General features: G+C 38.0%; 2 pseudogenes; one reads left to right on the plus strand and one right to left on the minus strand.

Annotated features, from left to right (window-relative positions):
• The first annotated feature begins 2202 nt into the window (after nucleotides 1–2202).
• Nucleotides 2203–3249, plus strand: LOC126947899 (26S proteasome regulatory subunit 4-like; annotated as a pseudogene).
• A 2386-nt stretch (nucleotides 3250–5635) lies between these two features.
• Nucleotides 5636–41701, minus strand: LOC126949041 (MICOS complex subunit MIC26-like; annotated as a pseudogene).
• Between the last annotated feature and the right edge of the window lie 30388 nt (nucleotides 41702–72089).

Below are 72089 nucleotides of genomic sequence, written 5' to 3' on the forward strand. Positions count from 1 at the left end.
AGTGTATGAATCATTTCATCTATATGTTCCTTTGTGGATTTTTGTACTTTGAAAATGTGTTAATTTTAGTTGCTCAAGACTTTCTGTATAAAATAACATTCAGAGTGTTATTGCAGTGCTGAAGGTTTATTTTATGCACTCTCATTTATTTGACTGATATTTGTTATACGTGCCTCTTTTCTAATTAGAGTTGAAAAATAAAACAATTTGTATTAGTTTGTTCTCATACTGCTAATAAAGACATACCTGAGACTGGGTAATTTAGAAAGGAAAGAGATTTAATTGACTCACAGTTCCACGTGGCTGGTGAGGCCTCACAATCATGGTGGAAGGGAGAAGGGGAGCAAAGGCACATCTTACATGCTGGCAAGCAAGAGAAAGACAGCATGTGTAGTGGAACTCCCCTTTATAAAACCATGCGATCTTGTGAGACTTATTCAGAGAACAGCACGGGAAAACCACCCCTCTGATTTGATTGTGTCCCACTGCGTCTCTCCCATGACACATAGGGATTGTGGGAGCTACAATCTGGGTGGGGACACGGCCAAACCACATCACAATTCTTGCAATTGCGTATGCCACAAATGATGCAGGTACAAAGTATTTTCATCCAGCATTAAAATTAAAGAGGAATTCATGAGTAAAACTTAATCAAAGTCTAGTAGGCTGAATGGTGGCCTTGCCCAAAGTATGTCCATGTCCTAATTTCTGGAATGTGTAAATGAAGGGTGTTTGCAGTTGTAATTAAGTTAAAGATTTTGAAATGAAGATGTGAGGAGATGCTAGATTATCCAGATAGATTCTAAATTCAGTGGCAAGGGTCCTTACAAAAGAAACACACAAGGGAAGGAAGCAGTATGACTCTGAGGCAGAGACGGGAGTGATGTGAACACAAATCAAGGAATATGGCAAACCACCAGAAGCTGAAAGAGGCAAGGAATGGATTCTCCCATACATCCTCCAGAGGTAGTGTAGCTCTGCCAACACTTTAATTTCAGACTTCTGGCCTCCAAAACAGTGAGACAATAGATTTCTGTTGTTGTAAGTGACCATGTTTATAGTAATTTGTTATAGCAATCATTGGAAAATAAATACACTAAGCTTTTTGAGTAAAGATCTAAATATCTACGGCCAAGATAGGTGTTAGATAATTATCCTGTGGGCAGTAGGAAAAAACAGAGTTATTTGAACCAAGTAGGACTCATTTGCAAATAATCTAAATAGTTAATATTACAAGGTATAATTGTCTTGTTATCTCACTTTGCTTAGGCAGGGGTTGAATGAAAACTCACTTGAGGTTATCCTTTTGTACCCTAAGAACATGGTTTTTTCAATGCTCCGGGATGAGACTGAGGGGTGATAAGGGATTTTCATGAGCAGGAGTTCTCTAGAAACCAACAAAAGATTATGCTGAAATATTCATGAAAGGTTGGCATGAAAAAGCACAAAACTAGCAGAAAATAGAAATAGATCTAAAATTCAAAGCAAATAAAAATACATTTTGCATGTGATGCCATTTTTTTGAAATCGTATTTGTGAATATCATAACACAGAGGATAGAGCCTAATGAGTTACACAACACTGGACTTGATCTTTTTAGTTCCAAGATTTAGCTCCATTCCTTTTTTAGTATTAATTTTTGGAATTTGTAACTGACACATAATAATTATATGTATTTACAGGATACATGTAATGTTTCAGTGCATGAATACATTATATAATGATCACATTAGGGTAATTATCATATCCATCACTTTAAACATTTATCATTTCTCTGCGGTGATAACATTCAAACTCTTTTTTTCTGGCTATCTTAAAATATATATCATATTGTTATTTGCTACCCAGTCACTCCACTGGGTAATCGAACACCAGAACGAATTCTTCCTAATTGTAACTTTGTACCTGTTGACTAATCTCTCCTTGTTCCCTTTCCCCACTACCTTCCCCAGCCCCTGGTAGCAACTATTGTACTATTTCTATGAAATCAACTTTTTTTCGATTCCACACACAAGTAAGATTTTGTGGTGTTTGGTGTTTGTCTTTCTGTGTTTAGATTATACAACACAATGTCCTCTGGGTTCATTCATGTTATTGCAGATGACAGGATTTCATTTGTTTTGTGACTGAATATTATTCCATTGTGTGTACATGTATATCATATATACATATATATCATATATATAACATTTTCTTTTTTTGTTGTTTTACTTTAAATTCTGGGATATATGTGCTGAATGTGCAGGTTTGTTACATAGGTATACATGTGCCATGGTGGTTTGCTGCACCTATCAACCCGTCATCTAGGTTTTAAGTCACACATGCATTAGGTATTTGTCCTAATGCTCTCCCTCTCCCTTTCCCCCAACCCCCGATATATCACATTTTCTTTATCCATCCGTCTATTGATGGACACTTAGGTTGCTTTCATATGTTGGCTCTTGTGAATAGCATGGCAATAAGCATGGGAGTAAAGATATCCCTTTGGCGTACTGAGTTCCTTTTTTTGGATATATATCCAATAATGGAATTACTGAATCATATGGTAATTCTATTCTATTTTTAACTTTTTGAGGAACATCCACACTGTTTTCATAATGACTGTACTAATTTACATTCCCACCAACAGTGTATAGGAGTTCTCCTTTCAGGTGGAGGTACTTCTGGCAGCAGAAACTCGAGTTGCCAAGGCAAGATGGGTCAAAGTCAGAATGGTGGTTATGGTCCTAGAGGTGGCAAGAAGGATGACAGGGACAAGAAAAATATGAACTTCTTGTACCAATTACAGTGCAGGAAACGAAGAAGAAAACAAAGAGACCAGATGCCGCCAGCAAACTGCCACTGGTGGTACCTCACATCAATGCCAGTTAAAATTATTGAAATTAGTGAGAATGAAAGACTCTTTTCGTGGAGGAAGAACCCATTAGAAATCAGGAACAGATAAAAGCATTAGAAGAAAAGTGTTAGGAGGAAAAGCAAAAGTTCCCCCCGCCTGATAAAAGGATGAAGAAGTACATTTTTCAGATTCACACGGACAACATGATTTTGGCCAGTGAATTAACCCTTGACAACTTGATTATGGCTAAAGATGACCTCTCTGGTGCTGACATCAAGGCAATCTGTACAGAAGGTTGGTCTGATGACCTTAAGAGAAAGTAGAATGAAAGTAACAAATGAAGACTTCAAAAAATCATAAGAAAATATTCTTTATAAAAAAATAGGGGCACTCTTAAGGGGCTCTATCTCTAGTAAACCACAGTTACCATCAGAAAAATAGTTGGTAGGTTTCCTGACCCCTAAAAGGGATGGGGTTGGAGAAGCTGCTCAGAGGAATCCATTTTCCAGTTGATTTTTATTAGCAAAACACCCTGTGTGTCTTTTGGAGTATGATGTATAAAATGCCCACTGGGCAGCCCTCATCTGTTGCTCACTGTGTAGCCCTCTGCTTCCCAATAAAGCATACTCTTACACACACACACACACACACACACACACACACACACAGAGTTTCCCCTTGTCCACATCCTAGTTCGCATTTGTTATTTTTTGTCTTTTTGATAGTAGACATTCTGACTAATATGAAATGATGTTTTGTTGTGGCTTTAATTTGCATTTCCCTGATCATTAGTACTGTTGAGCATTTGTTCATATACCTGTTGGTCATTTGTATGTCTTCTTTTAGGAAATGTCTATTCAGGTCTTTTGACTATTTTAATATCAGAGTATTTGATTTTTTGCTATTGAGTTTTTAGTTTCTTATATATTCTGGATTTTAAATCCTTGTCAGATGCCTAGTTTGCAAATATTATCTCCCATTCTATAGGTTGTCTCCTCACTCTACTGATTGTTTTCTTTGTTGTGTAGAAGCTTGTTAGTTTGACGTAATCCCATTAGTCTATTTTTGCTTTTGTTATATGGTCTTTTGAGATCTGAGTAAAAAAATTTTTGCTCAAATTTCAAGAAGCATTTCCCCTATGTTTTCTTCTTGTAGTTTCATAGTTTTACTTCTGACATTTAAGTCATTAATCTACCTTGAGTTGATTTTTGTATACAGTGAGAGATAGAGGTCTCATTTCATTCTTCTGCAAATAATTATTCAGTTTTCCCACTATCATTTATTGAAGAGACTGTTCTTTCCTCAATATGTGTTCTTGGTACCTTTTTGGAAAATCAATTGGCTATAAATGCATGGAGTTATTTCTGGATTCTCTATTCTATTCCATTGGTCTATGCATCTGTTTTTATGCCAGTAGCATGCTGTTTTGGTTACTATAGCTTTGTAGTATATTTTAAAGTCAGGTAGTATGATGTCTCTAACTATTTTTTTTTTTGCTCAAGATTATTTTTGCTATCTGGGGTATTTTGTACTTTATATACATTTTAAGATTGTTTTTTCTATTTCTGTAAAGAATGTCATTGGTATTTTGATAGGGATTGTATTGACTCTGTAGATTGTTTTGGGTAATATGGACATTTTTGCAATATTAATTCTTTCAATCCGTAAACATAGGATATCTTACCATTTATTTGTATTCTTTTTGATTTGTTCTATCAATGTCTTACAGTTTTTGTTATAGAGATCTTTCACCTCCTTGGTTATGTTTATTTCTAGGTGTTTTATCTTATTTTTTATACTATTTTAAATGAATATTTTTTCAAATAGTAATATTATTGGTATATTGAGATACTACTGATTTTTGTGTGTTGATTTCGTATACTGCAACTTTACTTAATGCATGTATTAGTTCTCACAGTTTTTTAGTGGAGTCTTCAGGGTGTTTTAGATATATGATTATGCCATCTGCAAACATGGACAATTTTACTTGCATAAATTCAATGATGTGCTGATCGTTTAAAATAATATAATAACAATAGAAATATTTGGTCATATTAAGTTGATAAAAATGTAGAGGAAAGAACTCAGATTGAGGCAGGTAAAAGCAAGTCTCTTCCCACAATGAACTCTCTATACAATTAATTACACATCGGCTGTAAATCTTTTTGGACTACCAATTACAGACTTCGCTTAACCTATTGAAAGGATAAAAGTGTGCCTGATGTAGGAAGTAATCATTTGCATATCAATGCATAATTATTAAATGCCATTTCCTAAATATTTAAAATATAAGTTTAATTAAAAATGTAGTTAGAGCTAATTTTATATAGAAAAAAATGTAATAAAATTTGTAATTTAACCTAAAGGGCATGGTTAGAGTAATGGTTTTATTTTCTCAAGTGTCAATTTGAACAATAATTATTGAAGCCCAGATGTAGCCCAGTAGTGAAACAGGAAAGGCTCCCTTGTCCCCCTCACTGGGCGTGTGATGGGGATGTGGCTTGCTTCTTCAGTGCCCTGCTGCTTAAACCTCTAGGAGAACATACAGATGGGCAGGCTGTGGGGCTCTGACCCGACAGCAGTGAGTGGGGGTGAATGTTTACAACTGAAGCCCCAGTGGGCATGTGCTACAGGGTACTCTTTTAGTTTGCAGTGTATAGGCAACTTGTGTTAACCAGCTCAATTAGGCCCTCTCCCTTGTCTCAAGGACACAGGGCTTTTTGTATCCTGGGTTTTTGCCTTGGTGTACAGGAAGAATAGGATCACACGTGCACTTGAAGAACGAGTGCAAAGTTTAACTCAGTGGAAGTAGCTCTCCGCTGACTGGGGAGCCAGAAGGGAGATAATTTCCCCTGGAGTTGGGCCACTCAGTGGCCCCAGGTCTCCTCCAACTGCCCTGGCCAAACTGCCTCGTTCAGTGGGTGATGGCCTACCAGCCTGCTGGCGCCTGTTGGCATGCTCTTTTGCCAGCATGCTCTTGACAGCCAGCAGCTGCGTCTTCTTCTGCCAATGTGTTTTTCACGTCATTCAGCTGCTTGTGTGTTTGCCCGCTAGGGTCTCAGGATTTTATAGACACAGGATGAGGGTGTGGCAGGCCAGAGTGGTCTTGGGAAAGGCAACATTTGGGCATGAAGGCAGGAGTGACTGTCCTTACCTTGGTCCGAGGGGGTGGAGCCCTAGCCAGGGACCACACCCTTCCTCTACCCAGCACTTCCCTTCCCCCTTTCTGTGTCATTTAAAGGGACCACAGTCTTCCATTCCCAACATTCCTTTATCAGCAGGTTGGGTACGAACTGCTTGAAAGGTAAAGGTGTTAGTTTAGAACATTTTTACCTTTCTCAATTGTCCTTTCTGCTGCTGTGGATTTTAACCCATTTTCTCTTGAGAGAAAATGACAGAATTATAAGTTTCTTAGAATATAAAATTTGGTGTAGGGCATTCTTTTCATGAACGTTCTTGGGTAGGTAAATATTCCCCTTCCCCCAGTCCTACTGTGGGGAATGCTTCCATGAATGCAGTGGAAGCATTTGCAGCAACTATGCATATTAGAGGTCATTAGTTTAAATAGTTTTTACTTTACTAGTTAATAGAAACCAGTAAGAAGTATTCTTTGCTGATTGATTTAGTAGGATCAATAATTCATCTAAGTAAAAAAAAAGTTTTAGAATTTTAAAAAGTCATCATTTGTTTTCCAGTTATTATTGCTGCCTAACAAATTAAAGTTTAGCCTCATAAAACAGCATCTTTACTGTGCTCACAGACTCAGTGGTCAGGAGTTCGAACACAGTACAACAGGAAAGGCTTGACTTAGCCTTACATTGTTGGGTCTGGGGAGACTCAAAGTCTAAGAATGAATGTATGAGCACAAGTGGAATCGTCTAAAGACTTGCTCATTTTCTTGTCTGGCACCTGGGCTGGCATGACTGGAAGTCTAGTACTACTGTGTCTTTTTTCACAGCTTGTTTTTCTCACAGTTGGGTGGTCTTGTAAATGCAAAAACTGGTATGAGCCAGCCTGGGGAAGGAACACAGTATCACTTCTAGCCAATTCTATTTGTCAAAGCAATCACAAATCTTTCCAGATTGTTATTAATCATTGTCGTTATAAGAGAAAAGAGAGAGGAAATAGATTATAGAGACATCTCATTATGCTGTGTGTCTCAGTCTTGTTCTTCTAAAACAGAGCTTCTCAAAGAGTAACCCACAGACCGTTCGCTGATTGATAAACTGTTTTGTTTTCAGTCCACAATGGGATAAGGAACTTATATAAGAATGTAAGTCAACTATGACACTGAACACCCTATTTATTTCAGTAGATTTTTTTTTAATGGTAAGAATTTCTCAATGAAAGAAGCAGTGTATTGATTTCCGTTGTGAAACTGATTGTGAAGCAAAAGTTGGAATAGCAGAAAAAGAAACCAGAATTTGAAGCAAGGATAAAATTTTTATTCTTTATTTGGGAAGGACACCCCTACTGCAGTAAGGATAAGGATGAAAGGAAAGTGAGGCAATAATAATAATAATAATAATATTAAAAAGCAATGTAATGTAATGCATTACCACATTTGGCATGGTTTCACAAGGATCCCCAAAGAGACCCAGCAAGTGACTCAGAAGGCATGCTTACTTGGCCCACAGTACTTTCCTGGGGGTACAAGGAAGTAATGTCCATTAATATGGCCCACTAAAATAAGAGTGAAAAGATTTATGTTCCTAGGCTGTTCCTATCTTGCATTGAACAAAGTTTAGCCCACAGAGCCAAAACTTTGATCAGTGCAAGATGGGAACAGCCAGGAACATAAATTCTCCCTGGCCCTTCCATCTTGCTTTATTGAATCTCTTGATGGCCATGCAGGAAACCCCAAAAGGTTTGTGTCCAGACCAGCTTGTGTGTACATGTGCTTGTCTGGACATTTGTATATGCATGAATCTGCATATGCATTTGAGTAAATTAAATAATTGTTACCTGCTGAAAATCAGAATTCTGAGAGTATCACATCTAAAATATCATTAAAGTTATTTATGGTTGTAGTTGATAATTCCATACACGTTGTAACAGTGGAAATAGATTTTAAATATTGAAATGTAATTTGTGAATATACTAGGAAGAATATTTGGAGAAATGGCCTTTAACATCATTACTAAACCTCTCAGAATTTCTCCAATATCAGTAAAAGGCAAAGTTTTGAGTAAAACATATTATGGTATAACACAAATTTGACTTGAGTGCACTGTTGGTGCTCCATCGAGATCCACCTTAGAGGACCGGAACACTCATCCTCCAGCTCTTGAAGTGCTGGCACAAAAGACTCATAGCTGCTGCCTTTTACAGATGATTGCTCTTGAAGAAACGGGAGCTTCTTTGCCCAGGAGGTTGTACGCCTTTCCACAGGACCAATGACTGATGCGGAAATACCGAAGGCAGGCCCCTTGCCTCAGGATGGGGCCAACTCTGCCACAATTTATGCTCCAGAGGCCCCCATGGGATCTTCCCCTGCTGTATCTGCTTCCCTTGCTCCCCATCTCATGACAACACTGCTGCCATGAATTACATGTGCCCAAATTGTTGTTTCATATTCCATTTCTAGGGAAATCAACCTAAGACAGGTACTTGGAAGAAGTGATTGACAGACCTTTTGAAAGAGGAATCACCAGAAATGGTCTATTGACTAGATACTGAGAAGTGGATTGATATCTGGATCACGCTGAAGTTTAAACTTTTTATATCAAGAGATTGTTTATGAGACTTCTATGGCTAGAGACATTAGGAGAGAAAGTAGATGACAATTTTAGGCATGTTTGATTGGAGGTAATAATGAGGCACCAAATGAAAAAGATTGAACAAAATAATTAGCATTTAGATTTCTAGAACCACAGTTTAAATAGGCCTGAGAGTCATAAGTAAGGAAATAACTGTCGTAGAGATAATAATGCACAATTCTTAAGAAGAAAAATCTTGAAGAATAAAGGACAAATGAATGTTTTTATTGAAGGAATTCTTGTGACATCCATTCTGTCCTCCTTGAGTATTATTTGAACTATTGAATTGAAAATTAATGTACTTATATAAACTTCTCTTTCTGTTGTAAAATGCATTTGAGTTTATTTTAAGTTTGAGTCTACTTTCTCTTTGTAAACTAAACTTGAATTTAGCTTTTAAATCTATGTAACACCATGGGGCTGGGCCCTCTGTTGTTCATAGAGCCTTAAAATACCTAAAACTTAAGATTTAAGTTTTAAAATCTTTATGATAAGTTGTTCAATTTCAGCTTACCACTTAATATGGTATTCCAATGGTGAGTACAACTGTTGGTAAGAAAACACTATTGTATTTATATGAAATTCTTATTTGATTTTATAATAAATTCATGAAAGCCAATGAGTAATTAGATACTCATTGATAATTACTCTTAGATAACCAAGAAGAAGAGAAATCTGAATTCCGAAAAATTCAAATCTAAAACCTTCATATTTTCCTTATATTTTGTTGACTCTTACTGTTTATTAAATAGTCAGCCAAGAAAAGCATCCCAGTAGAATAAAAAGTCTTTAAGTAAACAATTTACATAAAATTCCTCTCTCTCTCTAATATTAAAAGAAAATCAGGCACAAGTTGTTATAGTTGTTTTTCTGAGGACTAAGACGACAGAGCAGCAGTTAGATTATAGGACATATAATGATCTCTTGGACCAGAAAAAATTCTTAAAAGGAAATGTGATACAGTGAATATATATAGGTTCTATTTTTCCAGAATCATCATGTCTAGTTACATAACAAATAAAATAACAAGCAAAAATGTCAACTTTAGAATAAAATATATTCTGGAATCATAATATATATGCCTTCATAAATCTCATCTCTTCTCCCCTCAGAGAAGTAGACCTGGCAGGAGAAAAGTGTTCAATATAAGTCCTGCAAGCCAACCTGAGCATTGGTTTCTTTACCTTAGCTTACCGGGAAAAATTATCAACAAGTTGTCACCACTGCATCTTTTCCTTCGAGAGGCATTTTGCCTTTTATTCTGCTTCCCTACTTTCTCCAACCAAAAAGAATTTCCAGATTACATGTGCATGAGGGGAGACTTTTAAAAAAGAAGAATTCATATACATAAAGAAACTAGTATCTCATTATCAAGAAATATTAACAAATAGATTGGCCATTTATTATAGTCTAAATCAAAAGTAAATATTCACTTGGGTTATGAATACATCTTTTGTTATGCATTGTTTCTCTATATATTAAAAAATTTACTTCTTCATCATTAAAAGAAATCTAGTAAACAGTTTGAACAGCATCTTTTAAATACTCTTTTAGACTAACTGTAATTGTGTGCTTAGCACATTTTGAACTTAATTAAATATTATGTATATGAATACATATATACATTTATTAATTTTTTTTCTTTTTGAGACAAGGTCTCATTCTGTCGCCTGGACTGGGGTGCAGTGGCATAATCTTGACTCGCTGCAGCCTCTACTGCCCAGCCTCAGGTTATTCTCCCATCTCAGCCTCCCCAACAACTGGGACTACAAGCACATGCCACCATGTCAGGCTAATTTTTGTATTTTCAGTAGAGACAGGGTTTTGTCACATTGCCCAGGCTGGTCTCGAACTCCTGATGTCAAGTGATCCACTCGCCTCAGCCTCGCAAAGTGCTGGGATTATAGGCATGAGACATTGCCCTGGTCCCATTTCAGTTTTTTTTTTTTTTTTTTTTTTTTTTTTTTTTAGTACACATGAATTGCTATATTTTATTTAAAATGACATTTAGCATTGACTTTCAAATGTGCTCTCTGAAGAACCAATTATTCTTATTTATTGCTTTCCCTAATTTGATTGCTATCCCTATATTGCTATCCCTAATTTGATTGATAAATACAAAAAATATTTCACATATGACACAAAAATCAAATTATTCTATATCAATATTCATGTTAATTCTACTTTTATAGAATCTTTAAAAACCTAATTTTTGAGGCATGTGTAATATAGCAATGATTAGGCAGAAATAAATACTGAAACAGATCTTTTCTTGCTAAATACAGTAATGTAAATAGAATGGAAATCAAAGGCTTTCTACATATTAGAAACTACAGTTTTCAAACTGGTGTTTATTAGGATAACTAAAATACAAAACAAAAAAGCAAAGCCGTCATCTAAGAAATAGTGTAAGAATAATAGGAAGTTTTCTGAACTAGATATGAGGAATGAGTTTTCTATTTGCAATTTGTTTGTTTGTTTTTGAGACGGAGTCTCACTCTGTCGCCCAGGCTGGAGTGCAGTGGCGCGATCTCGGCTCACTGCAAGCTCCGCCTCCCGGGTTCACGTCATTCTCCTGCCTCAGCCTCCCGAGTAGCTGGGACTACAGGCGCCGCCACCACGCCCAGCTAGTTTTTTTTTTTTTGTATTTTTAGTAGAGACGGGATTTCACTGTGGTAGCCAGGATGGTCTCGATCTCCTGATCTCATGATCCCTCCGTCCCGGCCTCCCAAAGTGCTGGGATTACAGGTGTCAGCCACCACGCCTGGCCGATAAAGACTAAGTTTTAATCAAAGTTGAAGTCAGGAATGACAAACATTTTAGTCAGGAAAACCCTGGGACTGAGTGAGAGAAATAGGAGGAATAGGAGCTTGAAGGCTGATGACAATGAAGTTTACTCCATTTGATTCTAATTCCCAGCTCACTTGGTTGTTCAGTTTGCCTCGTTTGGCCATTGGCAAAAAAAAGCAAATATTATGAAAAGGAAAGACCAGGAGCTAGTCCCAAGATGCATCTTTTGACTGAACCTCCTCATTGCTTTCAAGACTATTCTGGCCCAACCAGAAACTGTACCTGAGAACTTTTTCTATGTGCTTTTTCTTTGAGATGTATTCTCACACAGGCTGGAGTGCAGTGGCTCGATTTTGGCTCACAGCAACCTCCGCCTCCCAGGTTCAAGCAATTCTCTTGCCTCAGCCTCCCTAGTAGCTGGGATCACAGGCATGCATCACCACACCAGGCTAAGTTTTGTATTTTTAGTAGAGATGGGGTTTTGCCATGTTGGCCAAGGTGGTCTTGAACTCCTGACCTCAGGTGATCCTGCCTTTTTGGCTTCCCAAAGTGCCCAGCCTTTTTCTATGTGCTTTTGATGAGGTCAGGATCAGCTAGCTATCATCTTGATGTCTGAGAGGATTACACGCTTCAGGAGAAATTTTTCATCATGTACATTTTTGACTTTTGATACAGACAGAAACTCATCACAGACCATAGAATCAACATAAATTGTTTGCTTGCTTAAAAAAAATGTGGTTTACTAAAGGATTGAAGAGAAAGGGTTAAAAGCTGTTTTCATTGTCTTGGGTGAGATAACCTATAGTTAGGAGTTCCCTAATTAGATAGTGAAGTAGAATCTGAGCAGAAAGGATTTAGATGAGTCATTGAATAATTTTTAGGATGGAATTACAAGTTAACTAAGGTCATAGCATGTGTGGTATAATTTTTTCGTTGTTTAGATGAAATACCTACAATTCTTAAACTCAGGAATTTTATAAAACTTAGAAATTAACATCTTGCAATCAGGAAAGCTGAATTTTGGTGTCATAAAATATGAAGCCAAATTTCACTCAGCATGCATTTCACATGCCTCTATGATGTCATGTAATGAATCAGTGGTTCAGTACAACATATGAGATTATAAAAGTGTTTTTCTCTAAATGAAGAGCAATATATGTGCCAGTAAAACGATTTATTATGCTCATTTTATAGACAGTGTTACTAAGCATATGACTGGTAAGACTACAGTTATTCTAGCTTCAGATTCAAAAATGCCAAGAGCATGTTGGATGAATGTATTTCACTGTAAATTCTATTTCCACATTTAATTAGAAAATGTTATCTAGAAGGCCACTCTCCAAGTTTTCTCCAAGTTTTCTCTGATACTTTTTAAAGTGAATATATGTCATGTATAAATAAAGGTATAATGAGGAGAAAAGAGAGGTGAGCTCATTGGTAAGCAGGAAGAAATCTTGAAATGTCTAAACTCGAAAGAAAAAAAAAATACGCACAATTTTACAAGGCCATGGTGGTCTATCTAAGGCAGAAATGGAGGCTTAAAATTCAGATATATAGTTCCCCCAAAAAACTAAATATAAAGAAGTTATCAAAGGAGAGGCTACTTGACCATCTTGCCTTTTCCTGCATCCCAGTGATGATTTTGTGTTTTATTTAAATTGCTTCAAGGCCGTCTCGAATGAGGCTCCAGTATTTCTGTTAGAAATCTCTTAGTTTTAGTAGAGATCATGAGAGTGTCCACCAATTATTTATTCTCGTGGCATTTAGGGGGAAAGTTTTTGTACATTTTCAAATTCCTCTCTTTTCTTATTTATAAACACTAAACAGAGAAAACAAACAATTAAATGTAAAAAAAAGTAGCAAATTCAGTGGCTAATGCCTTTTGGTTTTTCTTTTGCTTTTGTGAACTCTCTGATCTCAGTCCAGCAATTATAATTGCAAGGGGATCTCATAGCTATGTTTACAACTGAGTCTAGTTAATCTCTTCTCTATAGACCCCAAGAAACCTGTGCAGTTCTGGTTTTGTATTTATAATTTGTTAGTGCATTCTCCTATGAGACTAAAGTAATAATAGCTCAGGAATATTTTCTGCTTCATGAGGTGATGTTTCTCAAAGTTACTGGTTGCATAAGGTAGTATAAATATTTATAATTTTCTCCCTTCCAGCGAGCAACTCTATAGATCCCAAAGTATGTAATATGAATATGTAAATTAAGTTATATAAATTAATCATTAGTGTAGCATCAAAAGGAAAAGTAATTAATTTTTTTCATGAAGCATTTTTTTGAGCAACTGATATATGCCAGGCACTCATTGTTGTAGGCATGGGAGATAAAGTAGTAAACAAAGTAGATAAAAAATATAATGTACTCATGAAGCTTACAATCATTGTTACCTGTAGTTTGGGGTGCACACATTCACAGTGGGACTTGTTCAACCTTACCTGCCCCAATATACATACACTGGAGTGTGGACACTTTTCCTTGCTTTCAAGACATCTTGAATTCTCCTATTCACTGCACTTATCAAATTGGACTCAAATTGTTGTCCTCCACACTAGACTATTAGACTTATGGATTAAAAATCACTTGTATTCATCTCTATGTTCCCAGTGCGTAGGGTAGCACCTGGAAGAGAGTGGAGGGTTCCTGGAACAGAGTAGAGGAGGGTTCCATAATTTTTTAATTGAAGGCACAATTCCACTTGTTTCAACTGCTCATGATCATTGTTCAATTATGTAACCTTCTAAAATAACTAAAATTCCATTTCCTCCTCAAGAAACTTTATCATCCTCAATGGTTGCTGCCAGCCTCACTTAATATTCCTTCTTTTAACTTAGGGAAAATTCTTGTTGTGAAATTAATAGGAGATTTAATCTCTGTGATTTTCCAGAGAATCATATTGATATATACTGAGACAGCCAGGTGGGAGGGATCCCTGGAGAAAATCCAAACAGCCTGCCCACTGAAGTAGAGACTCGGAAAGCTCATGGGGTTTGCAGCAGGGTAGAGTCCAGCCCCTCCTCTTCCTGTGCGGAAGTTGGGATTCAAGCTGCAAGCGACAAGCGATCTAGCAGGGACTCTGGCCTAGTGAGAGTCCTTGTTTTCCCCTTTTCTTCCTTTTCATCCAATAAAACCCTGCTTCACTCACCCTTCATGGGTCTGCAAGCCTACATTTTAGTGGTGTGGGATGGACAAGGACCCCACCTTCAGCTGAACTAAGAAAAAGTTCTGCAACAATACCATTACCCAGAAACACATATTTATGAGCTATTAGGGGCAACTAATCTTTATGTAAACCAGATGTTTATTTGAATACCAAAACAGTTCAAATCTACCTTATTATATGTTTGATGTTGAAAATATAAGAAAATTAAATATGCTAAATAAAACTCAGGTAACATCAACTTGAAATGGCTTTTGTAGTGTTTACCTGTTATTGTCAAATAGGAAAATCAATAAGTGATAGTATTTTTTTTGCTACGGTTCACATTTTCATGTGAAAAGGGCCTCCAGTGCTCTTATAATTTTACACTAACCAGAAAAGATAAAAAACAAATTAGTAAAATACCCTCAGACATTAAGGTAAAGAATATAAAACTGAACAAACAGGATAATCTTCCAAACATTAAGACTGAGAAGAGGCCGGGCACGGTGGCTCAAGCCTGTAATCCCAGCACTTTGGGAGGCCGAGACGGGCGGATCACGAGGTCAGGAGATCGAGACCATCCTGGCTAACACGGCGAAACCCCGTCTCTACTAAAAACACAAAAAATTAGCCGGGCGAGGTGGCGGCGCCTGTGGTCCCAGCTGCTCGGGAGGCTGAGGCAGGAGAATGGCGGGAACCCGGGAGGCGGAGCTTGCAGTGAGCTGAGATCTGGCCACTGCACTCCAGCCTGGGCGACAGAGCGAGACTCCGTCTCAAAAAAAAAAAAAAAAAAAAAAAAAAAAAAAAAAAAAAAAAAGACTGAGAAGAATAAAGCTCATTTGAACTTCCTTTTAAAGAGCCTCTGCTATCTTCAGATCAAACCAGATAATTACATTCTGACCATGACTCAGGGATCAACAAATGGAAACATAGAATTAATTGTAGGTATCATTGACTGGACCAGCACTAAGCCAAAATTTGAAGTGTATTTTTTGTTAGTAATCTCCTTTCTTCTTCTATTAAGCCCTTATTTTTATTCTTTTTTTTTTTATTGACATCCACCTCATCCCAACATCTTGTGTTCTTTAATTGATCTTTATGCCTTTAATGTTTTCTACCTTTAACTCTCTTATTGCCTCATTTTAAAGACATTAGCAAACAAACGCACATCAGAAGCAGACTTCCTAAAGAGTGAAAGAGTAAGAAACCACATTCTATGAAAATAATGGGGATGACTAGTCCCAACAAGAGGGAGGACTTGAAAACTGCCTACAAATAAACAAGTTTTCACATAGAAGAAAAGTCAGTGTGTTCAAGAGGTCCCTATAAGACTGAACCAGAACCACAGTCAACAGTGGAGGAGAAAAACCTACAGCTGATTATATCATATGTTCACACCAGGTGTGACTTTAGACTAAACATCTGATTATTTCTTGGGATTTTATTTTTGAACATTTGAATCAAAAGTACTATGCTGAAGATACCACTATAACCTTACCTTTGACTCGTAGAGTTATTGTCTGGGTCTTTGCAAAGGGACTTTGGGTAATTTTAAATTAAAATCTCATTTTCCCTATTTGTAAATTGGTGTGATAATAGTGGCTATATTATAAGATTGTTTTGAGGAGTAAATGAGACATATATACACTTCATTGCACAGAGTCAGTTATAGAGTGCTTACTCTGTAAGTATTTTATTTATGATGAAGGAGTTCAGGAAATGCCACCTCAAACTATGACACTTTGGTTTGCTGATTACTTTGAACTGAGGATGACACTTGGGGAGCAGTGGATGCAGGCAGAGGCTTTCTCTCAGTCCCCACATCTGCCTAAGGAGGTGTCAGATACATTGAGTTCCTCTTCAAAGGTGTAATTTCTGACTTCCTTGTTCTTTGTTCTCAAGATCAACTTTCTGTCCCTTCTCCTAAGCTACCTGCTCTGTAGACAACTTCTCCCGTCAGTCCCAATCTGTAACTCACATCTCTTCCTTAATTGAAAAGAGTCCTCTTTACTCCTGGTTACCCACTCTGTAAACTGACCCTCCCGCCAAAACAGCTCTGCCTGCCGAAACTACGCTTCCCACCTTTGCCACGCCCTGACATGCCCAAACATGCTTTGTACCATAACAGACAGCCTCTCTCTTCTCACTTAATTAACCATATTCAGTTTTAAACAGTAGCCAATTTGGTCAGTTTAGGTCGTGCAGTCCGACTCCAGCCAATGGGGACAGAACACAGAAGCAGGGATTAACCACATTAGGGATAAAAACTCCTTCCCTCCTTTGTTCGGTGTGCTCTCACAGTGTCCAGAAGTGCAAACAGCACCCTTCTGCAGAAGTAAATTTGCCTTGCTGAGAAATCCTTCATCTGAGTGCTTGTTTTCCTTGCAACTCTGAGCTCTTGTTTCTAACAATGTAGGGACTTGTCCAGGATTGCCTTTCTCCTCTGGGGAGAGGTTCCCAACCATCTCTCGTGAGGAGATGTGTCCCACTGCCTTGCTGTGGTGGTCTCAGGGATGAGGGATTGAGACCTCCCCCAGCATGATGAATAAACCCAGACTCTCAGCAACGTGGGTGAAAAGGATCCTCACATACTGCAGTGACCAGGTAACTCTGTGCACAGACCAATGTAAGGAAAGTTGCCAGGGTGACAAAGTATTTCCTTAGTGGTCGGGACATCTTGAAGGTTGAATGTGCATGAATGAGATGCACAATTACACATGAAGCAAGTGCAGAGTCTGGCTCTGCAGTTCTGTGGTCACCTCATATGGCTTATGGCAGATTCCTGCTGTGGGGCTTATACCAACATGCCAATGGTAAGAGGGACCTGAATTCCTGTGAGGGAAGTGCCCAGAGAAGGATGAAGTGAAAGGAAAGGAGTGCAAGAGAACTCCAGTGTGGGGGGCGGGGGCTAAATCTCTAGAGAAGGGAAGGCAAGAAATCTCTAACATGAGGGATTGAGCCTCATACCAAACCTCCAGAGTGGGAAGCACCCCAACTAAGACAGGAAATAAAAGGGATAAAACTAGTGATAATAGTAACATTCCCTCTGATATTCCCTTAGGTCTCATGTTAAAATATTGGAGGGATAATGAAAGGACTAAACATAAGAAAAAACAACAAATGATAAAATATTGTTGTTTCATTTGGCCCAAAGAGCCCATCCTCAAATGCTCAGTTTTCTGGCCAACGTTTGGGTCAAATGAGGATTGGATTTGTCAACTTCTAATAGAGTATGTCAATGACAAGAGTCCCATCTCCCAGGAGGAAATAGATTATGCCCTGTGTTGGTGGCAGGGATGTGTCCTTCTTTACCCCCTAAAAGCTAAAGGAAGTAAGCCAGAAGCTAGCTCCTCTGAGGAAAGTAAGACCTCTACCCCCAAACAACCCACCAATGTATGGACCCACTAGACCACCTACCTCCACCAAATTCCCCACCCCAAGTGGAAACACAGGACCCTCCTCACTCAATTCCTCCTCCATATAACCCCAAGTCAATGCCTGCCCCAATGCCCCCTGCCTTCCCTAACCACACACCTGTGTCTATATCTTCTCCAGGAAGGCTCCAGTGTGAGATAGAACAGTGTAAAAAGGATATTCGGAACTTCCCTTTCCCCTCCACCTCTAAGAAATCAGCCCCAACTCTCTTCCCATTAAGGGAAGTGTCCCTTGGAGGAGGAGGCATCAGCTTCGTAAATGCTCCCTTAACTATCTCAGAAGTTTAAAATTTAAAAAAGGAACTCAAGCCATTGTTAGATGACACTTGTGGGGTAGCAGATCAAATTGATCAATTCTTAGGATCACAGCTGTATACTTGGGCCAAGTTAATGTCTATCCTGGGCATCCTCTTTTCAGGGGAAGAAAGAAGCGTGATCCATAGGGCTGCTATGATAGTCTGGGAACGTGAACATCCTGCTGGCCAATACGTTCCTGCAGCAGACCAAAAATTCCCAGCCCAAGACCCTCAATGGGACAATAACAATGCAGATCACTGATAGAATATGAGAGATCTCAGGGAAATTGAGTGTTCGATATACAACAAAGAAAGGATGAAGGACCTATGGAATTCCTAGATAGGCTGAAAGAGCAAATGAGAAAATATGTAGGCCTAGATTTAGAAGACCCTCTTCAGCAGGGAATGCTGAAGTTACATTTTGTTACAAACAGTTGGCCAGATATTGTTAAGAAATTACAAAAGGTAGACAATTGGAAAGACTGGACTTCAAAGAGCTTTTAAGAGAAGCTCAAAAAGTATATGTGAGAAGAGATGAAAAAAGCAGAAACAAAAAGCAAAAATGATGTTATCCACCTGCTAACAGGTGGTTCCAAAAGACAAGGTCCACTGATACTACTCTCTGTTACTTAGGGACCCACACACCCCTAAACAAGGCCTACGGGGGGCAAAACTCCTCACATGCTAGACCATATAAAGGACATAGAGAGATGAGACCAGGGAACAACCACAGAACAGGTAGGGAGGGAGCACAAAATAAATGCTTCAAATTTGAAGGAGTAGGTCATTTTAAGACAGAATGTCTCAAATGAGAGAAGGATAAAGAAGTCATTCCACTTATGGCTTTTGAAGGAGAATAGGGAGGTCAGGAGCTCTGCTCTTTTTATCTTGAATTCCACCAAGAGCCCTTGATACATTTAGAGATCGGACCCAAACATGAAGTTATAACCTTTTAAATAGATTTAGGAGCAGCTCACTCCTCTGTTTCTCTTTACCTAATGTCCCTTGCTCCTCAGAAGAACTTTTTGTCTTGGGGGTAAAGGGAGAAGGGTTTAAAGGAAGATTGTTAGAAGACACAGAGGTTAAATACAAAAATTGATCAATCCACGTTCAATTTCTGTGAATCCCTGAGGCAGGAACTAACCTATTAGGAAGAGATTTAATGCTAAAACTAGATATAGGCTTACATGTCGGTCCAAATGGATTTCTTACCTCATTAAATCTAGTTACCACTGCAGATGAAAAATATATTCGTCCTGATGTATGGGCAAAAGAAGGAAATTGAGGAAGACTTCAAGTCGCTCCAGTACTTATAAAGTTAAAAACCCCAAGGGAAATAGAAGAAAGCAATATCCCATTCCTCTACAGGGCAGAATAGGCTAAAACCTGTAGTCAAAGATCTCATTCAAGATAAGCTTCTTGAACCCTGTATGTCTCCTTATAACACTCCAATATTGCCTGTAAAGAAATCAGATAGGTCATAGCAACTAGTGCACGACCTCAGAGCTATTAACCCAAAATAGTCCAGACTACCCACCCTCTTGTTCCCAACCCTTACACTATCCTTAGCAAAATACCATATGACCATCAATGATTTACAGTGAAAGACTTAAAAGATGCCTTCTGGGCATGCCCCTTGGCTGAGGACAGCAGGGACATATTTTCTTTTGAATGGGAAGATCCTCATTCTCGACGAAAGCAACAATACCAATGGGCAGTCTTGCCCCCAAGTGTTTGCAGATTCACCTAACCTCTGTGGTCAAATCCTAGAACAAGTTCTAGAACAAATGTGTACCCTGAAACACATATGCTTGCTCCAATACATGGAAGACCTGCTTATATCTGGTGAGGCTATAGAACAGATGGCTGCTTTCTCCACACACCTTCTTAACTATTTACAAGAGAAGGGATTATGAGTTTCAAAAGGAAAGCTCCAATTTGTGGAACCCGAGGTTGAATATTTAGGACACTTAATAAGTAAAGACAAGCAAAGATAGGGCTCGAATGGATCAAAGAAATCATGTCTTTCCCTTTGCCTAAAACCAAGCAAGAGCTCAGAAAATTTGGGGGATTAGTTGGATATTGCCAACTATGGATTCATTCCTATGCCCCAAAGACAAAACCCTTATACCTGAAGGTCACCCAGGAAAAGCCTGACCCTCGCCTATAGGCTTCTGATGAAACCCACCAGGGTGAAGAGTTAAAACACCTACTCATCACTGCTCCTGTCTTAGCCCTGCCTTCCCTAGAAAAACCACTTCACCTTATGGGTGCTTCTCAAGAGTATGGGGGCCACAGACAAACTGTGGCCTTTATATCAAAAGTTTTAGACCCCGTAACCTGTGGGTGGCTTGAATATATTCAATCTGTCGTGGCTACCACCTTGTTAACTGAAGAAAGCAGGAAGTTAATCTTTGGGGGGAACTTGGTGGTGAGCACACCCCATCAGGTTAGGACAATCTTAAATCAAAAGGCAGGAAGATGGCTCAAGCCGAATCAAGGATTTTAAAGTATGAAGCTATCTTATTAGAAAGAGATGACTTAACATTAACCACTGATAATTCACTTAGCCCAGCAGATTTCCTGACAGGGAACCCAAATCTAAAAGGACCTGAGCATAAATGTTTAGATTTAACTGATTATCACACAAAAGTCAGGCCTGATTTAAGAAAGAGCCTTTTCAAAACAGGTCATCTGTTCATAGGTGGCTCCTCCCGGATAATTGGGGGAAAAAGGCATCGTGGGTATTCAGTGGTCTATGGGGAAGCTCTTGCAGAAGTAGAGTCAGGAAGATTGCCCAATAATTGGTCGGCCCAAACATGTGAATTGTTTGCATTAAATCAGGCTTTAAAACATTTACAAAACCAAGAAGAGACTATAAATACTGATTATAAGTATACCATCAGGGTAGCCCATACCTTCGGGAAAATTTGGACTGAACGAGGTCTCATTAATAGCAAAAACCAAGACTTTGTCCACAAAGAATTAATCACCCAGGTATTAGATAACCTTCAGTTGCCAGAAGAAATAACTATTGTCTATGTTCCAGGACACCAGAAAAATACTTCTTTCAAAAGCTGAGGGAATAACCTCACAGACCAAATAGCCAAACCAGCCACCATTTTCTCTGAAATGCCTGTTTTTCAACTCACTATTGCCTTTCTCCTCCAACTGCCATTCCCATCTTCTCGCCTGCTGAAAAGGAGAAATTAATAAGAAGAGGAGTCAAGGAAAACTCAGAAGGGAAATCGGTGTTACCAGATCGAAGAGAAATGCTATCCAAATATCTCATGAGGGCGGTTTTATCTCAGCTGCATCAAGGAACCTATTGGGAACCTCAAGCTATGTGTGATGCAATTCTTAAAGTCTATGGATCTATAGGAATTTATACTATAGCAGAGCAAGTGACAGATAGTTGTTTAACATCCAAAAAACTAATAAGCAAACCCTAAGAAAGTCACCCCTCAGAGGAAGAAACCCAGGATTAAAGCCATTCCAGAACATCCAAATAGATTACACCGAAATGCCCCCAATAGGTCGCCTAAAGTATCTACTGGTAATAGTGGATCACCTTACTCACTGGGTAGAAGCTATTCTCTTTTCAAATGCAGTCGCCAGTAATGTAGTTAAGGCATTCATCGAAAATATTATACCTAGATTTGGATTAATAGAAAATAATGATTCAGATAATGGAACCCACTTCACTGAACCTGTCATTAAAAAGCTAGCCCAAGTATTAGAAGTAAGGTAGGATACCATGCCCTCTGGCACCCACCTTCATCAGGAAGAATAGAAAGAATGAACCAAACCCTAAAACACCACCTAAGCAAATTAGTTTTAGAGACTTGACTATCATGAACCTAATGCCTTCCTACTGTCTTATTGAGGGTCTGAACTGCCCCTCGGAATTATATTGGCTTATCTTCTTATGAAATGCTATATGGGTTTCCGTATTTACACTCCACTGCTGACATTCTTATGATTGAAACTAAAGAACAATTTCTCAGGAGCTGTATACTTGGTCTGTCTTCCAGTTTCTCTTCCCTCAGAACTAAAGGCCTTTTAGAACAGACACCACCCTTGGAGTTTCCAGCACATCAGCGTCAGCCTGGGGATCACATTCTCATCAAAAGCAGGAAAGAAGGAAAACTTGAACCAGCTCGGGAAGTACCCTATCTAGTGCTTCTAACTGCAAAACCATGGTCTGCATGGCCAAAAGGGGACAGACACAACACATGCGGGTGAAAGGAGTGGCTTCTCCAGCCAGAGAAAAATAGGCCGTCACCCCAGGGCCCATCCCCACCAAATTAACTCTCAAAAGGGCTTAATAATCACTTGTTTATTTTCTCTTTCTTTTCAATAGAAGGTCACCTCGTCATCAATGTGACTTAAAGTAACCATCCCTTAACTCTTCAGTTCAGTGCTTGTTCAGTCATCTGATGTGAAGGTGAATGATCTCAAACGCAGTTATCAAATGTAGATAAATATCTATGTCCATCCACAGTGAGTCAACTAAGTAAAAGTATGGAGCCTTAAAAAGTCCCTGTGGTGACTGGACAGATGTTTGGTGGACCACCCAACATGGAGAGTGGACAACCAGGCCCCCTTCTTCAAATAAGTTGCAAGGACTGAAACAGAAACTCCAACTTACTCATGGTCCCATCCCATCAAACTGTAAGTCATTGCAGTGTAATCCCTTATTGCTAATTATAGATAGTCCCCGAACAATGGCCCAAGAATCCTCCATATTTGAATGGTATGGGTTCAGAGCACATGATACAGGGCAGGACACCATAGGAATCTTCTCTTTGAGGTTGGCTAGACTATCGGTTAAAAACAATAAAGAAATCCAGACCCAGAGTCAGGGGAAACATATGGGACCCAACACTCTCCCCAAACAATGGGAGGCCTGTTGTTCTCCTCTCATCTCCAGAACGACCCAACTAAGGTAATGGTTGTGGAGGTAAAAGATTTAAGGCAGACTATAGCTTTAGAGATGGGGTACAAAGATGCAAGTACCTGGCTGGAATGGATTAAATATTCCATCTGCACTCTAAAGAAAAGTGAGTGTTACGCTTGTCTCCACAGCAGGCCAGAGGCCCAGATTGTCCCCTTTCCACTCGGATGGTCCTCCAGCCAACCAGGCATGAACTGTATGATAGGTCTCACCCACAGCCTGGGGTAATGAATTATGCCGAGCTCTCTCTCCGCTATTCCCTGAAGACCAGCACCCTGCGGGTCAGCCCCCGAGGGCCATCCAGCTTCTGTCTCCTGATGCCAATTTTACCCGTGTCTTTCAGAACAAAGGGAAAACTTACCATTTCTTGGAGATCTAAAGGGATGCAGTGAACTTAAGCCATTCTGAGAGCTGACCAATCAGTCTGCCCTGATCCACTCCCAGGCAGATGTATGGTGGTATTGTGGCGGACCATTAGTGGACACACTGCCAAGTAACTGGAGTGGCACTTACGCTCTCATCCAATTGGCCATTTCTTTCACCCTAGCATTTCATCAACCAAAAAGGTTAAAGAGAAAGCATCATGAAACAAGAGATGCCTCTCATGGGTCCTTTGACCCTCATGTTTACATAGATGCCACTGGAGTCCCGAGAGGAGTGCCAGATGAATTTAAGGCCCAAAATCAGATAGTTGCAGGATTTGAGTTCATACTATTCTGGTGGTTAACTGTAAATAAAAATGTAGATTGGATAAATTACATCCATTGAAATTAACAATGATTTGTTAACTATACTAGAGATTCTATAAAGGGATAACTAAACAATTAGGACCCACCAGTCAAATGACTTGAGAAAATAGAATAGCATTAGACATGATACTAGCAGAGAAAGATGGAGTTTGTGTCATGATTGGAACTCAGTGTTGTACTTTTTTACCTAATAATACTGCTTCTGACGGAACCATAACAAAAGCATTGCAAGGTCTTACTGCTTTATCCAATGAACTAGCTAAAACTTCAGGAATAAACAATCCCTTCACTAATTTAATGGAAAAATGGTTCAGCAAATGGAAAGAACTTATGTCCTCAATCCTTACTTATCATTGTAATAGGTGTGCTTATCCTTATATGATGTTGTTTCATCCCGAAGCCTAGTACGAAGGCTATTGAAACAGCTCTCACTAAAACCTTTTTCAATCCCCCTGGCCTTATGCACATAAGCTCCTACTTTTAGAAAACCAAGCAGAACAACAGAGTCAAGACATGCTGAAAAGGTTTGAAGAGGAAGAATTATAAAAATCAAAAGGGGGGAGTTGTCAGATACAGTAAGTTCCTCTTCAAAGGTGTAATTTCTGACTTCCTTGTTCTTTGTTCTCGAGATCAACTTCCGTGTCCCTTCTCCTAAGCTACCTGCTCTGTAAACAACTTCTCCTGCCAGTCCCAATCTGTAACTCAAACCTCTTCCTTATTTGAAAAGAGTCCTCTTTACTCCTGGCTACCCACTCTGTGAACTGACCCTCCCACTGAAACAGCTCTTCCCGCCGAAACTACCCTTCCTGCCTTTGCCACATGCTGACATGCCCAAACATGCCTTATACCATAATGGACAGCCTCTCCCTTCCCATCTAATTAGCCATATTCAATTTTAAACAGTAGCCAATTGGGTCAGTTTAGATTGTGCAGTCTGACTCCAGCCAGTGGGGACAGGACACAGAAGCAGGTATTAACCACATTAGGGATAAAAAACCTTTCCCTCCTTTGTTTGGTGTGCTCTCACAGTGGGCAGAAGTGTGAGCAGCACCCTGTTGCAGAAGTAATTTTGCCTTGCTGAGAAATCCTTCATCTGAGTGCTCATTTTCCTTGCGACTCTGAGCTCTTGTTTCTAACAGAGGGATCCTAAAAAAGAAAGTCAAACGTCCTGAATCTTCTCCCCAGGAACCTTACCAACCAGCAAAGATTAACTCAGATCATAGGAGAGGAGACTGAAGGTGGACACCACCTCCAGACAGACCTATTTTTTGAGAGCTGCTCAGAGACAACTTTTCTTATGTGAGAGACTTTTATCTACATAACAAGACAAACTTTATTCACCATGCATGTTCTCCCCTCACCCTCCCATAACTTGTGTCACCATCACCCTCCAGAAGTCCCAATCCCCTATTTAGTTCTGTAGCCCAGGATGCTATATAAGCTTCCTTCATCTGGTCCTCCTGTGGGTCTCATATTTTGTGAGACTCTCCTGCATACATATGGAGTAAATATGTTTTTTTTCTTTTAATTTATACCAATTTAATACATAGTTATTCCAAAGAACTTAGAAGGGTGAAAGGAAGATATTTTTTTCCTCCCCTACAATGATTATTATTACATAGTTTCTAAGGAAAAATCCTTTTATATACATCTCACAGCTACATCTGATGACTAAGATTCCTTAAGGCACCACATTACACAATGCCTATTAAGCTAACCCTTCAAATGTGCTGATACAGGAGACGAGAGCTTACAAGATTACAAAGCTCTCACAAAGCTTACAAAGATTTCAGTTAAAATCTTTGTTTTCTGGATCTTAGTCTGGAAATTTCAAGACATCTTTGCACATGATATAAATTGTTTAACATCTCATCCTGACTAAACCCAGAAACCTATATGCATACAATTCACTATTTTAAAGTCTTTTATTAAAATCAAATGTTAATTTTAATATTGAAACTGTTACACATATGGAATTTAAAAAACTAACATATGTTATTTTTTCATTAATTATGTGTATATCAACAACAGAAATTAGAAAATTGAAAATTACAATTAATTAAATATATGTGAGTATGCAAAAGTTTATACATAAGAGTGGTGAAAAATAGAAAAGATTTCTAATGTAGTATGTATACAAGAAAACCAAAATCGAAGTAGTAAGTTGTCCCAGTAGGTACTGGTTCCTTTAAATAAGGTCATATTATTGAAGAAAGACTTTCACTGAAACATGAGCTACTGGACACGTACTCTCAGGTGGGTTTTTGCCTTATCTTGGATGGGTCACCATCATCAGTAGGCAACTCAGTTAAAGGAAGAAACACAATATTCCAAAAAAGTTGTATATTTGGAAAGGGCTCTTTCATATGAACACATATTTTGTTCTATAATTTCTCTAAAACTGATTTAGGTTTTAATAACATATGGTAAATTAAAATATTGAGGACAACAAAAAAATATTGAGAACATGTAATGTGAACCGTTTCTCTTAAATATGGTATCCATCTTTCAAACAGACCTAATTTAGAATTAGAATTTTATAAATGAAAATAACATAATAAACAAAACTGAGTTTGTATTTAGCCAAAATCTTCATGGCACAGATGGAACTTGGACAACTCTTTGAGAAAATGTTTATAATTAGTATCCCTGACTCTGTGTGGGAATTGTTAATTTTTCTGAATATTTTACATATTTAATTTTAAATTATATGATAGACCTATGGCATTATTTTTTAAAAATATGTAGTTTCAATTAGCTAGAGGGGAATGTTTAATGTTCCCAAGACAAAGAAATAACTGTCTGAGATGATGGATGTACTAATTACCCTGATCTGATCACTATACATGATATGTATCAAAACATCACTATGTACCCCATAAATATGTACAAATATTGTCAGTTAAAAATAAAATTAAATTAAAAAATAAAACTTAACTCTCAAGTTTTAAATTAATAGCTTTTCTATTGTTAAATAAATACCATTCTTAATTGCTGGTTACAGAATGCATTAATCAATACTTGCTGCAGTAACAATTCCAAAATTGCAGTGGATTACAACAATAAACATTTATTTATTGCTCATGGTACATGATGGTTATGGGCCAAGTATAACTCTATTTAATATGCTTTCTCATTCCTGAGCCCAGTTTAACATACCAACCTCTGTACTGGACATGCTAGTCCCTCTGCAGAGGGTAAAAATTCAAGAGGATGAACCAACTCTGTATTTAAGCTACTTGATTGGACATATATCCGATCTGCTCACTTATATTGGCCAAAGCTAAGCGAGAATAAAGAAAATTGATTAAGCAGGAAAATTAGGTGAGTGGGAAGAGTGAACAAAATTTATACTCTTATTAAGCATGTATTCACTTCCTTCCTGCACACACACACACACACGCACAAATACTCCAGGATGTCTACTTCAGATGTGGACACAGCTTCCCAAGTAATTAAGAAGACAAGTTACCTGGATCCATACTACCAATAAATGCAACCAACATACAATGAGGGCACAAAGACAGAACAATGGTAATAAATCCATCCATTCACAAGCGGGAGAATGGCAAAGCCACTGGATAAATACTATAAGAACTTTTAATCCTGACAATGGCACATGTTCTTTCATTAGGCCATATTTTCACTCTGAGAATTCTTCTCTAGTTCATTATTTTTTATAGCTACTGGATCTACTCTGAAAATGACTTATTTTTCATTTTCTGTCTTGACCACAGCTGATCCAGTCATTGGAAAATAGACCTTCATTGGAAAAAATAAGCATCTTTACCAGTCCGCTTTCTTTCTTATAAACTGGGGTGCCCAAAGATCATTTTACAATTTTACTAGTCAGTTCGTTTTCACCAAGGTTAATGGTATATTTCACAATGCGAATCTCTTTAAAAAACTAAAAAAAAAAAAAAAAAACATTTTGATTCCTTCAAAGTCTGTGTGCCAATAGCCATAATTATTATTTTTGAGAATTGCCTCACTCTCAAGGCATAATTAAATGTACTTTGAATGTATCCAGTTCCTAACTTTTGACTTCTATGGGACTGGGTCCTTGGTCTTTCTTTTCGGAACTACTTTATGCAACTGACTTTCACTTGGGGCCACCTTAAAACAATCACAGTTTTTGGCAAAATACCTTTCTCCTGAGCCTACGTCATATTTAGGATGAGTCTTAATCACCTTTAATAGCCCAAAGCATTTCTTTTTAAAATATTTTTTTGTGATGCTAGATGAGAAATAGTCTCTATTTTTACATTATACTACTCTCAGAATGTCGAGACTTGTTATTTTCTCTTACACACCTATTGTAAATAAGGTGATTCTTTTCTCAGTTCATCAAATGCAGAAAGCATCCAATCAATGCTAGTAACATTCTGTCTCCATTTTTTCCCCCAAATTGAAAGTGCATTAAGTTATTTTTTGTGTTTCAAACTATAGTCAGGAGTTATACTGCACTGCATGACAATGGTTGCCATTTTTCTTTTAGGCTCTGAATATAGTCCACAGCCCAACACCAGTTTGTTTGTTTTGTTTATTCAGTAGCAAAAGTCCAGCGTTGAGTACCAATGATATTCTATGGTTTCTGTTGTGGTAATAAAAACCTCCAATATCTTAACAGCTAATAAGAACAAACATTTATTTCTTGCTCTTCTTATACATTATTTCTGGCTGACTGCACTCAGCTCCCCATGTCTTATCCATCAAAAACCCATGCTGGAGCAACAGCTTCTATTTGCTTCAACTTGTTTTCATAGAAGAGGGTAGAAGCTAAAGAGGCTGATTCTAAACTATGAAGTTATTTCTAAAGATTATCTTTGGAAGTGTGTAATAACATGTATTATTCACTCACATTTCATTGGTCAAAGCAATTTATGTGGCCAAGCCTGACAGTGGGTAGAGGAAGTTTACCCAAAGGCAAGAAGGGGTGTGAATATTTGGGATCAGGAGTACAATTTTATTTCATTGTGTTAACCTCCTGCATGATAAGAAATGTTTCCGTAGACCTCCAGACAGGAATACAAAAGTGGCACAACCAGATCTATAGTATCTGGGTTGAAACATTTTTTACTGATAATTGTCAACAGAGTATATTAGGTAGTTTAAGCATGACAAAGACCTCCGTGCTTTTTTTTTTTTTTTTTTTTTTCACTTTGCTAAGATTGAGAATAGGAAGACATCTTTCTTTACAAGTAATTTCGCTGCCTTCCAAAAACCTTGGTGATTAAAAGGGTATGACTAGAGAATATTTTTTCTTTCTCAAAAGTTAAAACATATTAAGGAAAAAAGGGAAAAAAAGAAGCAGTGAAGCAGCCTAATCGTAGTCTTTTCAGAACAACAACAAAAAAGGAGATAGAGAATAAAATATTCTAATAATAACTCCAAATGATCTGTTAAACGGACCAAAATAATTACTGCTACTGTATCAATAGCCATATGCATGTTATAATATGCAATACTTTGTAACATGAAAATCTGTTCTCTTGGATGAATTAAAGATAATTTTCTGAGATTTTGCTAATACGTACAGGAAGAAAATAGAATACACTTGAACTTGCTTCCCAGGGATATTGAGAAAGCTAAAAAAATCTACAATTCTTTTTGTTCCTTCCAATTCCTAGTTAGTAGCATTTTTTTTTTTTTTTTTGAGACGGAGTCTCGCTGTGTCGCCCAGGCTGGAGTGCAGTGGCCAGATCTCAGCTCACTGCAAGCTCCGCCCCCCGGGTTCCCGCCATTCTCCTGCCTCAGCCTCCCGAGTAGCTGGGACTACAGGCGCCGCCACCACGCCCGGCTAGTTTTTTGTATTTTTAGTAGAGACAGGGTTTCACCGTGTTAGCCAGGATGCTCTCGATCTCCTGACCTCGTGATCCGCCCACCTCGGCCTCCCATTTTCATTTCATTAGAAGAATGGCATTTTTCCTTCTTGATTTGGGGGTAGTTAACGGTCAATACTTCCTATGTAAACGTCATCTTTATTCTGAAAGTAGATTAAGAAGCTAAATGAAATGTATGCATACAATAAATTCAGTGATATTAAATGCCTTTTCCCAGGAAAATGAATAAATGTGCTGCCTGCTTAATAATATTTTGATTGAAAAACATTCTGATCAACAGTTATCTCTTTTGAGCTAGATGGACTGATTTTATGTTAGTAATTAAGATACTTAGTACACTTTATACTTCTTTATGGTTTCTATACTATGTTCTTCCTTTCTGTTTTAATAATAATTTGTGGAGGAATATGAAAAAAACTTCCAAAATAAATGGCAGATTTTTCACAAACTTGTTTGAGATCAGTTATTTCTTTTTAAAATCTTATTGCTTTCCTCTCTTTTATTGATATTGAGTCAGTATCTTCAGTAATAGCTGAATAACCTTTTTTCTTAAAATATAATAATATATAACAGCTGGAACAAATGAGAAATACTATTGTTAAAAGACATATTATTTCCAGTATGTGTATAATTCCTGGTTGAAGGCATTTATATCTTAGGAAGAAATGAAAAGAAATGCCAAACTATGATGCACGTTTCACTTCACAGCCAATATGGTTGGAGGATTTATTAAATGAAGGTCAAGGAAAAAATTAAAACCAAATATAGACATGAGCTAGAATTCAAATTAGATCACAGAAAATGTAATTATTTCTTAATTAGCCAGATTCTGTCTCCTTAGTAGAAAATAGGAAAATGTGGGCCAACTGCAATAATTCTCTGAGACTTCTGAGGGCTCATTTCAAAACTCATGACTTGAGTTCAATTCAGAGAACAGCAACATTGAGAATCTGGAACACCTGTTATTCAGAGTGAGACTGCCCTTTGCAGTTTCACTTCCTATAATGCTAGTGGGAACGCCAAATGTAATTTTATCTCTATGACTGACCCACTCCGTAATTTATTTGGAACCAAACTGGAGTACTATATTTAACTTGCACCGACTTGACAGAAAAATTCTTTGAAAACACTGTCTTCAGAATGTCACAATAGTAGCCTTTTGACATCATACAGACGACTTATAATTATCCCACGCTTATTGTATCTCTTCATATGTAATGCCTCACAGAAAGCTATGTGGAGTGAAGAAAATGTTTAGTGTTAATTGGGCTTCTGTAAAAGCATTGCTTTTTACCAGTATTGCATCAGATATTCAGATAACTAAAAGGCAGGAGCCCAGTTGAAATACTCTTTATTGAGGCCTATGCAAAAAATAGACTGTAAAACTTTGGCATAGTGAGACATGATCTAGTTACAACAATGAGCTCAGTGCGTTAATTTGAGTCATTTTGGTCAGACATGGGACACAGTGAAGACATTGAATTTGAATTTAACTGTGTGATTTCCTTAATTAACTTAAAGTTAATATTCTAATTTTGTGATTTTGTCCTGAACCTAAAGTTGTGACTATTAATATAATTCTGATAAAATAATTTATTTTATGGAGTATATTTGGTTAATTCTTATAGTCACCTTATGAGATATTTGAAGAAACAAGAGATTCAGAGGGTTCAGATGTTTGAGGTTCCACTGATGGTTAAGTGAGCAAGCCAAGATTCAAGCCAAATGTAGTGTAGTTGCGAAGCAGTCTTCCCTTATTGTTTTGTTACCTGTTTTTATCTTATTTACCCAAATCTGAATCCCAATTTGTTACTCATGATGTTAAGAAAAACACTACATAATTGTTAGTACCCCAAATTTACTCATGCTCTTCTGTCATGAATACATGCAAACATTTCATGCCCGTGCAAGCACATCCACTCTCCTCCACTCCAGGGAGAAGTCTCAGCTCCCCTTGGACACATTGATAAACTGCCTCGTTACTCAGTTTTTAATCTGTAAGTTGTCAATAAAATAAAAAATACTTATTCCATGCTAAGGATATGATGACAATTGAGTTAATATAAAATTTTCATAGGAGGGCTTAGTGTGTAGTAAATACTCATATTATAGTAATATAAGCTATTAATATTATCACCAATAGATAAATCTTAGCTTCTGTGCCCCTGTATTTGAAAGTACCTGCTAAACATATAAGTATTAGTTATTCCTACTGTCATTCTGTTCATGTAGCAATAAATGATTTCTCTTCTGAACTTGAACTGTTTATTATTCTTATAATTTATTGTCTACTCGGAGCCTTCTTTTTTGTTATTGTTGTTGTTGTTCTATAGTACTACACATTTTTCACTGTCTAAATTTTAACATAATTGTCATAGGATTAAATGTATAGTTCTTAATTCTTAATTCAAGTATAAACTTCTCTGTACATTTTAATATTGTTTTAAAATGATGTCTCATTTTAGCACCCAAAGCCCAGCATGATATATTGCTCATTTTAAGTTCTCAGGATGCATTTTCTTAACCTTGAACTCTACATAGTTAAAATGTAAACTTTCAAAACTGACTAATTCTTACAATATTAAAGGGAAAGTTGAAGAGAATCCATCAATTAATTCATTCATTCTTTCTTTAAGCAAGTGCTACTGAGTTTCCACTAGGTGTTAATATCTGAGGTAAAAATATTGAATAGCTAAAAATATTTTTCTCATGAAATTTAGAATAAGGCTTCTTGAACGTAATTACGTAAGACCAGGGAAGCTTGTCAAGATGCAGGTTCTGATTCACTTCCTCTGGGATGGAGCCTGAGCATCTGCATTCCTACCAGCTCCCAGGTGGTCCTTATGCCCCTGGCCCTAAGAACACATAATGAGTAGCAAGCACCCAATACCTTCTAGAATACTCCATATTGCATATTTATCTCTCTTTCCATTTCTCCTTGGAGCAAGGGGGAGCTTCGTTTGCAACACCCTTACACATCCTCCCCAATCCAGAGTAAGTAAATACATGAAATTGAACAGTGGCCACGTAAGCCCTGAATGAGAAAGAGGCTTGTAACATGACTTCAACTACTAATAAGCTTGCTGTGTCATATGTAAAACTCCTCTCTTATACACTGTTATCAATTATGTTTGCCCAAAAGATTTTACCTAGAAGCTTAGTTAGAGAAGGCCACAATGTGGTCTCTGAACCAAAAGAGTATTTTCCATTGGTAAGTTGTATTTTTAGTTCTAGAATTTATTAAATTTTGGTTGTGTGGTAAAAACCTGTTCTACAGTCATGCCAGCTTCTGGGATTTCTAGGTCTTGGGGCCTGACAAAGTAAAGATAATAATACTTTACAATTCTAGCCCAGCTTTCATTTTCTCTCACCATTCAAGAAATGCAAGAATGTGAGTCATGAATAGAATTACAATAAGTGATTTTAATTATGTCAAACTTTATAAAATTCTACTAATCTCTAATTTATAATGGTCATAGAAGCCCAATAATTTTATTGAATAATTTACATTAATCATGCACAAAACTATATTTAACATATACGGTGTTCATGTCTAACCTCTTATTAGGAAAAGCCTATCTTCTCTCAAGTTTTTGCTTTGAAATTTGATGTGAAGTCAAAGCCAAATGAAGTCAAATACAATCTCTTAAAACTTGCCCATGTGATATGGTTTGGCTGTGTCCCCACCCAAATCTCAGCTTGAATTGCATCTCCCAGAATTCTCATGCATTGTGGGAGGGACCCAGGGAGAGAGAATTGAGTCATGGGGACTGATGTTTCCTATGATATTCTTATAATAGCGAATAAGTCTCATGAGATTTGATGGGTTTATCAGGGGTTCCTTCTTTTGCTTCTTACTCATTTTCCCTTACCACTGTCATGGAAGAAGTGCCTTTCACCTCCTGCCATGATTCTGAGACTTCCCAAGCCATATGAAACTGTAAGTTCAATTAAACCTCTTTATTTTGTAAATTGCCTAGTCTTGGGTATGTCTTTATCAGCAGTGCCAAATATTGACTAATACAGTAAATTGGTACCAGTAGAGTGGGGCATTACTGAAAAGATACCCAAAAATGTGGAAGCAATTTTGGAACTGCGTAACAGGCAGAGATTGGAACAGTTTGAAGGGCTCAGAAGAAGACAGGAAAATGTGGGAAAGTTTGGAAATTCCTTGAGACTTGTTGAATGGCATTGCCCAAAATGCTGATAGTGATATGGACAATAAGGTCCAGGCTGAGGTGGTCTCAGAAGGAGATGAAGAACTTGTTGAGAACTGGAGAAAAGGTGACTCTTGTTATGTTTTAGCAAAGAGATTGGTGGCATTTTGTCTCTGCCCTAGGGATTTATGAAATTTGAACTGGAGAGAGATAATTTAGATTATCTGGTGGAAGAAATTTCTAAGCAGCAAAGCATTCAAGAGGTGATTTGGGTGCTCTTAAAGGCATTCCATTTTATAAGGGAAGCAGAGCAAAAAAGTTTGGAAAATTTGCAGCCTGACAATGTGATAGAAATGACAAACCCATTTTCTGGAAAGAAATTCTAGCTGGCTGAAGAAATTTTCATAAATAAGGAGGAGCCAAATGTTAATTCCCAAGACCCTGAGGAAAATGTCCCCAGGCCATGTCAGAGACCTTCATGGTAGCCCCTCCCATCATAGGCCAGGAGGCCCAGAAGGAAAAAGTAATTTTGTGGGCCAGGCCCAGAGCCCCTGTGCTACGTGCAGTTGAAGGACTTGGTGCCCTGTGTCCCAGCCACACCAGCCATGGCTGAGAAGAGTCAACATACACCTCAGGCTGTGGCTTCAGAGGGTGAAAGCCCCAAAGCCTTGGCAACTTCCTTGTAGCATTGAAGCTGTGGGCACACAGAAGTCAAGAATTGAGGTTTGGGAACCTCCGCCTAGATTTCAGAAGATGTGTGGAAGCACTTGGATGCCCAGGCAAAAGTTTGCTGCAGGGGCAGGGCCCTCATGGTGAGCCAGTGCAGAATGGAAATGTGGGGTTGGAGCCCCCAAACAGAGTTCCTACTGGGGCACTGCCTAGTGGAGCTGTGAGAAGAGGACTACTGTCTCCAGACCCCCAGAATGGTAGATCCACCGACAGCTTGCATGCACCATGCCACAGACACTCAATGCCAGCCCATGAAAACAGCCAGGAGGGAGGCTGTACCCCACAAAGCCACAGGGGTGGTGCTGCCCAAGATCATGGGAACCCACCTCTTGCATCAGCATGACCTGAAAGTGAGACCTGGAGTCCAAGGAGATCATTCTGGAGGTTTAAAATTTGACTGCCCCACTGGATTATAGATTTGCATGGGTACAGTAACCCCTTTGTTTTTGCCAATTTCTCCCATTTGGAATGGCTGTATTACCCAATACCTTTATCCACATTGTATCTAGGAAGGAAGTAACTTGTTTTTGATTTTACAGGCTCATAGGTGGAAGGGACTTGCCTTTTCTCAGATGAGACTTTGGACTGTGGACTTTAGGGTTAATGCTGAAATGAGTTAAGACTTTGGAGGACTGTTGGGAAGGCATGATTAGTTTTGAAATGTGAGGACATGAGATTTTGAGGGGTCAGGGGCAGAATGATATGGCTTAGTTGTATCTCCACCCAAATCTCAACTTGAATTGTATCTCCCATAATTCCCATGTGTTGTGGTAGGGACCCCGGGGGAGGTAATTGAATCATGGCGTCTGGTGTTTCCTGTGCTATTCTTGTGATAGTGAATAAGTCTCATGAGATCTGATGGGTTTATCAGGAGTTTCTGCTTTGGCTTCTTCCTCATTTTCTCTTGCCACCACCATGTAAGAAGTGCCTTTCACCTCCCGTCATGATTCTGAGGCCTCCCCAGTCATATAGAACTGTAAGTCTAATTAAATCTCTTTCTTTTGTAGATTACCCAGTCTGGGGTATATCTTTATCAGCAGTGTGAAAATGGACTAATACACCATGTTACTAGCTTTGGAATATTCCTCAAATTCTTTTCTGTCTCTCATTTATTAAATGGGAACATCTCAGTAAGATTTTCAAAGCAATATCTGATTATCTTGACCAATGTCAAGATTATTGCACCTGCCCTAATTCTGCCCTTGAGAATTTTCAGTTTTAGAGCAGTTTCCTCTATATGCATGTGTGTATGCACACATGCCAGTTTTACAATATCCTTCATATCAAGATCAAATGAAAAATTATATTGTTGTCATAGTCTTGAGGTAATTTTGTCAGTCAGCTCCTAGTGACTCATGCTCAGTAAGTAGCACCATGACCATGAAATATGCAAGGTCCATTGTTATAATGCAGAATAAGATTTCCATTTTTATAATGCATAATAATTTTTCAGTTTTGTGCCATATGAGTGCAAAAAACATATAACAATGGTGATGCTCTGAATGAGATTTTAAATTACCATAGTTGGTCTCCTCATTGGGTTGTAAACCAAAAAAAGAAAGAAGATTGAGGCAAGTCTCAATTGATTTTGAGGTTTATTTTGCCAAGGTTGAGGACGTACCTGAAGAGGTAAAGAAAAAAACAACAACAACAAAAAACAAACAAACAAAAAAAACAGAAAACAAATAACAGGAGCATCTGTGGTCTGTGCCTTTTCCAAAGAGGGTTTTGATGACTTCAGTATTTAAAGAAGAGAGAGCTAGAGGGAGAGGAAGGAGAAAAAAAATGGTTGGTGAGGATAGGCAATGAGACAAGTGGTTACATTCTTATGGGGCTTTGATTAGTACTCACAGAATATGCATTTTCCTTGTAAAAGCAGAGAGTAGAGGAACAGTCAATTACATATCACTCTATATTTTACATAAGATAAGTTCTCCTTCTACAAATCTTCTAGGATTTTGTATCTTCATAAACCCCAGCCATGTAAACTCTCCCCATTGCCTTGGGCAAATGCAATGAATTGTTGTAGATAATAGACAGACACAGCTAATCCCATGAAACCAGAAGGATACACTGGCTTCTTTATTTTTCAACCTCTTGCTTAAAAGAGTCCAAAAAGGCCAGAAAAACCAATAACACCAAGTCTTGGAAAATATCCTGGAGGTACATTTGGAGATATTCATAGCTGTCTAACCCCACTGACCTAAACTTTGCATCTTGGGATTAATTTGGGAGTATGTTTTCTGACACCAACTTGTACGTGGCCTACAATGATGTTGGAGCTGAGACATGCTTTCTTCAAACTGGGTCCTCGACTCCTCCACATTTTCAGATTCACCGTCAGGAACTGAGTAGAGTGAAAGCTCATCAAACTGCATGGGGTTTAGGGGAGGTGAGTCCTTTCTTGGTGCTGCATAGAGTTTGAAGATGAGCAAGCTCGTGTAAGCTTGCCCCGTGGACCTCTGAGTTGCCTTGAATGTGTTACTGGCAGCAGTGACTCCATCAGGGTTTAGCAGGAATTTAACTCTTGATTTGCACTTCTTGAGTATGTCATGTTTGGAGACATGATGGATGTGGACACCAGTAAAGTGTATATTTGGTAACTGAATCTATGTGAATTTTGATTTGGAATTTGTATGTGTTCTTCTCTGTTGCATGTATGGCAAATCTGTCTAATTGGTAACTGCAAGAGCTTCCTCCATTCTCCTGGGATATCTCATGACTACCTACCATGTTTATATGCCTTCTGTCCCCACAACTTCGTCAAGAGTACTTTATAACTTTGGTTACTCCACTGTAATGGTCGATTGTGTGTGTCATCTTGCCTGGTCTAAGGAATGTCCATATAGCTGGTAAAACAGTATTTCTGGATTCATCTGTGAGAGTGTTTTCAGAAGCAATTAACATTTGAATCAGTAGACTGAGTGAAGAAGATTACATTGATCTTTCCCAATGTGGGTGGGCATCATTCCATCAATTGAGGTCCTGAATAGAACAAAAAGGCAGAAAAAGGGCAAATTCTCTTTATTTGAGCTGAGACATCCATCTTCTCCCGCACTTGGACTTCATTTCTCCTGGTTCTCAATATTTCAGCCTCAGATGGGGACTTATACTATCAGCTCCCTAATTCCTAGGCCTTTAGAGTTGAACTGAATTATACGATTGCCTTTTCTGGTTCTCCGGCTTGCAGAGAGCAGATCACAGGACATCTCAGCCTCCATTTCCACATATATTCCTTTAAGTATCATATATATATTCTATTGGTTCTGTTTCTTGAAATAACCCTGGGTGAGTCGACATGGTTTGGTTCTGTGTCCCCATCCAAATCTCATCTTTAACTTTAATCCGCATGTGTCTAGGGAGGAACCTGTAATCTCCACATGTCGAGGAAGGAAAGTGATTGGATTATGGGGGCAATTTCCCCCATGCTGTTCCCGTGATAGTGAGTGAATTCCCATGAGATCTGATGGTTTTATAACTGGTAGATTTACCTGCGCTCTCACTGGTTCTCCTGCTGCCTTGTGAATAAGGTGCCAGTTTCCCCTTCCACCATGATTGTAAGTTTCCTGGGTCCTCCCCAGTCATGTGGAAATGAATCAATTAAAACTCTTCTTTGTAAGTTATCCAGTCTGAAGTAGTTCTTTACAGGAGTGTGAAAATGGACTAATACACTAATATAACCACAAAACCCTTATTTAAGTCAGACTAAGCCAAACCAATTATAGAAATGTTTGTGCATAGCCTTTTTTTGTATGTAATGTATACAAAGTTTTATACTTGCGTTCAAAAGTGAGTTTGATCTTCTTTCCTGTGTTCTTCTTTTCTATTTGGGGGATCAATATAATAAGGTTTTCCAACTTTTTCCATGCTATTTGGGAGTCAAAATTACAATAAAATTGTCAAGTAAACAGGAATGTTTTCTGCCATTTGCCATTTGACAATACTCTGAAAAATATTTAGAAAACATTGTTTCTGTTAGATATTTGGTAAAATAATTGATAAACCAACGACGTGCCTATTTTCTTGATTAATGTTTATATTTAGTTCATTTTTACTGAGTTCCTCCAGATTTTTGTCACTGCTTGAGTGAATTTTGTCAATTTTTATTTTAATAGAGAAATTATCTTGGCATCAAGACTTTAAAATTTATTGTATGACATTTACATATCTGTAGTTAAGTATCCTTTTTCCTCCTAGTGCTATTGATTAGGCAGAATTTGCAAAGGTTGTGCATATTATTTATCTTTTCAAGGATCCAGATTCTTTAATTTACTTTTTAAATTGCTGTTTTATTAACTTCTACTTTTTATTTAATTCTCTATTATTTCCCTTAAAATACTTTTTGCCTTTTTTTCCCCAGGTAATAAGAGTCTCATACCTTTTCCCCGATCTTTCTAATAAATGCACTGATTAAAAAAATTCTTATTTTCACACGAGTATACTCTAGGCTAATCATTCTCCTTTTAATGCTGTGTTCGCAGCATTCTATTCAGGTTTAACTTACAGCATGCTCATTATTATTAATTTGTAGATAATTGCTGTGTTCGTTTGTGAGAGCTGCCATAACAAAGTACCACAAATGAAGTGGGCTAAACAGCAAAAATTATTGTCTCACAGTTCTGGAGGCTGAAGTCTGAAATGAAGGTGTGGATAGGGTGGATTCCTTCTGAGGGCTATGAGAACAGGATGCATTCCAGGCCTCTGCTCTTGGCTTTACATGGCAATCTTCTCCCTATGTTTTCAGATTGTCTTTTCTCTGTACATGTCTTTATCAAAATTTGACCTTTTCATACGGACTTCACTTAGATTGTATTAGGGGCATAACTTACTTCAGCATTACCTCATCTTAGTTTAAGTAATTATAGTCATGCCGCACTTAACTATGATGATATATTCTAAGAAATGTGTCCTTAGGTGATTCTGTCATTGTGCAAACATTATAGCCTGTACTTATAAAACCTAGATGGTACAGTTTACTACACACTTTGGCTATATCGTATGTCCTATTGCTCTTAGGCTACAAAACTGTACAGCATATTACTGTACTGAATACTGTAGGCAATTGTAACACAATCAGTATCTGTGTAACTAGATATATCTTAACATAGAAAAGGTGCAGTAAAACTGTGATATTATGATCTTATGGGACCATTATCATATTTGTAGTCTGTCATTGACTAAAACTTTATTTGCAGTATGTGACTACATCTGCAAAGACCCTGATTTCAACGTGTGCATTTTGTGAGGTCACAATTAGACCCATAACAATAAGAAATGGAAGCTTTTTCCATTGTTTCATGATAAACAAATGTAGTACGAATATTTATTCTTTTTGGAATTGATTAAAATTATTTATTTGGAATTTCTTTTTAAAAGTCTAATTGGTTTTTTACTTAAATACCTTAAATCTCTATTGTTTCATTCAGAAGAGCTCATGATGATGAAATCTTTTTGATAAATTGTTCTCAGGAAGTGAATACTTTTATATTTCCATACAGTTAGGACTTTCTGAGGAAAGGGAACTAGAACCTAGGTTTAAAGACTAGCCTTGGAAGCTAAAAATCAATTAAAGAGTCAAAAAATCAATGGCGAGATTATTTCAAATGTGTTTACATTTCAAAGGAATATGAAAGCCCTGAGCCATGGAGACATTTACATTCTGAAGGATTATACACCATTACAGAACAAGAGTTTCTCTCTGTCTCTGTCAGAAGGGGAGAGGGACAGCAAGTAAAGAGACTCTAAGATTAATAACTTCAAGTTTCCTCCTCTGAAATGCAAGAAACCAACTAATATGGTTTGACTGTGTCCCTACGTAAATCTCATCTTGCACTGTAGTTCCCATAATGCCCATGTGTTGTGGGAGGGACCTGGTGGGAGGTAACTGAATCATGGAGACAGTTACTTCATTCTATTCTCATGAAAGTGAGTGAATTCCACAAGAATTTATGGTTTTATAAGGGGCTTTCCCCTCTTTTGCTCATTCTTCTCCTTGCTGCCACGATGCGAAGAAGAACATGTTTGCTTCTCCTTCTACCATGATTGTAAGTTCCCTGAGACCTCCCCAGTCATACTGAGCTGTGAATCAACTAAACCTCTTTCCTTTATAAATTACCGAGTCACTGATATATCTTTATTAGCAGCATGAGAATGGATTAATACAGTAAACTGGTATGGGGTTGTGGGGTGCTGGTGTAAAGACACCCAAAAATGTGGAAGCAACTTTGGAACTGGGTAACAGGCAGAGGTTTTAACAGTTTGGGGGGCTCAGAAGAAGACAGAAAAATGTGGGAAAGTTTAGAACTTCCTAGAGATATGGAGGGCTCAGAAGACAGGAAGATGTGGGAAAGTTTGGAACTTTCTAGAGACTCGTTGAATGGCTTTGACCAAAATGCTGATAGCGATATGGACAATGAAGTTTAGGCTGAGGTGGTCTCAAATGGAGATGAGAAATTTGTTGGGAACTGGAACAAAAGTGACTCTTGCTATGTTTTAGCAAAGAGACTGGCAGCATTTTACCCCAGACCTAAAGATACGTGGAACTTCGAACTCAAGAGAAATGATTTAGGGTAGCTGGCAAAAGAAATTTCTAAGCAGCAAAGTGTACAAGAACTGACATGGGTGCTCTTAAAAGTGTTCAGTTTTATTCATTCACAAAGATATGGTTTGGAATTGGAACTTACATTTAAAAAGGAAGCAGAGCATAAAAATTTGGGAAAGTTGCAGCCTGATGATACAATAGAAAAGAAAATCCCATTTTCTGAAGAGAAATTCAAGCTGGCTGCAGAAATTCACATAAGTAATGAGGAGCCAAATGTTAATTGACAAGATAATGGGGAAAATTTCTCAAGGGAATGTCAGAGATCTTCATGGCAGCTCCTCACATCACAGGGCCAGAGGCCCAGGAGGAAAAAAATGTTTCATGGGCTGGGCCCAGAGCCCTCCTGCAGTGTGCAGCCTATTGAATTGCTGACCTGTGTTCCAGCTGCTCCAGCTTGGGCCATGGCTTCAGAGGGTGGAAGCCCCAAACATTTGCAGCTTCCGTGTGGTATTGGTCCTGCAGGTGCACAGAATTAAGAATTGAGGTTTGGGAACCTCTGCCTAGATTTCAGAGGATATATAGAAACACCTGAATGTCCAGGCAGAGGTGTGCTATAGGGGCAGAACCTTCACGGAGACCATCTGCTAGGGCAGTGTGTAAGGGAAATGTAGGATTGGAGACCCCACACAGAGTCCTCACTGGATCACTGCCTAGCGGAACTGTAAGAAGAGGACCATGGTCACCCAGGCCCCAGGCCCCTAGACCCACTGACAGCTTGCACTGTGTGCCTGTAAAAGCTGCAGACACTCAATGCCAGCCTGTGGAAACAGCCAGGATGGGGACTGTACCCTGCAAAGCTATAGGGGTGGAGCTTCCCAAGGATGTGGTAGTCTACCTCTTGCATCAGCATTACCTGGATGTGAGACATGGAGTCAAAGGAGATCATTTTGGAGCATTAACATTTAATGACTGCCCTATTGGATTTTGGACTTTCATGGGGCCTGTAGCCCCTTTGTTTTGGCCAATTTCTCCCACTTGGAATGGGTGTATTTACCCAATGCCTGTACCCTCATAGTATCTAGAAAGTAACTGACTTGCCTTCAATTTTACAGACTGGTAAGTAGAAGGGATTTCAGATAAGACTTTGGACTTAGACTTTTGCATTAATGCTGGGATGAGTTAAGACTTGGGGGACTGTTCGGAAGGTATGATTGTTTTGAAATGTGAGGACGTGAGATGTGGGAGAGGACAGGGATGGAATGATATGGTTTGGTTTTGTCCTCACACAAATCTCATCTTGAATTATAGTTCCCATAATCTCTATGTGTGGTAGGATGAACCCAGTGGTAGGTAATTGAATCATGGGGGTAGTTTTCCCTATCCTGTTGTTCTCATGATATTGAGTGAGTTCTCATGAGATCTAATGGTTTTATAAGGGAATTTTACACCTTTTTTTATTGTTCTCTTTGCTGCTGCCATGTGAAGAAGAACATGTTTCCTTACCCTTTCACCACGATTGTACGTTTCCTGAGGCCTCCCCGTTCATGCTGAACTGTGAGTCAATTAAACCTCTTCCCTTTACAGATTCCTGAGTCTTGGGTATGTCTTTATTAGCAGCATGAAAATGGACTAATACACCAACTTTTGCAGGGTCTATTTGACTTAAATGTCATATCTACTAAAAAGGGAAGAAATAGAGCATCAGAAATTTGATGTTTTTCATGCTGTGAATAAATCTGTCTTGGCTTAGACACTTTATGTTGGCATTCATGCTAATATAAGTAAATATTAATATTAAAAATTTAATGATAACATATTTTATAAATTCTACTTTGTATAGATTTCTTAGATGAATATATGATCAACTAGGTTTTCATATTCAAAATTTTAAGTCCCATTTTCTTGGGAAAAATCTAGATGTTCTAAATCTACCTTTTCATAGTTTTGCATACTTTGCTGTGTTGTCCTATTAAGCAGTTCCCTGCTGACATATTTTATCATCTGCTACCAACTCTGCACACATTTCGTCTTAACTCTGTCAAAAGACAAATATGCAAATAGGTAGTTTAGGCTTTGGAATATTGAGTGCTCTCAATTCTGGCTTGACAAGGGGATCTACATCTTTTTTTTTAATGCTATTTTTTCTATGTTTAAAAAGTTACAGTATTTTAGATGAAGAGCAGATCTTTCATAAATACTTTTCTACATGAGCTCAGGGTCATACCACCATTTCAGGACCCAAAGCACTAATGGGGTATTGGCATCTTCTTTAGGAGAAAAGGGAGAAGGTACTAAATAAGTTATAAGACTGAAATGTGTGGAGAACTGAGAGAATGAAAGACTCCTTCATTTGCTGGATACTTGTCTGACAAAACAAAAGTTACCTACAGAAATGGTCTGGCCTGGGCATGGTGGCTCATCACTATAATTCCAGCACGCAGCTGGAGGCTGAGGCTGGAGGATCACTGGAGCCCAAGGGTAGTGGCGCATGCCTGTAGTCCTAGCTACTCAGGGCTCTGAGGTGGGAGGATTACCTGAACCCAGGAGGTCGAGGCTGCAGTGAGCCAAGATCATGTCACTGCGCTACATCCTGGACAACATAGTGAGACCTTGTTCCAAAAGAAAAAAAAAAAAGAAAGAAACATATGGATTGAAGGCATTTTGAAAGCTGCTCCTTTGTTTAGAAAAGAGTTCTTTCTGATGTTTCTAATTCTATATTGTCTAGTAATAATCAGACGCATCAAGCCAAAGTGTTACCATTATGTATTATATATAGTAACCTCACTGAGGTACACTCAGAGTTTGAGATCCTGCAGTTTTCAAGACCTACTGATATAAGACTTTCCACACACATGAATACATTATTGTTGAGAATAGGAAATCTTGGATGCTAAAAGACTGAATATGACTTCTGTGTGATTTGTAGTTTTACACTGAAAGTCATCACATTACTGAGTATAAATAAGAAAACATGAGGAATTAGTACAATGGAATGTTCCACATGTATTCCAAAGGATTTGGTTGTTTGAAATATTAAACTTTAAAAGCATGGAATTGTGTTTTACTCATTTATTACATGTCACTAGAAATTTGACCTTATATTGGTAAACTTAGAAATTTTAGTTGAGTCAGTAGACTGAGGTGCAAAAGTGTATAGTTCTTTGAAGTGAGATACAGTCCAATCTCAGTTTTTCCAAGTGAGATACAATCCAATACCATTTACTTATTCTGTGACCTTTGACAAATCACTCAGTCTTCCTAAACTTCTCAAGTTCCTCTTCTTTAACATAGAAATAATGTCTATACTCACCTCAGGAAATTGGTTATGTTTAAATGAATTAATATATGAAAATGTTTTAGTGCAGTACTTGGCACCTAGTAAGCATTGAATGAATTATTTATTATTGTTACTAATCCTAAACTAGAAAAATAGTCATCCCAAAGATATGAAAAAGTTCTTTAAGTATCCATCAATATTGACTGTGGGCCAGGCATTGTTACAGGTGCTCCAGAAAATGTGGTAAGCAAGACAGAGAGATCCCTGTCTTCAAGGAGTTTATCTATCAGTGGTTGTGAGGACTTTGGGTAAGGGAAAACAAACAACAAACATGTAAATGAATATAGAGAGAAGTAAAATTATTTATATGTGGACAAACATGCAATTTGGTAAAGAAGCAGAAGAGGATGAGGGTGGTGAGGTATGTCTTTAGACGTGACATTTGAGTTGAGGATGACAAGGAGAAGGAACAGTGAGTGCAAAATGACAGGAACAGTGAGTGCAAAATGAAAGGTTATCTTCAAAAATTCGCAAGAAGGCCAGTTACCTGGAGCAGAGTAATGTGAACAGTGGTATGTGCTGACAGGCATGCATATTACAGAAATTTATATTAGAGGATTTGGGAGACCACATAGTTAAGGAATTTGGAACTTGTTGATTTTGCAATGGGAAATCATTGGCAAATTTGGAGGAGGAAGTGACATGACCTGGTTTTCATTTTAGAAAGATTTTTCTGGCTACTCTGTGGAGGATGGATTTAGAGGAGCAAGAGCTAAAGCAAGCACAGCAATCAGGAGGTTATTGAAATAGTTGTCATGGAGCATGAGGCTGACTTGAACTAGGATTTGCATTGAGGGTACTGAAAAGTTGTTAAATTTGGAATATATTTTTTCAGTTAATACGGGTGAGTTGGATGTGAGGTGTGAGCAAAAGAAAGAAATGATAGACTTTAGAGTTCTGTCTGTCTGCTTAGGCAAGCCAACAGAGAGGCTCATTTTTTGTTGTTTTTGTTTTTTGACTAAATAGAATTAACTACAGGCTATAAAATAAGGATATAATAATGAGACAGAGAAAAACAAACGACAAGAACAAAACTCCAAAACAAAACAAAAACAAATCAACCATGTATTATGAAATCAACATTTTAATTCAAAAGTTCTGCATTTTAAGAAACCATCTAAAAATGTTTGGTTTGACACTTTCTCTCTTACTATTTTGAGTGGCTTCCTCACGAAAAATGTATCTTCATTTATTGGCATTCTAGATAGCATTCCTGTCTCCTCTTGAAAAATGAAGACGATAAAGGATATTTTTGACTGATCCACTCTGCTCAGGAAATGCTTGCCTTAGTTATTCATGTAATATGTGTTAAAAATGGTTTAAATCATAGTGAAAAATTAGAAATGTACAGTAGAAGTAGATCTAAGCCACTTTATAGCACTGAATTTCAGAACATTATTATGAAAATCTGTCACCCTACAATTTGGTGTTTATTTATGAGCTTTCTCATAATTAAAAAATAGGCTTTTTATTCACCAAAATGTAAAAAAAGATGTTAGGAAAAGTCTTCTAAAGTTAAAAAGAAACTCAGTAAACAAAAAGGGCAAAAACTACAAAGTGTCATATTTCCTTTGGCATCCAGTGAAAATATATTATTACTGATATCGTAGGCAGAATACTACCATATCCAGAATACTACCATTGTCTGGGTGGGGCCAATCTAATCACGTGAGCCTCTAAAAGCAGGGAACTTTTTCTGGCTGAAGTCAAGAGAAATGTGGTTAAAGATGAATTGAAGGAGACCTGAACTCTCAGAGCAACTCAACTCAGATTTCTGGAGAGGTGGCCATATGGAAAACATGAGAAGAAATGAAGGAAAACCCAGAAGTAAAGATGGTCTGCCTGCTGTAGTCTGAGTGTGTCCCTCAGAATTCATGTGCTGGAAATTTAATGTCCAATGTAACAGTGCTGGGAGGGAGGACTCTGCCCTCATGAATGGATTAATGCCACTGTAAAATGGGCTTGTGGGAGTGAGCTGACTCCCTTTTGTTCTTTTGCCATGTGAGGTCCCAGCAGGAAGGCCCTCACAAAATGCTAGCTTCATGATCTTGGACTTACCAGCCTCTAGAGATATGAAGAAGTAAATGTTTGTTCTTTATAAATTATCCAGTCTGAGATATTCTTTTGTAGCATCATAGATGAACTGAGACCACCCTCTTTTGCACTCCCCATCAGTCAGCAAGATTTTTGTTCACAAAAAAGCTGAATCCAGGAAAAAATATAAGTAGACTTGGAAGTGGATGTATCTCCAGAGCCCCCAGCAAAGAATGCAGCCTCGATTTTGGCTTTGTGAATCTCTAAACTGAGGACAAATCTGCATTATTTTGTACCTGTACTTCTGATAATAAACAGGTGTTATTTTAAGCTGCTAAATTTGTGGTAATTTGCTATCGTAGCAACAGAATATTAACACAAATAATGGAAAACGACCACAAACAGTAAGACACAAGACAGAAAAGACAATCCTTTTCTAAATATTCATTAACATAAAATTATTATTCATAATGTATACTATCAACTGTAAAATGGATTGCCTTCATTTTGATTTTAAAAGATATTCGTTTGAAATTTAAAAAGAGATTAACTTTAGGGAAGAATTATGCTTTACTTTAAGTTGATTCCGTGAGTAATTTTCACTTGAAAAGTTTAATAATTTCTTCTAGCTATATTGTGTCATTCAATAAAGCTGAAAGCTAGCAAAACTAAAAGAATCTTAATAATTAGTAAGACATCAAGGAAACATTGGAAACTTTTTTTTTTTTTAAATCTTTGAAGATTATACAATTTTTACCCCAGTAAATAGGAGAAGTTCTTGGACTACTTCAGCTACATCATTTTGTATGACTTTTGGCACTTAGCTTCCCTGTGACGTATTTTCCTTAGCTGCTAGTGTCAGTATTAATAAAACCTACCTCAGAAAGTTGTTACAAGGGTTAAATGAGTAGGGAATTAGGAGTTAGAATTAGAGACTCACAGCACAAAGTTTTGTATTGTTTTGTTTATCTGAAGGTATTTCTTCATGAAAGGTGGGATATTAGATATAAGTGTGGAGCTAGAGATGCAAATCCCTACAGCCTAACTGCGTGAGAGAAACTCACCTTGCTTATATGTAGCCATGATTCAAGATAAGTGGACCTGCCTTTCCTATTCTCTTCAGATCTATCAGTAGCCCAATGTATTTTAGACATTCTTATTATCTCTATCTCCCATTGTTGTATTTAATTATTAACCTTCACAAATAAAGCTGTGGTATTTCAAGACGACCAACAAAACCTATAAATAAAAAATATTGTATTCCACAGTTTGATTATATTATAGAAGAAATGCCTGCATTGAAATAAAATACCCTGCTAGCTGGGGTGCAAATGTTGTAGGACTTTTTCCTTGGTTTAGCTAAAGATGGGGTTCTTGTTACACAGCCATGAAACATTAGGCTGGCAGACAATCTGAAGGGTAAGGAGGCCTAGGTTTATTGGGTGAAAGGGAAAAAGAAAAAACCTCAGCAAAGCAAGAGAGGTTTCTGTTAACAAGTCCCCATCTCACAGATTGAATCCCCAGGTTACCACACTGGATTTGGAGAGGCCAGGCTCCTACTCCGCTGCAAATGGTGCAAGCTTCCTGAGGCTCCACCCCAGTGTGCACTCCTCCCAGAGCGCAGGCTGGTTGCAGTTTCCCTGGGGACCCCTTTACACTCGGCTGTCTCACAAAGACTGCACGGTATTCCATTTAATAAGATACTGACAGCAGTTCCTAGCTTGTCATAGCTACTTAATGAATGCTAGAGAAATACTTAATGGTAGGCCTCCTTGACTTTAAAATTCATTTTTTATTTTTTTATTTTTTTATTTTTAGACGGAGTCTCGCTCTGTCGCCCAGGCTGGAGTGCAGTGGCCGGATCTCAGCTCACTGCAAGCTCCGCCTCCCGGGTTTACGCCATTCTCCTTTCTCAGCCTCCCGAGTAGCTGGGACTACAGGCGCGGCCACCACACCCGGCTAGTTTTTTGTATTTTTTAGTAGAGGTGGGGTTTCACCGTGTTAGCCAGGATGGTCTCGATCTCCTGACCTCGTGATCCGCCCGTCTCGGCCTCCCAAAGTGCTGGGATTACAGGCTTGAGCCACCGTGCCCGGCCTAAAATTCATTATTATCAATTGCATTTAACTTATCCCTTTCTCACATTGTTAGGTTTTTCCAGTTCCTCTCCCTGGCTCTAGGTATCTGAATATAGGTACTCTTTATTGGCTCTTTAACGACTTTCTCTTAATTCTGAGTACCTTCTTTAGCTAGCTGTGTACTAAAACATCCAAACTGTTTACATTGTAGCCTTAAAAATATATTTTTTAAAATATTTCTTTTGTAGCCTTAAAATATTCCCTGTTTTGCATTATTTTGCTAAGATGACACAGCTTCTAAGATGGAAGCTTCCTAATCATGAACCAAGGAGTTCATGATCTGCTTGGACCTCTTGTTTCTGCTTTAGCGTCTAATGTCAGCAAATATGTTTGCCTTGTAATGATCTTTCATCTATTAGAGGAGACAGATTTGACTAATTCCTTTCCTTTATCTAGGAGTGAATTTAAGAGAGAAGAAAATGAGGAGCTAAGTAGAGAAATATGATGTCATCAACATCATTGTCTAGCTGAAGAGGTATTTCTGCAATCAAATGTCTTCTTACATGTGATTCAAAGATGAAGAGCTGGTCAGGAAGTTCTTTATAACACTAAGAATTGTCTGCTCAAAGTATTAAATGCACTGCCTTTTGACAAACGAGGAAAGTTGAAACGGTTGACCCCAGTCGCCTAGACAATTACCACCCTCATCTCTGTTATTCAGCAATTTTGTTGAAATTGCTAAGGAAGGGAGTGCTAAATTACCAGCTTCAGGCAGCTGCCCTCCCTACTGGCTTCATAGCGAGGTAATATGTATCCTCAGTTATGGCAAATCATATTCTGGGTCTATAAAGTGAGTTAAAATGCTGCACAGAACAGCCAGTTTAAATTACAGTTATGGTTCATTAAAGTGGGCTCTATTACTCACCTAAATCAATTTGGCTGCACAAACAGATGCCATCTATGATGTATACGTTTTCTTTTCACTATTTTTTAAAAAAGACTTTTCTTGGGGAATTAAGCAAAGGTATACTTACTATTGAGTTTCTTAGGCAGTAGAAACTGGGCCACCGCTCAATGAAATAATGTCACCAGGTTCTTTACATTGAATGCTTCATTGCTTTTGATAACTTTGTCCTTTCAATAACAGGTCTGACCTCAGTATTTACGTATACTCCTGGTCTCTTTTCTAAGATCAAGCCAAGGTAAATAATAGCCCTAGTGAGGCAGAGATGACTGTCTCCTTCTCTGGTATCATAATTCCTTTCTTTCTGAATTGTTAGAACCATCCCACACTCAACCAGAGTTCAAACTGGGTAGGTGGCTATCCAGCTAGAAATTATGTTTTCCAGCATCCCTTGGAGCCAAGGATCTTTTATTGGATTTAGTGAATGTGACATAAACAAAAATAATTTTGCCACTTCCAGTTCTTAGCCTGAAAACATTGAACATGTAGACTTCCGTCTCTCTTTCTACTCTCCGCAGGCCAGAATGAAGACGTGGCAACCTCTAGGCATCAACTAAGGTCACACTATACTTGGCAGTGTGACGAGATAAAGGAACTTAAGTTTCTGAACAGCAGAATATAGGCAGAGCCTCCCCAGCGCCATGAGCTCTTTGTGAGAAATAACTTTCTATGTTAATTAAACCACCATATTTGGGGAATATTTTTGTTGTAGCCACTTAAAATTTACCTTTACATATACAGCCTGCTGCTGAATTGCTACCTCAAATGATAATTTCAGTTTAGTTCGTAAAAAACTATAGTTTTTATAGGGACAGAATGTAATTATTAGTGAACACAACATTGGATTGAGACATATGGGACCAGAACTAAGACACAGGAGACCATGGCTTAGTTCTGCAACCTGTGTGAACTTGAGTTAATTCTATATAGCATGATAAATATTTTAGAAACCATCATTCTTAGCAAACTATCACAAGAACAGAAAACCAAACACCGCATGTTCTCACTCATAGGTGGGAACTGAACAATGAGATCACTTGGACTCGGGAAGGGGAACATCACACACCGGGGCCTATCATGGGGAGGGGAGAGGGGGGAGGGATTGCATTGGGAGTTATACCTGATGTAAATGACGAGTTGATGGGTGCTGACGAGTTGATGGGTGCAGCACACCAACATGGCACAAGTATACATATGTAACAAACCTGCACGTTATGCACATGTACCCTAGAACTTAAAGTATAATAATAATAAAAAATAAATAAAAAATAAATAAAAAGAAAGAAAGAAAGAAAGAAAGAAAGAAAGAAAGAAAATATTCTATAGCATGATAGCATGATATAGCATGATAAATATTTTAGAAAAAATTACTGTGGCAGTAAGTAGGAAAGGGGAGGCGGGAAGAATAACACAGACTTGGGGTACGAAGACGATCCTGTAGGGAATTAGGCATTGCTGGTCATTGAAATGCAAATTATTACATGTACAAAAATGGTCATAAATTGATCACATTCTTGAAAATAGTTTACAGAACTGTCACACTTTAAAAGGCTGAGTCATAAAATATCTAACTTCCATATATATATAAAACTTCCATATATATATAGCTTCCATATATATATATTCCATATATATATAGCTTCCATATATATACATAGCTTCCATATATATATATATCTCTTCCATATATATATATATATGTGTGTGTGTGTGTATATATATATATGGCAGGTCTTGCTCTGTCACCCAGGCTGGAGTACGGTGGCATGATCTAGGCTCACTGAAACCTCCACCTTCTGGGTTCAATTGATCCTCCTACCTCAGCCTCTGGAATAGCTGGGACTATAGGTGCACACCACAACACCCAGCTAAGTTTTGTATTTTTTTTTTTTGTAGAGATGTGGTTTCATCATGTTGCCCAGGCTTGTCTCAAAATCTGGGCTCAAGTGATCCACCCACCTCACCCTCCCAAAGTGCTGAGACTGACTACAGGCATGAGCCACCATGTCCAGCCTCTAACTTCCAAATGTTAGACATTCAGATGCAGTTTATGTTGATGTTGCTATGTGACCTTAAGTAAATAGCCTCAGTTTCATCAGCTATACATAAAAGGGGTTTCTATTAAATGAATTCCATTTTCATTTCTAAACTACATGATGCATAGTATTGGATTGGTTCTCTTCCTCCTTGAGATCCCATAATAGTAAATATAATTCCCAAGTTTAATGAAGTGATTTTTTCCAACATTTCTCTAGATCTATATATTTGAAATTTGCTATGCAGGACTGGATAAACGTGCTCCATGTAGTAAAATATTCATGCATAGTAAAATATTTTTAATTAAAATCTCTAAAAAGTCATTTAAATGTATTAGCCATGAAGTGCATGGAAATAAGGAAAGGAGACACAGTATTTTGTTTAGATCTTTTCTCTTTTGTTTCTTCATCTTCCACCAGTCTACCTAGGCTTTAATCAAGAAAGGAAATTTGTCCTAACAACTTATTTTTTCAATTCAATGTGTCTAGACATGTCAAGAAATCCCAGAGAAAAATTGATTATTTGAGGAAGACAAAATGAGAACATGCTGTTTTAATTTCTTCTAATATTTTCCTTCAGATGCTTAGATTGGCCCGGGAAGATTACAGAATTCTTCCCCAGAGATCACTGCAGTGAAATATCTTCCCATAGAGGAAAGAATAATATACAGTAACTACTCTTGGTACATGAGACACCAGAAACCATTAGCAAGGTCATGATTTTTCCAAATTAAAAGACAATAACATAGCTTAGAACTGATTCTTCCTTTATGAAACTGAATTATTTTCATTTTTGAGTCTGGGTGTTTGGAGAAAATAGGAAGGGATTCTAATCTTTTGCAATTTAGGTCCTTAAAGGTAATGAAACCTATCTAATGGATTGGTAAAGGAAAAGTCAATATTTCCACATTTTCTGTTTTATGAAACATGTCACAGTAAACAACATTTTTTTCTCCTTCTCGATACAGCTCCCTGAATATTAGGAGGAGAAAAACATTGCCTTTGAAATGAGGTGATTTTAAAAATTTTTTAATTTTATTTTTATTTTTTTTATTTTTGCAGCTAAGAACCAATTATTTTGGCAACACTCTATGGTTAGGTTACTAACAAAAAGGTTTGTATTAAAACAATACCCTTCTCAAAAAAAATCACGTGGTCAGTAACAATTTTCAAAGTCTTTAGTTAAAAAAAGATCAAGAGCAGCTGATTTAATGTTATAAAGAAAAGATAAGCTTTAATACTTTTATCATTTAGTATTTTGACACATCATACTTGAATAGTAGGACAGTAGATGATATTTTTATCCAATAGTTTCAAAACACAACTGCTACTTTGTCAGATCACAGAGTTGCAAAAGTGTTATAATGTCTGTGTATCTTCTTAACAGCCTAACCTTATCTGTTGGTTTCCTTATGAGGTGTTTTCAACCTATGCATAAACGGCTTTCAGTATTCACGGCCTCATCGAATCCCCAAATGCAGGCTCTTAGAAACTTTCCTTTATTTTAGTTCACAGTATGCTTTCTGATAATCACATCCAAGTCTATTTATGGCATTTTGATCATGCAGTGTAATTATCTTTCCACTTTTCTTTCAACTTTTCACATGTGGTATGGTTGGTTACTTCCTGCTGGATTCATTGTTTGATTACTATTATCGAAAACAATGACATGTGTTTACTGATACAATGAAGTATTTTTTAGAACTTAACATAACACTAAAATTTGATTTGGTAAGCAAAGTATGGCGCAGAGTGATTATCTCCTCCTTTCTGTAGAGACTAAAATTAAATTCACTTTAATAGAGGTTACATATTTATATATTTTCTATTCAACCAAAAACTGATGCATTTTCTTGTTAGTGATTATAAACCAGTCCCTACCCCATCATTCACCTAATTTCTTTCTGATAATTTTGTAGCTGTTTAAGGAACCTAAAAGGAGGATGTTAGTGCACTGTTGTATTTTACTTTGTCGTATTATATCTTCTAATCTTTTGGAATTTATGTAAACTGAAATATAAAACTTCAAAGTTCAAAATGCGCTTACATCATGCTGCTAGTTATAGTCATTTTTAAGCTTTAAGTAGATTAAACTAAAGGTCTTTTGAAAATAATTCTGGCTTAGATATAAATCAGAAGAAACAGCAAGTGATTTAGAGGCCGTCTTAAAAAAATCAGCAATAATGCTTCTGGGAACTTCACTAAGTTGTGAAGATCATCCACTGTGCTAATAATAGTGGTAAATACAGTGTGTGGGCGGTTAATGTTAGATCACTCAAATACCCTTTAGAAAGCGTCAAATATAAGAAAAGCTTGAAAGAAATGGATGAAAGAGAAAACTATGTAATTGTTGTTAGACTAATGGGAGATGCTGGTTTGAATCTTTACTCTTGGAAGCTAAATTACTATCATAGAAGCAATTATGATTTGTGCATGTGTTCCTTCCTGAAATAATTGCATCCATCATACAGCTGGGACTGGGATGGTAACCCAATTTCACACATAGCCTCTCCTCTCTTTCTGCCTTAGGCACACTCAGAAACACTCAAAAACACTTGAAAGGTGTTTAACTCACAAAACTGAAAGTTCCTGCTCTGTAATTAGTAATGAGACTATGGGTAAGTAAACTTGTTTCTATCTGTGTGGGGTTTGAAATGTCTAATAGGTATATAGTATCTCACAAAAAGTTTAAAAAAATTGCAAAATGTTAGAGCTGGGAGGAGCATTATTTTACTTTTACGTCATATGGTTGTGCATGGTCATAACCTGGGGAATTAGTGTGCACTGGAATCACCTGGGGAATTAAAAAATACCAATGCCCAGGTTCTTCCTTACACCAATTAACTCATACTGTCCAGGGCAAGGAGGTGTCATCCTTGAATGCAGGAGCTTTAAAAAATTACAATGCCAAGGCCACATTTGAAACCAGTGAAATCAATTAAGTCAGAATCTCTAGAGAATGAGGTCTAGAGAGCATTATTTTTAAATCTGACAGATGATTCTAATGTCCAAGCAAGTTGAAAACCAAGTGGAGTAGGTCGCAGATGCTTGTCTGTTTAAAAACTCCCTAGGATATTTTAATTGATTTCATGCTTGTGGATGAATCAGCTACGGATGAAGAATTACTTCCCCAGAGGAGCAGATGGTTCAACTTCAGGCGACTAGATAGCCTTAAGCAGGACCACTAATTTAGTCTGATTTCTGGGTCCAGGGTTCTTTCCGCTCCACTATCTTGTCTCACACAGTTTCTACATTCTACCAATATTCCAAAATATCTGGTGCCAATGTTTTAGATTATTAGAGTGGAAGACTCAGATTCAGGAGATTTACTGAGCTTCTGGCAAAACAAAAATAAAACCAAAAACACACACACTAACAGAAAAAAAAAAAAAAAAAAAAAAAAAAAACACCCAGACACGTGAGGGTGATTGAAATGCTTGCTGCATGAGCAGAATTAAGTATGCCAATGGAAAGAGGAGGCCTCAGGGGTCTTGCCTTTGACATTGCAGTGTGGAATGTCATCTGCTGACTTAGTCATCTGCTGACTTAGTCATCTATTTCACATTCCAGTCAATTGGTGTGGGTTATCCCAAGTTACACAATATATGAAAAGATAGATTTACAGAAGAAAAAAAAATAGGAGACAGCAATTTACTTCCAAAGGTATTATTTTGTAATGAGGCACTGTATGAGTTTTGCAAGGTGCCCATAGCAAAGGACCACACACTGGGGAGCTTAAACAACAAACATTTATGTTCTCGCAGTCCAGGAGGCTGGAAGTCTGAGGTTGAAGTGATCATCACACACGTCCGTGTGAAGAGACCACCAAATAGGCTTTGTGTGAGCAATAAAGCTTTTTAATCAACGGGGTGCAGGTAGGCTGAGTCCCAAAAGAGAGTCAGCAAAGGGAGATGGGGTGGGGCCATTTTGTAGGATTTGGGTAGGTAGTGGAAAATTACAGTCAAAGCAAAAGGGGTTGTTCTCTGGCAGGCAGGGGTGGGGGTCACAAGGTACTCAGTGGGGGAGCTTCTAAACACCAGGAGAAGGAATTTCACAAGGTAATGTCATCAGTTAAGGCAGGAACTGGCCATTGTCACTTCTTTCATGATTCTTCACTTGCTTCAGTCCATCTGGATGTATACACACAGGCCTGGGCTCAGAGGCCTGACATTCCTGTCCTCTTATATTAATAAGAAACAAAATAGTGTTGAAGGGTTGGGGCGGCGACAATTTTTGGCAGTGGTATGGAGAGAGAATGGGCGATGTTTCTCAGGACTGCTTCAAGTGGGATAAGGGGCGGTGTGGGAACCTAGAGTGGCAGAGACTAAGCTGAAGGAAGATTTTGTGGTAAGGGGTGATATTGTGGGGTTGTTAGAAGAAACATTTGTTGTATAGAATGATTGGTGATGGCCTGGATATGGTTTTGTATGAATTGAGAAACTAAATGGAAGACACAAGTTCCAAATAAGAGAAGGAGAAAAACAGGTATTAAAGGACTAAGAGTTGGGAGGATCCAGGACATCCATTAGAGAGTGCCCAAGGGGGTTCACCGTAATTACTTGCTTGGTTGGTGAGTTTTTTGGCCTCTATCCTTGAGTTTTTTATGTTGTTATACACTGGGCCAGACTGATTTAAGTAAAAACAACACTCTTTATTTAAAAATATACAGAGTCCCCTTTTTTTTAGCAGTGAGTAAGTCAAGGCCTCAGTGATTTTGGAGGAAAGAGAAATGCAAAGCCAGCAATTGTTTGTTTAAGAAGGATTAGAAATGGCTAGGAGAGAGTGAGTGAGATTGAGAGTGTGGTGGAGATAGCTGGGGAAAGGTAGAGGGTGGCATAAGAAGGGGAACGAGAATAAGAGTGAGTATAAAATAGGACTTCATCAGGGTGAAAGTATTGGAGTGTGCCCTGTCAGCAAAGATCATCTATCCGTTTTAAGAGAGACTTAAGGGTGGTGGTTTGAGGTAATACCAGGAGAAATCAGTTATGATGGTTTGAAGGAAAAGTGTAAACCGGCAGTGTAAACAAGGGCAGGCCTTTTATGAGTAGTTGAGAACAGTGAATAGGAGTATGACTAGACAGAAGATAGTCGGAATGACAAGCTTTTTGGGTGCAGTTCAAGTTGTGCTGGTGTCTTGAATGAGACTGGGGCCTAATAAAAAGAGTGTCAATACAGGAGCACAAATGGGCTGTACTGTGTAGCATCCGCAGGACAGGCCTGAATTCTGAGAAGGTCAAGTGGTAAAAGTCCTTTTTAAGTTGGAGGCTGAGTTTGGTGAGGTGGGTTTTTAAAAGACCATTAGTCCATTCTACTTTTCCTGAAGACTGAGGATGGTACAGGGTATGAAGTTTCCACTGAATACCAAGAGCCTGAGAAACTGCTTGGGTGATTTGACTAACAAAGGCCAGTCCATTATCATACTATATAGAGGTGGGAAGGCCAAACTGAGGAATTTTGTCTGACAGAAGGGAAGAAATGACCGCGGTGGCCTTCTCAGACCCTGTGGGAAAGGCCTCTACCCATCCAGTGAAAGTGTCTACCCAGACCAAGAGGTATTTTAGTTTCCTGACTCGGGGCATGTGAGTAAAGTCAATTTGCCAGTCCTGGGCAGGGGCAAATCCCTGAGCTTGATGTGTAGGGAAGGTAGGGGGCCTGATAAATTCCTGAGGAGTAGTAGAATAGCAGATGGAACACTGAGAAATGATTTTCTTGAGGATAGATTTCCACAATGGAAAGGAAATGAGAGGTTCTAAGAGGCGGGCTAGAGGCTTGTAACCTACATAGAAGAGGTTATGAAATGATGTGGAAGATACTATAGCATAGCCTGCCTTTGCTGGTGAGTGGCAATTAGGCCTGGTCGAACTGCCATCAATAAACCAAGTGTAATCAGGGTGAGGAACAGGAAAGAAGGAAATATGGGGAAATGGAGTTAATGTCAGGTGGATCAGAGAGATATAGTCATGGAGGTCAGGTGTGGTATCCAGAATATTGTGGGAGGCTGGATTGAAGTCCAGGCCAGGAACAATGTTAATGGTGGGAGACTCAACAAAGACTGAGTATAGCTGAAGGAGCTGGGGAGCAGAAAGTCTATGTGTCGGGTGTGAGGAAGAAAATAGATTTTGGAAGTTATGACAACTGTAGAGAGTGAGTTGAGCATGGTTTGTGGGTTTTAGGGCCTCTAAAAGTATTAGGGTGGCAGCAGCCGCTGCATGGAGACACGATGGCCAGCCTAAAACAGTAAGGTCAAGTTGTTTGGATAAAAAAGGCTACAGGGCGCAGTCCTGGTCCTTGTGTAAGAATTCCAACCACACAGCCCTGCACTTTGGCTCTGCATAATGAAGAAAGAGTTGGGATGAGTTAGGGAGAGCTAGTGTGGGAGCAGCTTCTAGGGCTGTTTTTTAAGGAATTGAAAGGGGATTGGGGAGAATTTAGGATTTATGGGGTCAGCTAAGTTTTGTGTGTGTGTGTGTGTGTGTGTGTCTGTATGTGTGTGAGTTTATATAATGATTTATTCAGAATGATAAAACTAGGCATCTAAAGGTAGAAGTACCTAACCATGCCTAGGAAGGAAAGGAGTTGTTGCTTTGTAGAAGGGGGTGGGGTTTGGGAGATTAGCGGGACACGATCAGCAGGGAGAGCAAATGTGTTTTTATGAATAATTATGCCAAGATAGGTAACAGATGAAGAAATTTGGCCTTTCGGGGGGGGATACGAGATATCCTTTTGAGAATAGCTGTTGAAGGAGCAGGAGGGTGTCATGCTGGGAAGATTTGTAGGAGAGACTATAAAATAGAAGGTTGTTAAAATATTTAATAAGGTGAGAAGCAAATGGATGGAAAGAAAGTAAATTATGAGAAAGGGCTTCACTGAAGTAATGGGAGCTGTCCATGAAGGCTTGCAGCAATACAGTCCAAGTAAGTTGCTGAAACTGATGGGTGTCAGGGTCAGTCCAAGCGAAAGTGAAGAGAGGCTGGGATGAAGGGTGCAAAGGAACAGAAAAGAAAGCATGTTTGAGATCCAGAATAATGGGTTGTGGAGGGGTTGTGGATGGAGGCATTGAAGATAGGAGAGTATATGAGTTTGGCACTACGGGGTGGATAAGCAAAATAATTTGGTTCATAAGGCACAGATCCTGAACTAACTTGTAAGACTTGTCCAGTTTTTGGACAGGTAATGTTGGGGAATTGTAAGGAGAGTTTATAGGCTTTAAGAGGCCATGCTGTAACAGGCAAGTGAATATTGGAATGTGATATTGGCACTGAGTGGGGGTAAGGGTAATTAGGTTTTAATGGGCTAGCAATGGGCATGTGATTGGTTGCCAGGGAGGGAGTAGAGGTGTCCCATATCTGTGTATTAAAGTGGGGAGATACAAGGGGAGGATGTGAAGGAGGCTTTGAACTGGGGAAAAGGGTGGCAATGAGGTGTAGCTGTAGCCCAGGAATAGTCAGGGAAGCAGATAATTTAGTTAAAATGTCTTGACGTAATAAGGGAGCTGGGCAGGTGGGGATAACTAAAAAGGAGTGCAGAAAAAAATATTGTCCAAGTTGGCATCAGAGTTGGAGAGTTTTAAGAGGTTTAGAAGCCTGGCCATCAATACCCACAACAGTTATGGAGGCAAAGGAAACAGGCCCTTGAAAAGAAGGTAATGTGGAGTGGGAGTGGGTAGCCTCCCTATTGATTAAGAAGGGGACGGACTTACCCTCCACTGTAAGAGTTACCCAAAGCATCTGTGATGGTCCTGTAGGCTTCCGAGGCGATCAGGCAGCATCAGTCTTCAGCCACTAAGCCAAGAAGATCTAGGAAGGAGTCAGTCAGAGAACCTTGGGCCAGAGTTCCAGGGGCTCTGGGAGTGGCTGGCTGCCAGGCGAGTTGGACAGTCTGATTTCCAGTGGGGTCCCGCACAGATGGGACACGGCTTAGGAGGAATCCCAGGCTGCAGGCATTCCTTGACCCAGTGACCAGATTTCTGGCACTTGAAGCAAGATCCTGGGGGAGGAGGTCCTGAAGGAATGCCTGACCACTGTGGCTTAGGCGTTTTGAAGTTCTTGTGTGCTGGAGATGTGGCTGGGGTTTTTCTCACAGCAGAGGCAAATAATTACAACTCTTCTCTATTATTGTACACCTTGAAGGAAAGGTTAATTAAGTCCTGTTGTGGGGTTTGAGGGCTGGAATTTAATTTTTGGAGTTTCATTTAATGTCAGGAGCAGATTGGGTAATAAAATGCATATTGAGAATAAGAAGGCCTTCTGACCTTTCAGGATCTAGGGCTGTAAAGCATCTCAGGGTTGCTGCCAAACGAGCCATGAACTGGGTTGGGTTTTTATATTTGGTGAAAAAGAATCTAAATGCTAACTGATTTGGGAGAGATCGGATAAAGAAAAAGGAGCATTAACCTTGACTATGCCTTTAGCTCCAGCCACCTCTTTAAGAGGAAATTGCTGGGCAGGTAGGGGGAGGGCTAGTCACAGAATGAAACTGTAAGATGGACCAACTGTGGGCAGAGGAGGTAATAGAAGGATCATAGGGTGGGGGAACGGAGGCTGAGGAAGAATTGGAACCTGATTTAGCCTGGTAGGGAGTGACATGAGGAGGAGCAGTCTGTGGAGGAGGGGAGAGGTCAGATGGGTCAGCAGAAAAGGAAGATTCAAAAGACTCAACGATGCTTGGGATTGGGACTGAGGGGACAGGTGGGAGGGAAAGAAGAAAAGATTTGAGATGAGTCACATTGGGAACAGAGACTAGGGAGGGACTAATGTGTAAAAGAATGCCTGGACATCAGGCACCTCTGACCATTTGCCCATTGTACAACAAGAATTATCTAGATCTTGTAGGATGGAAAAATTGAAAGTGCCATTTTCTGGCTATTTGGAACCATTGTTGAGTTTGTATTGGGGTCAAGCGGCATTGCAGAAGAAAATAAGTATTTAGGTTTTAGGTCAGGTGTGAGTTGAAGAGGTTTTAAGTGCTTAGAACACAGGCTAAGGGAGAAGAGGGAGGAACGGAGGGTGGAAGGTTGCCCATAGGGAAGGAGGCAAGTGCAGAGAAAAGAGAGTGTAGAGACACGGAGAGAAGGGGTTGGGGGTACTTGCCCCCCAGGAAAGTGGTGTTTGCCACTAAGCTGAAGGATCAAGGCAGGCGTCCCTGTGGTGATCAGACACCTCTGAAACATAAGTGAATAATCAGGCAGGCGTCCCTGCAGTGATTAAACACCAAGAGAAGACTGTCTTCCCGAGTCTGTGACCGGCGCCGGAGTTTTGGGTTCACGGATAAAACACATCTCCTCTGTCTCTAACAGAAAAGGAAAGGAACTGAAATTAAGAGAAGGGAGAGATTGAAGGGTGACGCCAAGATTGAAAGGAGAAAGAGGTTGAGGGATATTGATAGAGGTTGGAGAAGAGAGTAAAGAGAGACCACTTACCCAATTTAAAATTGGTGAGATGTTCCTTGGGCTGGTTTTTCTGAGGACCCAAAGTCGTAGGTGTATCTTTCTCATGGAACAAAGAGCAGAAGGACAGGTGATTGATCTCCCAGGGGAGGTCCCCTGATCCGAGTCATGGCAACAAATGTCATGCGCGTCAGTGTGAAGAGACCACTAAACAGGCTTTGTGTGAGGAATAAAACTTTTTAATCACTTGGGTGCTGGCGGTCTGAGTCCAAAAAGAGAGTCAGTGAAGGGAGATAGGGGTGGGGCTGTTTTATAGGATTTGGGCAGGTAGTGGAAAGGGGGTTATTCTCTGGCAGGCAGGGGTGGGGTCACAAGGTGCTCAGTGGGGGAGCTTCTGAGCCAGGAGAAGGAATTTCACAAGGTAATGTCGTCGGTTAAGGTAGGAACCGGATATTTTCACTACTTTCGTGATTCTTCACTTGCTTCAGGCCATCTGGATGTATACGTGCAGGGTTGGGCTCAGAGACCTGACGGTGGTGACAGGTTTGGTTTCTCTGGGGCCTCTCTTCTTGGTTTGTAGATAGCCGTCTTCTTGTGTCTTCCTAAGGTCTTAACATATACAAGCCCGTGTCCTAATTTCCTCTTCTTCTAAGGGCAGCAATCACAGTGAATTACAGACGTATTTATTCTCCCATTTGGACTTAATTATGCCTTAAAGACCCTATTTCCAAATACCGTTCACATTCTGAGGTACTAGGTGTTAAGACTTCAACATATGAATTTGCAGGTGCGAGACACAACTCAGCCCATAATAGATGGAAAGAACTATCTTCAGAATGCTCAGATGTATATTGTATAAAAATATATAGGGAAGGCCTGGTGTGGTGACTGATGCCTGTAATCCCAGCACTTTGGGAGACGAAGGTGGGTGGATCACTTGAGTCTAGGAGTTCAAGACCAGCCTGGGAAACATGAAAAAATCTTGTCTCTACAAAAAATACAAAACTTAGCTGGGCATGGTGTCACATGCCTGTAGTCCCAGCTATTTGAGAGGCTGAGGTAGAAGGATCACTTGAGCCCACAGAGGTCAAGGCTGCAGGAAGCTGAGAGCTAAGATCATACTACTGCACTGCAGCCTGGGCAACAGAGTGAGACCCCATCTCAAAAAAAAAAAAAAAAAAAAGAGAGAGAGAGAGGAAATATAGGGAATACTGTTATTAGCTACATCTGGGCTGTATATTTTGATCACAGAATGATCATAAAAAAATAAAAAACCATACAAGTTTAGGTGCCTTATTAATGGAAGGACATTTGTGCCATCTTTCTACATGAAAAACTGCACATATACATGTGCATCACAATATATGTTTCAAAGTCTAATGTGATGTTTTCCAATTACCTTAACTTCCTTGCCTAGATGATTATCTATCAATCCACTACACCCTGACACTTGAAGTCTTTTTTGATGTCTTTGATTGCATCAGCCTTTTTAATGTGATGTAAAATCTTGACGTTTTACATAAAAAGCTCAAACTTAAAAAACGGCAACAAATTTTGACTAAGAAGTTATTTATGATTGTTTTTATTGACATGATTCACCTACGTTTGTTGCAGACACAAGCTTTCTTAGTATTCTAATATTTAAAAAATATAGGGAACATGGATAATTCAAGGAGTTGATGGCACGACACTGAGATAAATGAAAAATCCCAATGTAATTTTTATAAACTAGAGCTGTTGTGGGTCTCATGTTATTTGAAAACCATAACAACTGGGTGTAGTGGGTCATTCCTGTAATCCCAACACTTTGGGAAGCAAAGACAGGAGGATTGCTTGAGCCCAGGAGTTTGAGACCAGCCTGGGCAACATAGTGAGACCTCGTTTCTACAAAAGAATTAAATCAATTAGCTGGACATGTTGGTGCTCACCTGTAGTCCCAGCTACTCAAGAGGCTGAGGTCGGGGGATTGCTTGACCCCAGGATTTTGAGACTATGGTGAGCTGTGATCGCACCACTGCACTCTAGCCTGAGTGACAGGGCAAGACCCTGTCTCAAAAAAAAGAAAAAAAAAGAAAAGAAAAGAAAAAGAAAACAATAACATATGGCAAAAATTGTAAATGCTTTGTTTTTACACAACTTTTAAACTATAACACGTACCAGTAGTATGTTATTAAAAATAATTTTGTCTTTTTAATACATTTTTATCTTGTTAATTGAGGTATAAATGATCTGTAACAGCAAGTGCTGATCATCAATATAATTGTAATAAATGTTTACACCAAGGTAACCATACCTCTATAACAAATATTTTAAGAAAACCATACCTCTATATTAAAAAAAAATACCTGTTAAAAATACTAAAAAAACATACCTCTAAAAACATAAAAATATAAATCAAATTGTGTTTTCTCTCATTTCCAATAAAATTGTCTTCATTCTCTTTCCAGCCATCACTAACAATTTCTTCAAGACTGTTTTTCCTTCTGTCTGCTGCCCAGTACCAAGACCAGTGATGCCACATGCTTTGGTTTTTTTATACATCAGCATCCTATTGCAGTAATGATTTTGACTTCAATCACCAAGGAGAGTTTTGCTTGCTTTTTTTTCTTTTTTTTTTTTTTTTTTAACTTTCTCTAAATAGAATCACACAGTATGGGTGCTTTTGTGGCTGGCTTCTTTTATCCAAGATAATTTCTGTGAGCTTCATCCACATTTTTACATGTATCAGTATTTTGTTCTTCCTTGATTGCAGTGTAGTATTCCATTTTAGAACCTCAGTTGTCTATTTTTATGATGAACATTTAGTCTGTTTCTAGTTTTGAGCAATCATGAATATTGTTTCTATGAATACATTTCTTGACGTGTCTTTTGGTGAACATGTGCCCTCCTTTCTCTTGGATATATACTTAGGAGTGGAATTGCTGGCTCATAAGGAAGACATATGTTTAATTTTGGTAGATACTTGCAGACAGTTTTCCAAAGCGGCTGAACCAATTTCTTTTCGCTCCAGCAATGTACAAGAGTTACAGTTGATTTCTTATCTAAATGTTCATGGAGATGCAGAAGCAGCCCAGCCATTGGGTTTTAAACTGCCAAATGTGTGGTGTTTGAAGAAAATGCAAGATTTGGTGAGTAAAGCATGAGTCAAATCATTTTAGATAAAGTTAATAGTAAACAGACTTCAAGTATTCTTTTATATTTCAGTTAAGGTATTTTCTGTTTTTACGTCCATAAGTATAATCACTAAACTTCAATTTATGAAAACATACGGCAGGAGTTTTTCAATAATATGGTAATATAACAATTTATGACTCTGTTATATGTGCTTAACTGGACTTTTTGACTAAAAGAGTCTTAAAAGCTACATTAATTTAAACCTTTCTTTTCTTTCTTTTTTTTTTTTTTACATGGAGTTTTGCTCTTGTTGCCCAGACTGGAGTACGGTGGCGCCATCTTGGCTCACTGTAACCTCCGCCTCCCGGGTTCAAGCGATTCTCCTGCCTCAGTCTCCCGAGTAGCTGGGATTACAGACACCCACCACCATGCCCGGCTAATTTTTGTATTTTTGGTAGAGATGGAGTTTCACCATATTGGCCAGGCTGGTCTCCAACTCCTGACCTCAGGTGATCCACCCTCCTTGGCCTCCCAAAGTGCTGGGATGACAGGCGTGATAAGCGCTTCTTTTTATACATAACATAAACTAATAATTTGTATTGAAAAAGAATAGAGACTTAAACCTGTTGTATTATTTTTCAACAAACTTTTATGAACAACTTTTATTTGAAGTTTACAATGCCCCTGAAGATATTGTCTCCTTTTTGCAGAAGAGAAAACCAAGAAAGCAAATTTTACAGAGATTTAAGTTGCTAAATTTCATAGAAGTTAAATGACATATGGGGAATTTAGATCTGGCTTTTAGGGCTACAGACAAAGCTTTCAGGTCCAAAACCGTTTTCAAGTCCAAAGACTTCTCATCTATCTCTCTGTAAAAAATAAGCACATATTTAAAGTGTGAGGTCAATTATTTTCAAAGCACAGTCTAATAATTTCAGAATTTAAATTAATCATATTCATGATAGTACATTAAATATTTAAAAATAATATAGAATATAGTTTTACTCTTAAAGTAAGATTCTTGTATAAATTTAATATTATGTTCTGAAAGATTAAAGTACAATGAATTTGTCTATAGTTACTCTAGTGTCTTCCAATACAAATAATTTTTTAAAATTTGTTTGACATTCCTAAAGTGATTTTTCAGATATATTTTTATTTTACTTTTTCTGCCAATAAAATATATTGTAGACATCAGGCTAAGTTTTCTGTGGGTGTCTGTGGGTTTTAGGAATATCGTTTAGCACCTTTGAAAGAACAATGAAGCATTTAGAGGTAATTTCTTTCTGTTATTATACTAAATTGCTTTGTCTTGCTAGAATGCTCACTTGGTCTGCAGACAAGATTCTAGATTAGAAAATTTACTGTTTCTTTATGCTTGGATACACCGAACTGACGGTATATGTTATTTAGATTTTTTCATAAATATCTGTGAAAATATATAAGCATCACATCATTGAAGTGAGAACAAATGTTTTTATTTAATTTATTTGATGTATTTTAAGTTTTGAAAGGGATCTTGTCAAAGTAAACTGGCAGTCAAAAAAACTGGGTTTCAGGTTTGTATCTGAAACTGATTAATAGCAAATCTCATTTTCTCAACTATAAAGTAAGAGGTTGGACTAAATGAAGCTCAAAAACCCATACAACTTTAAAAATACACGTAATTATTTTAAGTGTAATTTCTTTGGCTTTTTAAGTCATCCTTCCTCTTCTTTCTATTACAGCTCTTGTTTTGAAACAGAGATTTTATTTTTCTTTTTTTTAAATGAGGGAAAAATACCTCTTGCTAGATTATGATTATAAAGGTGATTCTGGGGCTGTATATTATTATATTAATATTGGAGTTTTTGTTTCAGGTCTTTCTGGGCCAAAAACATTATATTGCTTTTGAATAGAATGCCATTCCTACAGAAAACTTGCTATAACCCTTATCCGTTTGAAGGACAGACTCTTTATAGATCTCAAGTGTTTTTCATTTCCTCCAAATACATTCAACGAAATTTTATTTTGTACCTCAATTGACTTGCATATTTGAATAAAGCACCTTGTTAAGGCGATTTCACAAAAATGGGCTTTATTGAGGGTTTTTCATTCTGTATCTTTCAGAATTTATTAAAATTTCCAGTCACACTTGCACCTTATAAGCAATTTCTGGCATTTAGTAGGAGTTCAAAAATGTGTCTTTTAGTTGAATTGGCCTTAGTGGAATTACCAAGAAATAAGGTCTTCCAAGTAAATGGAACCTAATCATTCTTTTCAAACTTACAAAATTAATCATTATACAAATAATACAATTCTTTCTAATATATAATTCTTATTTCTCTGAGTTTGTAATGATTGTATTGAATAGAATTGATTACTTTGCTCCTCATCCCCAAGTACAATTTCACCATTTGTTCACCAAATGTTGCAAGGCTTCCTAAATAATGTACTCTACCAAATGTCCTCAGGAGCTCTATATTTTATAATTTTCCAGACTTTCTCTTGTGTCCATTTTTTACATTTGATCCTTTACATATTAAATGAATATGATAGCTGTGTAGCAAAACTTACTAGAATAATGCATTAAGGATTTGTTTTTTATTGTTGTTGTTTTTAATCTTGTAAACCAGTATTTTCTGTTTCACAAAACTTTTAAAACCTCTTTTACTTGGTTTAGAGGTCTTTTTATGCTGGTCCCTAACTCTGTTCTTTGTAGTTGATGTCATATGTTATCTCTAGATTAGTGATAGGTTGCTACGTTGTTTTTAAAAAAATAGTTATTAAGGGTGAGTGCAGTGGTTCCTGCCTGTTATCCCATCCCAGCACTTTGGGAGGCCGAAGTGGGTGGATCACCTGAGGTCAGGAGTTTGAGACCAGCCTGGGCAACATGGTGAAACCCCTTCTTTACTAAAAACACAACAAATTAGCTGATCATGGTGGCATTCGCCTATAGTCCCAGCTACTCGGGAGGCTGAGACATGAGAATCGCTTGAACCCAGGAGGTGGAGGTTGCAGTGAGCCGAGATTACACCACTGCACTCCAGCCTGGGCAACAGAGCAAGACTCCATCTCATTCATATATATATATATGTATATATGTGTGTATACATATAAATATATGTATGCATATGTAAATATATATTATATATAAATGTCTATATTTATTTATTTATTTATTTATTTATTTTGAGACGGAGTCTCGCTCTGTCGCTCAGGCTGGAGTGCAGTGGCTGGATCTCAGCTCACTGCAAGCTCCGCCTCCCGGGTTCATGCGATTCTCCTGTCTCAGCCTCCCGAGTAGCTGGGACTACAGGCGCCTCCACCTCGCCCAGCTAGTTTTTTGTATTTTTTAGTAGAGACGGGGCTTCACCATGTTAGCCAGGATGGTCTCGATCTCCTGACCTCGTGATCTGCCCGTCTCGGCCTCCCAAAGTGCTGGGATTACAGGCTTGAGCCACCGCGCCCAGCCAAATATCTACATTTAAGATATATATTTATTAAGGTAAATAACACGATCTAGGTAGTGTGCTATTCTGCATATATTGAAATACTAGCATTGCCTTGAGTCCCAGAGATTTTTAAATTATGACATATTTTGAATATACAGAGAAAAGAAGAGCATAGCATTATAAATCCCTTTTATTCATCATGCGGCCATATGAAATCTTACCAATCTTACATACTGTCTCCATAGTTTTTTCATACATACTGTCTTGATAGGTTTTTAAAGAAATAACACAGATATAATGAAGGTATAATGTTCATTTCTAGTCTAATCATTTTTAAAAGATGTGTTACTATTGGGATTGATTTTCATCCTTTGTTTTATTTCAATCAGAACATTTATTTACTCACCTACTTGTTTAAGCAAGAAACACTTAATAGTATTGAGTAGGTACTATACTGCACTGTGAAAGATTTAAGGAAGAGTAATGATAATTCTCGTCCTTAAGGATCAAACAAGATAACTAGGGATGGGATAAGGTCAGATAACAAAAATTCACAAATCACTATAGTACAACGATAACGACAAATATCATAAAAATGTCCAGATGAACTATGGGTTTGACACAAGAGAGAGAATATCTGATTGAAAACATCAGTTAATGCTTTATGAAAGAAGTGTAACTCGAACTGAAAATTAAGGTTTGAATTTTGTTTTCTAGAGATAATTTTATGATTCTCATCTATCACTTGATAAAAGATGAGTTACATCAAATGGCTGTAGCTGTTGATTTCAGCTAGTGTTTATCTCATTGCAAGTGTTATAAAGTGGAGTAATTGGTTATCTGTAAATGCTAGCCTTCAAGTGATCTTTTCACGAGCGAAGCAGGAGTGCCACTGACATGTTGAAGCTGACGCTTCTGAAAGCAGACTCAGAACTTTCTTATCAGAATGAATCGGCAAAGTCATATCGAGGAGATAACAGCAGTTTAGGTTTCAGGCTACCAAAATTCTCATTTTGTCTTTGTGACTATCCATAACATTTTTAGGAACTTGCTGTGCTTTTTTTATTCCCTTTTTTCTCACTTATCTCGTCCCAGAAAGTTGGGCACAATTTCATATCTTAAATGCCATAATCTGTTAGATCCTGACCTATAGCTGCCTTTTACAATTTCTTTGTGGGTACTCATCTTTCTTAATGTTCATTTTATAGATAGAGTTGATAAAATATTAATGTTTGTAGTGCATTGAAATGAAATTTGAAAGAGTTGCATAATTTTTTGGAAAATATTTCAGGATGGGTGTTTAGGTATGCAGCTACAGTTTAGAAATGAAAAAATACTCATGCTTATTCCTAAAATAACAAGTTATGTTTTAGATTCAAAATTTATAGATATGAACAGTTTTACTGTCTGGCATGATTTCTGTCTTGGTGTCTTGCTTTGCTACTTTTTTCGTATGTGGCAATTTATCTTTTCATCATAAAAAGTGAGTGTTTCATACATAAAAATTTTCTCAGGCAGTGTAGCCATGTTTAAATCAGTTTTACTATTTTACCTAACTTTAACTGTCTGCACCAATATTTACTGAAGCGAGGGAATATCTTACATAAAATCCACCGCTCTTACGTTTACAAATGAGCCAAGTGACATACGGGAATTTAAACGGCTCATCCAAGTTCACCCGGAAACACAGATCACACTAGAACTCTGGTCTCCTAACTCAGAATACGTTAAGTTTTCTGTTTGTTTATTTTTTTATTACATTAAGGCAAATAACAATATTTAGCAATTTTGAAAAGAATAACAAGTTACAAATAACTAAATCAAAAGTAGTTTGATTTGGGGAATTTTTTTTTTTTTCTCTAAGAACCAAACTGGTTTCAGGTTGAGACCTGTATAGCTAGACTGTAGCTGATCAGTAAAATTTGGTCATATAAAACTGTAAAAAATAGTGGCTTTTATAGTAAAAGTGATCATCCCTGAAAAAATATGACCATCTAGAGCACCGAATTAGCTTATTTGAAACCTATTCAGGTATATTAATTAATTTAAAAATTATATACCTCATTAAAATATAATTTAAGGTAAAGCATATGACACTTAAAGAAAGCTAGAGTTCCTGAAGGTTCATCACACTATTCTTTACTATACTTAAAAATAGATGAATGTTATGGTATGTTTCCAGATAATTTCCCTCAATATTATGTGCCTGTATTTATAGCTATTAATATTTAATTAAAAGCAAAATTTATTACCCTTCAAAAGAGGAAAGAAGAAGCAAAAAGTGACATACTTCTAAATTAGATTTTGTTAATTAGCAATTTTTAAAAATGCACTTTTTAATTGGAATATAATAAACTTAACTTTTAATTTGAAATAAAAATATGTATCTAAAATATAAAATATATATGCAAAATAAACTTTTAAGTAGAAAAGTGAAAAGATCACTGTGTCCAAAATATTTTTATGAATTGAATACAACCGTGTAGACACCAGATATACATTACATCATTAATACCCCGGAAGACTTCTAGTTATTATCCTGACTTCTAAAATTAACCACTATTTTGACTTCTATCACGTACACTCTTTCTACCTGTTTAAAGCTTTAAACAAATGGAATTTTATGGATATACTCTTTTGAGTCTGACTTTTACTCAATATTATACCTCCAGGGTCTATCTATATTGTTGAATGTGAAACGGGAGAGTTCCCTGACCCCCTGTCGCAGGACGTCTGACAAGGGTGTGGCTTATCTGTTTTGCCGCCATGCGCTCAAGCCCCTTATGGGAGGAGGAGCACCCAGACCAGCAGCTGCAGGAGCTAGGGTGAGTATTTTTGGGCTCCGGCCTTATGGTAGCATCTAGGGGTGGGTGCCGGGAACTCCCAAAGCCCCAGTGGGTGTGTTACAGTGCTCTTTAGACAGCTTAAGCGTTAACAAGCTCAGTGCCTTCTTGGTACCCAGGTCTTTGTCCAGCATTTGGGAAGAATCAGGTCACAAATGGACTTGAAGGACTTGAAGGATGGTGGATGCCAGGATTTTATTGTCTAATGGAGGTGACTGTCAGCAGGATGGATGGGGAGCTGGAAGGGGGATGGAATGGGAACATGGTCTTTCCCTGGAGTGTGGCCATCCAGCAGCCCATCTCCTCTCTGACTGTCTGCAGATGAACTGTCCACATTCAGATGCTCCTTCCCTTCTTTCCTTCTCTGATGCACCACTTTGCTGCTCCTCTGCTCTTCTTATCTTCTGCTCATGGAGCCTGGGGTTTGGAATTTATATGGCTATTGAATAGGGTGGCATGGTTGGCTGAAAGGCAACATTTGGGCATGAAACAGGAATGCATGTTCTGATTTAGGGGCCATGGATTTCCAGGCTTGAGGGTGGGGCCTTTATCAGGGAACTGCCCTCTTCTACCTAGTATCTCCCTGCCTCCTGCCTGCATCAAATGCAGCCTGTAGTTCTTTCTTTTTATTGCTGTGTCACATTCCATGTTTCAATATAACAACATTTGTTTATTCATGGTACTGTTGATGGACTTTTAAGGCTTTTAGTTATCTGAAATTTCTGGCTATTAAAATAGTGCTAAGATGAAAATTCTTATATATGTGTGTATATATATGCACATACAGATATATACACACACACATATATGTCTATATATGTCTATATATGTCTATATATAGACATATATGTGTGTGTGTATATATATGTTTATATATTTATATGTCTATGTCTCCTAGGAGTGAAATTGATAAATTATGTAGTATACATATGTTCAGTTTTTGCACATACTGGAAAGTGTTTTCCAACTGGAGTTTACCAGGGTACAATTCTGCCAGCAGTGGTTAAAAGCTACTTGTTCTAGAAGGTTAGTATTGGTGTTTTATTTAACATTTCCCTAATGATTTTGATGTTGCAAAACTTTTCATATGCTTATTTGTCATCCATGTATCTTCTTTTGTCACACATTTTGCCCATATTTTTAAATTAAATTTGTCTTTTTATTATTGGCATATAAGAGTTCTTTATATGTCCTGGATAGAGATATATGTCTTATAAATACTTTATCCTGCTTTGTGGCTGGTCTTTACATTTTTATAAGTGTTTTTCAAAGAGAGGTTTTACATTTTTATGGAATCTAATTTATGAAATTTATCTTTTATAACTTATGTTTTGAGAGATTTATCTAAGAAAGTTTTGCTGAATCCAAGGTTAGAAATGTTAGATGTTTTTTCAAAAAATCTAATAATTAGGTTTTAATTAAGTCATTAACATTTGAAGTTAATTTTCTTTATATCATATATGACAAAATTTGATTTTTTTTTTTTTTTTTGCATATAGATGTTCACTTGTTTTAGCACCATTTATCGAAGAGACTATCCTTTCTCTAGTCAATTATTTAGGTTATTTTCTCAAAAGTTCTCTGACCATATATATACATATAAGTATGTTATTTTTTTGAAGTGTTTC

This window comes from Macaca thibetana, chromosome 2, assembly GCF_024542745.1.
Source record: "Macaca thibetana thibetana isolate TM-01 chromosome 2, ASM2454274v1, whole genome shotgun sequence".
Taxonomy (NCBI): domain Eukaryota; kingdom Metazoa; phylum Chordata; class Mammalia; order Primates; family Cercopithecidae; genus Macaca; species Macaca thibetana.